This window comes from Nicotiana tomentosiformis, chromosome 9 (genome assembly GCF_000390325.3).
Source record: "Nicotiana tomentosiformis chromosome 9, ASM39032v3, whole genome shotgun sequence".
Classification (NCBI taxonomy): domain Eukaryota; kingdom Viridiplantae; phylum Streptophyta; class Magnoliopsida; order Solanales; family Solanaceae; genus Nicotiana; species Nicotiana tomentosiformis.
In genome coordinates, this window is record NC_090820.1 from 91,061,543 (window position 1) to 91,133,631 (window position 72,089).

The window sequence follows — 72,089 nt, forward strand, 5'->3', positions numbered from 1 at the left end:
GTGCCTAACACCTTCTCCTCGAGGTAATTTGACCCCTTACCCGATCTTTGGTGACGCAAACTAGTAAACCCGAGTCATTTGCAATAGGTACCCTAACACACCTTAATCCGTTAGGTGCCGACTCTCTTTTAATAACCTTTCCTTCCTTTTAAAAGAGTTGTCTCGACGTCGAAGCCCGATTTTGCGAGAAAGAAGGGGTGCGATACTGCGTATTGATAACTTATTTGACCAACTTCAGGGAGCGAGGGCCAAAATTGATTTGAGATTGGGGTATCACCAGTTGAAAATTCGGGATTCGAATATTCTAAAGACGGCATTCAGGACTCGTGCTGACTAACGCCCCAGCAACATTTATGCACTTGATGAATAGTGTATTCCAGCCGTATCTTGACTCATTTGTCGTGGTATTTATTGATGATACCCTGGTGTACTCACGTAGCCAGGAGAAGATGTACAACACCTGGGTATTATATTGCAGATGTTGAGAGAAGAGAAACTTTATGCCAAATTCTCTAAGTGTGAGTTCTGGCTTAGTTCAGTGGCATTCTTGGGACACATAGTGTCCAACGAAGGAATTAAGGTATATCCGAAAAAGATAGAGGCAGTTCAGAGTTGGCCCAGGCCATCTTCAGCTACTGAGATTCATATTTTTCTCGGCTTGGCCGATTATTATCGTCGCTTTGTTGAGGGTTTCTCGTCTATTGCATCGCCTATGACTAAATTGACCCAGAAAGGTGCTTCGTTCTAATGGTCAGAAGAATGTGAAGAGAGCTTTCAGAAGCTCAAGATAGCTATGACTACAGCCCCCGTATTGGTGTTGCCTGTAGGTTCAGAGTCATATACTGTGTATTGTGACGCATCGCGTATTGTTCTCGGTGCGGTGCTAATGCAAGACGGTAGGGTAATTTCCTATGCGTCCAAACAGTTAAAGGTACATGAGAAGAATTATCCGGTCCATGACCTTGAGTTAGCAGCTATTATTCATGCCTTGAAGATTTGGTGACATTATTTGTACGGTGTCCATTGTGAGGTTTATACCGATCACCGGAGTTTACAGCATCTGTTTAAACATAAGGATCTTAATTTTCTACAACGAAGGTGCTTGGATTTGCTTAAAGATTATGATATCACCATTCTCTATCATCCCGAAAAGGCCAATGTGGTGGCCGATACCTTGAGTCGTAAGGCAGAGAGTTTGGGCAGCTTAGCATACTTACCGGTAGCAGAGAGGCCTTTAGCCTTGGATGTTCAAGCCTTGGCCAACCAGTTTGTCAGATTGGATATTTACGAGCCTAGTCGAGGTTTGGCTTGTGTGGTTTCCTAGTCTTCTCTTTATAATCGTATCAGAGAACGTCAGTATGATAACCCTCATCTGCTTGTCCTTAAGGACACGGTCCAGCACGATGATGCCAAGGAAGTCACCATTAGGGATGACAGTGTATTACGGATGCAGGGCAGACTATGTGTGCCTAATATAGGTGGGTTGCGTGAGTTGATTCTACAGGAAGCTCACAGTTCGCGGTACTCCATTCATCCAGGTGCCGCGAAGATGTATCAGGATTTGAGGCAGCACTATTGGTGGAGGCGAATGGAGAAAGATATAGTTGGGTTTGTAACTCGATGTTTAAATTGTCAACAAGTAAATTATGAGCATCAGAGACCGGGAGCATTACTTCAGAGACTTGAAATTCCAGAGTGGAAATGGGAGTGTATTACCATGGATTTCGTAGTTGGGCTTCCAGGACCTTGAGGAAGTTTGATGTTGTTTGGGTGATTGTGGATCGGTTGACCAAATCCGCGCATTTTATTCCAGTTGGTACTAATTATTCTTCGGAGCGGTTGGCTGGAATTTATATCCGCGAGATTGTTCGCCTGCACGGAGTGCCAATATCCATCATTTCAGATCGGGGCACGCAGTTTACATCACAGTTCTGGAGAGAAGTGCAGCGAGAATTGGGCACACAGGTTCAGTTGAATACAGCATTTCACACTCAGACGGATGGACAGTCCGAGCGCACTATTCATATATTGGAGGATATGCTACACGTTTGTGTCATTTATTTTGGAGGTTCTTGGGATAAATTTCTACCACTCGCAGAGTTTGCTTACAATAACAGCTACCAGCGGAGTATTCTGATGGATCCGTATGAGGCTTTATATGGGAGATGGTGTCGGTCTCCGATTGGTTGGTTTGAGCCGGGAGAGGCTAGGCTATTGGGTACTAACTTGGTTCAGGATGCTTTAGAGAAGGTTAAAGTGATTCAGGAAAAGCTTCGCATGGCGCAGTCTAGACAGAAGAGTTATGCCAACGGGAAGGTCTGTAATGTTTCTTACATGGTTGGGGAGAAGATTCTGCTCAAGATTTCACCAATGAAAAGTGTGTTGAGATTCGGAAAGAAGGGCAAGTTGAGATCTCGGTATATTGGGCATTTTGAAGTACTTAAGAAGATTGGAGATGTGGCTTATGAACTGGCATTGCCTCCTAGTCTATCGAGTGCTCATCCAGTGTTTAATATATTTATGCTACGGAAGTATCTCGGAGATCTGTTTCATATTTTGAATTTCAGCACAGTGCAGTTGGATGGTAATCTGACTTATGATGTGGAGCCAGTGGCCATTTTAGACCGACAGGTTCGAAAGTTGAGATCAAAGAACATAACTTAAGTGAAAGTGCAGTGGAGAGGCTAACCAGTCGGAGAAGCTACGTGAGAAACTGAGCGGGAGATGCAGATCAAATATCCACACCTATTTGGGACTCTAGGTACAATTCTACACCAATTTGAGGATGAACGTTTTTTTAAGAGAGGAGAATTTAATGACCCGGTCGGTCGTTTTGAGTATTACAACCCCATTTTCCCATTTACTGCTCAAATTATGCCCTACAGTTTTTATTCGACTTGCCAGAGTAATTGGTTCGGGTCCGGTGAGATTTTTGGAATGATTTGGAACGCTTAGTTCCAAACTTTAAAACTTAAATTGAAAGTTTGTTACTCATTCATCCTTAACTATAGGTCTCGGGAGTCTTGAGTATGAAGTCTCCTTTGTTAGAATGTGTTTTACCCCTCAATGTGAAATATTTCGACGCGAATCCGGATTTAATCAAGTCCTTATGTGAATACTCGACACTGGGCGGGAAACCAAAATTAAGAAAAAAAGTGCAGCGACAGCTAGCAAAGAAAGTATTTTCATCAATTCTTATCGAGGATAGACCTTTTTAACTACTAATAGTTCCAAGAGAAAACAAAGAAGGAAAATCTCCCTAATAGATTATCTTCTCATCAATCGCCATTAACTTCATATGACATAAACTTCACAGTACCCTACAAATGGTAATTCCATCACCCAAAGGAACTTGAGAAATTTGAATGCGAGAATCAGCAGCTAAAAACTTGTTAAGTTCGATAATGTGATGCCTGTCTGGTTTTCGAGCTTCTGGAACAGACTCCTCTGCCATAGCAACTGTTCCAAACCAGAGTGTATTATCATACACTATTATGCCACCAACCTTCACTAGCTTCAACAGTCTCTCATGGTACTTTTGATAACTACATTTGTCTGCATCGACAAAAGCAAAGTCGAAACTTCCTCTGTTGCTTTGCTGCAAATAACAGAATATATTTTAAATGACACATGAAAATTAGGTCAGCTAGTTGCACTAAACTCCTGCTATGTCCGGGGTCCGAAAAAAAATCGGACCACAAGAGTCTATAAGTTATTCGCTACTTGTGCTTGTGAGAAGAAGCCCGTGCCGGTTCAACTAAACTCAGCATTTCTATATATATATGTGTGTGTGTGTGTGTGTGTCACATCTCTACCCTCAAGATAAGGGTAAGGTCCGCGTACACACTACCCTCCCCAGATCCTACTCATGAAATTATACTAAGTTTGTTGTTGTATGTGTGTGTAAGTGATAAATTACTAAAATACTATTTTCTTCGAATTTATACCAACCTTTTTTATTGATCATGGAGTTTGAAAAATAAATAAAGATTTTTTTTTTGAAATTTGTCTGTCTTCGATAAACCCTAACTTTGTGTGGATATAATCCCTTGAAATTTATGGTATTAAACATGATATAGTATTTATGGCTCTAAAAGCTTCTCATTAAGCATAAGATGAGAAGTTTAATTTAAATTACTTCGACATCTAGAGAAGAGTTATTCTTTCTTAAATAAATTAAAAATGAAATATATTCACATTAACTAGAACAGATGGAATAACAAATATTATATTCCGAATGCATAATTTTAAAATTTTCAATCAGCGTTTAAAATTTTAAAGGCCGAATTCTATCAAATTCAAATCCTGAATTCAATGAAATAATTGAGGTGCACACAAGTTGGGGAGGTTTACCATTCCACCCTTATAGAAGAAGGTTTACAGTATTTAGTTTTCTTATACTTTTTTTAGTACTTAACCTGCTGAAATATGATGGGATGTGAGAAAACTAGGCGTTTGGCTATAAATTCCAAATATTTTTCACTTTATTTGAAATATTTGAAGCTGGGGTTAAAGATGGAGTTACGTTTGGTTATACATTTTGCAAAGAAGAGAAGAGCCCTTTATTTGGAATTTATAAAAATGGAGTTGAAAAACAGGTTTGGAGCACTCTTTTCAAATTTGAAATCCAACTCCAAGTTGGATTTGAAAAATTTTATGACCAAACATTAATTTTGAAAATAAGTAAAATTCTTCTGAATTAAAAAGGTGAATAAAATTAATGGCCAAACAACTCCTAAGAACTAACTAACAACTTGCAATGCCAAAAGAATTTAAGGTTTATTTTTCTTACATCTTCCAAGAGTTCATCAAGGGCTGATAAAGCCTGCGACTGTATGAAATTGATTTTGTGCTCAACTCCAGCCTTTTTGATAACTGGCAATCCCATTTCGTATGCATCCCGATTCAAGTCTATAGCTGTAATCTGCACCCAAACATCCCTTAAGAATTTATATGTTATATGCATAACGCGTTTGTGAAGATATTTACTCCTAAGTTGCTCGGACATGGGTGTGGGTGTCCGACACAGGTATAGATCTAGAGGTCGGATCCTTCAAGATGTAAATTTTAAGATTCGGTCCTAGTACGGAGATGGGTATGAATCCGACTAAAATAATAATTACAAAAATTAAAATATAAAAATATTTTTAAATTATGAAAAATTTTGTGGAATATTCACCTATAGCTTGTAAAGTGTGGATTTCTTTTTTATTCTCAAGTTGTAGATAAGAAAAAAATTGATTTCCTAGATAAGACATATATGCTATTTTCTTCAAATTTACCCTAGTTTTGGTTCTGATTTCGAGAATCAAATTGTATCTCGTCTCGAATTTTCCGTCAGTCTAGGTCAAAGTACTCATATTGTTTTGATCAGATCTGGTACGTATCCCATACCCACACCCATATAGTATCGTATCGATATGGGTACGATACCTAAATTTTCGTGTCGGAACAACTTAGATTCAGTCCTATAACCCAATGTTTAACAATATACTAGCTTGCCTTAAAAAAATAAAATAAAAAAATAATCAATGATACTAGCCTTTCCATCATCAGGAATTGTAAGCGCAGTAAGGAGCAAGGAGTATCCAGTGAAAACTCCAATTTCAATAGTCTTCTTAGCGTTTCCCACTTTCAAAAGCAGGGCCATCAATTGGCCAGCTTCTGGTGCAGTTGCCATATTGAACCTGATGCATAAACAAAATTAAAATTGATAAGTTCTTAATTAAACACATTACTTGAAAAAATAATAGTCCTTTAGCCATTTATGCTCAATACATGTTTTTAAAGGATGATAGGTTAAATCTGATTAATTTGCTGCTTGAGCCAATCATAGTTCTTTAATCACGTCAACAAATTAAATTAAGGCAAAGGATTAGGTAACTAAGTGTTGTCCTTGCGCGTTCCAGTAGCTCTAGTGCATGACTCAATGTTAGTCTTGCGTTTTCTTATTCTTTGGATTTTTATTATTACTTGTTGTTTCTTTCACTTTGGTTTCTGGTTGAACTAACCTGGTGTTAGTCTTGTGTTTTGCGTTACAATTTTCTAATTGGTTTGTTTGTTGTTGTTTTTTCCTTTTATCCTTCATGAGTCGAGGATTTACCGGAAATAACCTCTCTGCGTATAAATAGGGCTAAAGTCTGGGAACACACTACCCTTCTCATACCCCACTCATAGGATTACAACGAAAATTAAAAAGTAGAAGAATGTAAAGGGAAAGGCAAAGTACCGTGGATGATTTGCAGTTATAGCCCTTATCTCTTTGAGAAGCTCTGGTTCACGTGGATACACAGTAGTCTCCAGAAGATACTTAACATCATTACAGAAAAATGGATGATATATTTAGTAATAACTAATAAATTAACAAAAGAAAGGAAATAGATGAAAAATGCGCAGAAGAACAATGAGTACCTTGTGCAATTCACGACTCTGCAACAATCCCTTCGTCACTGATGCCATTTCTTTTATTGAGACTTTATTGCAACCACAAAGAGAGATTAAATTAGCATTGAAGTATTGAATTAAAAGAATCAAAAGAAATTATTAAAGATGTAGAAAATTATATTTGATTGGATCGTTTAAGAATGAAGTCAAAATGGGTAAAAAGAGTTACTCTGTCCATTTAAAAAGATTGTCTTAGTTTAACTTGTCACAAACTTTAATAAAGAAAGAAAGACTTTTGAGATATGTGGTCTTAAATAAGTTATATCATTTGTGTGACTGTAAAACTTTTAAAACTTATAGTCTGAAACCCGTCATAACATATGTGTGGCTATGAATACTTCCTATTGAGAAGATATTGAAATGTATCAATCTATTTTAAACATATTAATAAAGAAATAGTGTCAATCCTTTTTATACGGGAGTAGAATAAGACTTGCCACACTTTAGAAATAATATCACATGATTGAATGTTCATGTTGCCATGTTTCATGTCAATAAGCAAAAAAAATCAAATAAATATTAAATTCTTAGAACCCAACTACCAAAAAATCGTACCCAAAAACATAAAGGAAGAGGAAGAAAAAAGGATAATTTACCCCTAACCTTTTCAAAGCTTGATTTCACTAAAGAGGTGTAGAAAATGCAAAAGCAAGAATGGGTATTTATATTTCTCTAAAGACTTCTCAATTAAATGCAGATTAGCTTGAATTCAAAAAGGTCAATTCTTCTTTTTGTTGTTTCTTTCCTCAGAGATTCAACAAATAGGAGTGAGATTACATTGATTACATTGTAATCTTATTTTTTGTTTTTTTTTTCTTTTTGAAAAAGTCTATTTTCACGCTAAGGGGTCGTTTGGCGCAATAGTGGAATATTCTATGGGATTAGTTATCTCACCTTCTATATGAGATAAATAATCTCATCATTTTAGTGTAAAAGTTATTTCGGGATTAACTAATACCCCATATCATACGTGAGATAAATTTAATCACAAAACTTTATCCCGGTTTATTATTCTTATCTCATGTAACAAACGACCCCAAAAGTTTTTCATGAAAGCAGTCCAATACCTCAAGAAATATCTGGAACTCTTGAAGTACCAAAAAGAAAAGTGTATGTAATTTTGAGAGGATGCACCACTACCTCTTAACATATGTGCAATTATATAAGTCATCGTAAAATTTATAAAGAGAATTAATAGAATGATAAGATTTAATTTTTCGTTTTCACTTGAAAGATAATACTTATAAACAACGCACATTTGGATTAACTTATTCATTGACATACAAAAAAAACCATCATGAAATAACTACTTGTTGTAATTAGAACTGATAGCGGATTTTGAAAGGATGGGTACACTAGTACCTCTATCATATATAGAATTTAATGGCGAAGAACATTAAACGACAACTAATTGTTTGACAGTACTATAAGAATACGATATTATCAAGAATGCATGTCAAAATCACATAAGAACCAATAAAGAATATGGATTAGACTTCGAAGAAGGAAAAAAAGAAAAGTATTTTTAAAATTTTTTTTTTTTGGGAATTTGAAACCATTATTAGATTTCATCTATTCTTATTCTGTAATCTCATTTGAAATTATTCCAAAATATAGTTACAAATAATTTGTATTTACTCTGTTTGGTAACAACTAGATATTACACTTTATTTTATTTTCATCAAAATAATTACATGTCAATCCAAAGATTTACTCGGAATTATTTACAAGATATTATGTCTTAGATGCGTTTATTCTGTATTGTATTTTATTGACATGTATCGGATGTCTTGACGTTGGGATTCTATCTAGTCACTTATACTTTGGATTTATTGGTGTCAAAATTGTTATAATATTTTAAGGGTAAATTTCACAAATGGTCATATAACTATGACTTTTTTTTAACTATGACTTTTTTTTACCAAAGTCATATAACTTTGTTTTCTCATACAAAAATCATCAAACTTTTACTAAGTCACATAAAAATCATAGCGGTGGGAAAACATATTCTATGGTATTTTCTTATTTTATATTTTTTTATTTTATTTTCAGTCTAATAAATAATTACCCAGTTAAAATAGGAGAAATATGAGTATATTTTTAGCCCTCCCAAAAATAATAGCCGATAAAATATTATTTTTATATATGTGTGTATTATGTACATATAACATACACATTATATATATATATATATATATATATATATATATATATATTGGCTGGCAAATGTAATTAATTTCGACCGGTCGGTTAATTTTAGATTTTTTCCTTAAAATAGGAATGACCCAACCCAGCCTGACCCAATAACCATATACGCAAGTTAAAATAATACGAAAAGTGAATTCTTCCCCCATAAAAAACTTAGTTCGGAATGCATGAGATTCTAACAAAACAAAAAAGAAGGTATAATTAGGGAGCACTTGAAATAAAAATGCTATCAATTTGAATAAAAATCTTGAAAAGAAAATAAAAGATAGAATTATCATGTTTTGAAGGATTTACTATTCACTTTTAGTAATATTTTAATTTTTATATATGAGTATTGGGTCGGGTGGGCCAGGTCGGGTTGAGCCATCCCTATTTTAATCGGATTATTATTTATTAGAATGAAAATAAAAAACAAAAATCACAAAATAAGAACATACTACTGAAAAATTATATTTTTCGATCACTATGAGTTTTTTGTGAGTTAGTAAAAATTTTATAATTTTTGTATGAGAAAACATAGTTATATGACTTCGGTGAAAAAAGTCATAGTTATATAATTTTTGTGTGAGAAAATAAAGTTATATGACTTTGGTGAAAAAAAGTCATAATTATATGGCCATTTGTGAAATCTACCAAATATTTTAATGAACGCTCGGCCAAATGTTAATCAACTGGTCCAACAAAAGTTGCGACAGGCAAACAAGGATTGAAATTAAATAGGGGTTCGTGTGGGTAAATCAACTGTGTATTTCACGACTACGGATTACTTTTTCAATAATATAAGCTCACTCTAATTGAGAAATTTTCGTGGGGAAAACCTGGAATAGAAGAACTCAGAAAATGATTTGTCAATAAAGGTTCCCTTCAAAGGTTCAGTAAACATTGCGTACTATAATCCAAGGTATGTTTATCTTGACTTTACTCATAAAGTGGATTATCATTTGATATATTTCAAAACAAATATGAGACATAGGGGACACTTTATGAGGCATTTAAGATTTTGACCTTGATAAAAAAATTCTTCGGGGTATTATCATTTTTAACAGACACCAGAAACTATAATTGTCACGATCCAAAATTCACTAGTCGTGATGGCACCTAACCCGACCCACTAGGTCAGCCAATCAACAGTTATATAATTCTAAGAAAAATAAAAGTGATCAACAAGTGATATGACTGGATTCCATACAAAATTCCAAGGACCGGTAGAACAAGACATGAGCTACTAAGACTGGATTATTGTAAAAACGGTTATGAAATAAATACAACTTCTATTTGAAATGTACATAAATAGAATTCAACTCTAGAACTACCTAGGGATAAGTGGTAGCCACATCCGTAAGGAACAAATATCTTCAAGTCAGCCTCCAACATCCACCGCAGCTCCGCTCCAAAATCTGCACGCTAGGTGCAGAAGTATAGTATGAGTACAACCGACCCCATGTACTTAGTAAGTATCTTGTCTAACCTCGGTGAAGTAGTGACGAGACTTTTTTTAGTTAAAAGATACTCACTGATATAACCTGTACAGAAGACTAGCAATAGAACAATACTAGAACATAACATAATAGAGTACGAGGAACAATTATGCGAAGCAGTAAATGAATTCTAGAAGAATCACGATTAGTACTCCTCAACATCACGACCAATCCTTTCCTTAGAGCGATAACCAGCAAATCTCAGTAATAAATCCATAACTTTCATAGTGTGAGAAATATACTCAAGACATTAAATCGAATGGCACGGTAACACCCTTCGTGCATTTATCCCATCCTCACCAAATATACGTGTAACAGTACCAACCAAATGAAAGGAATACCGATAACAGTAATGACAAGGTAGAAAATATAGAAATGATGACATCAACTAGGAAAGAAGAACATAATTTCGTCTAACTAGCAGAGTAGAAGGCATAGACGTAGATATAACAAATAAGAGGGGAAAACATTATCTTTATAAGCTAACAAATAGAGGCATGAATGGCTAACATGGTAGAAAGCTTATACTAAAGTGAAACAAACTACATACGGCATGGATGTAGATATAACAGCAGGAAGTAGGCCTGATAATTGCAAGTTAAACAAGTAGAAGGCATGTGCAACACAGCAACAATTGAGATAGAGAACAAAGACAGAATAATAACGACAAGTCACATAGGAAACATAGGTACGACAGTAGTAGCTCAAGGTAAAGGCATCAACGTATACACAAGGAAAAGATATCACAACATAATTCATGTCCCTCTTCCTCGCCTACACGGAAACACCCTTCGTGCCATGAACTCCCGATAATATAAAAACATGATAATATAATAAAATGGCACGGCATCACCCTTCGTGTTTTTACTCTCATCCCCACATGATAATGTAAATGAGATCAGGATAATATAAATAACGCACAGCATCACCCTTCGTGCTTTTACTCTCAAATGCAATGGCACGGCATCACCCTTCGTGCTTTTACTCTCAAATGAAATGGCACGGCATCACCCTTCGCGCTTTACACTTTTCTTCACATGATAAAATATATAAAATGGCACGGCATCACCCTTCGTGCTTTACACTCGTCCTTACCAAGCATATGTATATCAATGACAAACAAGGTAGGAAGCATAAATAACGTTAAGGAGAGTGGTTAAACGAATATTCTAAATGAACCTCAATCACAACTTTCAAGCCAACAATAGTTCAATAAACCCTCAAGAACCTTATTATTCAATTGTTTTAAACAAATCTCAAGGATGATCTACAACACGAATATAGAATCTAATATCTCAAGAATAACGATCGTAATGATGTATTAGTGATTAAACATAATGATGACCGAATTAGACACATCAATATTTCTCAAGATTTCGTCAAATCCTCCTTCATACGAAGGCATCGTAACATATACATCAATTTTAATCAAGTTATATAAACTAAATCTTGGTTTCTAACATTTATTTCCGTATTCTTAGTAATCTAGAAGTCAAGTAAGGCATGAAGAAAGAAGGTCACGTAATTTTACAAGGCACAATTAGTCATATAATTTACCCCCGAGCATGATTAACCCTGGCACACGTATATACGCTCGTCACCTCATATATGCATCACCCCCGCATGTAGCAAACAATGAGAATTAGTAGAAAAAATTTCTCCAATAAAGTTAGGAAAGACACTTACCTCGAACAAGCCAAAACGATACACTAGAAGCGCCATCCCGCTCAAACCATCCTAAGAACGGCTCGAAACTAACCAAAAGTAACTCTAAATTATCAAAAAATGTCATAGGAATCAAACTCAATCTATAAAGGTAGAATATTTACACATTTACCCTTCGTGAACTCTAAATCATCAGATAATGTCATAGGAATCAAACTCAAAATATGCTAAAATGTCTGAAACCTTCGAAATAGAGTACTTTATAATACTGCTCCACTAATACCCTTTGTGAACGCGGGAAGACCACCGTGTTCGCGATGAACAAAATACACCAGCACAAAAAGACTCTATGCGTTCGCCGCATAGTCCTCGCGAATGCGATGCACAGCAGAACCAACCCTTCGCGAATGCGGCTTCTACTTCGCGAACACGAAGACATTTCCTCCAGCTCCTCAACTAAAACTCTATGTGAACGCGACACCTCATCGCGAACGCGGAACACAATCAACTTACCTTTCGCGAACGCGTTCCATATATCGCGTCCGCGAAGAACAAATTTGTAGCAGATCAAATTACACTTCGCGATCGCGGCTGGACCTTCGCGATCGCGAAGAACACCAGAAGCAATGGTTAACAATAGAAACCAGCAATAACAACATGGCCCAAAATGGTCTGAAACCCGTCCGAAATTCACCCGAGCCCCTCGGGATCCCGTCCGAACATACTAACAAGTCTCATAGCATAACACAGACTTACTCGAGGCCTCAAATCACACATAACAACATCAAAACCATAAATCGCACCTCGAATCGAACTTAATGAACTTTGAACTTTCAACTTTCAAAACTCGCGCCGAAACATATCAAATCAACCCGGAATGAACTCAAATATTGTACACAAGTCCCAAATGATATATTAAAGCTATTCTAATCACCGTAATCACAATCCGAATCCGATATCCTCAAGGTCAACTTTCGGTCAAACTTATGAACTTTCCAAACCTTCAAATTTTCAACTTTTGCCAATTAGTGCCAAATATTTCTAGAAATATCCAAATGTAAATCCGGGCATACGCCCGAGTCCAAAATTACCATCCGGGCCTAACAAAACCATCAAAACTCCAATTTGAGGTTGAATACTAAAAAGTCAAACTTGGTCAACTTTTCCAACTTAAAGCTTCAACCATGAAGTTCATTCTTCCAAATCGATTCTGAATAATCTAAAAATCAAAACCGACGATTCATACAAGTCATAATACATCATGTGGAGATACTCGTGCCCTCAAACTACCGAGCGAAGTACAAATGCTCAAAAGGACCGGTCGGGTCATTATATTCTTCCCTACTTAAACATACGTTCGTACTCGAACGTGCCAAGAGTCATTCGAAGGCCATCAAATCACGGTGTAACCTTACCATGCACATACCCGGGGGTGATCCCATGTCATCCCGCTCCATAGAAGCTTGCCAACACAACATAACTGGAGATCTTTACTTCAACCTTAGCTCATAAGCCTTAGAACCCAAATTTCCAACATCCGAAATTCATTACAAAGCCCGAATCTCGCATCTACACACTGTATAAATCTGAACAAGCTTTATTAAGTCATAACCATAACCCAAGATGTAATCACATGATATACCCCATCACTCCGATACTCACAACAGTAATTTTTGACCACCATGGCTGCCCAAAAACAAATTCGGTACCGATAGTAAACCTCATATCGATTAGAACGTTTTTCAAAACCTTCATACACTGCCGATATTGAAGAAACACGCAGAATCTCTTAACCACTCGTCTGATCAATAAGCCAAGAAACTCACTCGTCCGACCAGAGCCATTGCCTAAATCCTCAGCAGAAATATAGTATCATTCTTTCAAACATTTCTTATCCCAATTCGATAGTGCAAATCTCAGGTATGGAAATCTCATCTCAACCAATATGAGTAGCCCAACCGACAAGTCTCAGCCAAAATCATATGGAGCCCCACACAGCGCGGTTCCGTACACTCAGCAAGTAATAATTCAGACATGATAGATAACAGTAGGAAAGTTAAATAAGAAGACTACTAAGCCAGTTAAGCATGCAGGGTAATTTTAACATTTTCCATGAACTATTTTCAACAAAGTGAAAGCAAAATACACGAAATAAGCATAATGAGTTATATTTCATCACAGTACCGTTGCGGTGCGTAACCCGATCCCATCATATCAGTCCACATATGGTACCCATCGAGCCATAATACACGGGCTCACTGATCACATGTGCGTCAACATCAAACACGATAGAGTGCACCAATATAACTGTGGGAAGATGATTAGGCACAACAATACTAAGAAAGACAAGCATAACTATGGTGCAATAAGCAAGTCAACATCACGAGGGTCATCTCACCCATAATGCCATAAGGCCTAAATGGAATTACAATATGCGTGTTAAGAATCATGTAACCCTCACAACCCGTCATAGCATAATAGAGAAACACATAACATGGGCCAAGGCATGAATAACATCCATTCCGCCCGATGATATACCTGTGGTAATAGCTGCGTAGGAGCAAGCAAATCCGATCCAATGCAGAATACACATTCTCATTAGGCTCACAAATACTCCTCAAACCAAATTCGGATCATTCCCAAATAGGTAAATAACCTTCCAAAAGTCCATAGCAACATTTCCATAACACACACCATCAATCACTTGATCCTCAACATTTCCTCACAATTCGCAATCAAGGAATAGTCTGTCAACGAGAACATCCAGTCTCTGAACCTTATGTACACCAGAATTTCCATATTTGATCCCAACACCGCTACTCAAATGGCTGATACGATCATACTCCATCATCTTACAGAAAAACACCCTCAAGTCAAAACACAATGCACCTGCCAACATGTGCACTCTCCTCCGGCGATAACAAATAGTTCTAGCATCCTCTTAAACATCTGGAATCATCCGTAACATCAAAAACTCATATCCTTCCCTTCAAAACTTAACCGAAATCTTGAACTCGCAACTTTCAACTCAATCAACGCACCGCCACTAACATGAAACTAGTGACACTACGAAAATTCCATGATCAACTCTGAACCATGAGCAAATTGAACATCTCATCAATTGCGAACCTTTCATTTAACTCAATCCAGGAGAGCGTCACCAAACACAATATAGCTTCCATACCTATAGCAAACACCAACATCCGACCGTGGCCATAACCATTGTAAATTCTTCGAAACTCATTAACACATGATCGAATCATCAGAACTGATCGCCTCTAACTCAACCGAATTACCCAGACTGCCAACCCGGAAGTAACTCAATCTGATATGCATCGCTCTAAAGGGGCCTTCTGGGAATCTGAAGCGGTTTCTTGCACCTCTCCAATATTGCCATGTAGAATCATTCTTGACATAGAAATACCGCAGATCCGATTACCATTCGATACCGATCTTAAGCCTTACCCATACAGAAATTCAGAAGTCCCTAAATGCTACATAAGACCTGAAACTCGTCAGAACCTTCTCGATAACCATTCACCTTACTCTGATCTTCAATACACAGCTAATATACATCGAGCAACCCGTGCTTCACCAACATGTGACTATTCGAAGAAACAACCAAACAATCCTTCAGCCCGAAAACTGATACAACGTATGATCCTACAATCCAATCGTCATTAGAAGACTCCCCCACTTAGCCTGAAGCCATAAAACACCTCATCATCAATCCAAAGTACTATATCTTCATAGCATGCTTTGATCCCGCACAGCTATTTAGCTGCATACTTCAAAAATCCATGCAATACTGGCCATAGAACACTCTGAAGATTCTGCCAAGCGCTTACTCATCCTTAAAATAGTCAAACAACTTCCCCAAATCCTCTGAAATGATAATAAATGCATTCCACCTAATGGAAACCTCATACGAAACACGCGATCCAAACTTATCACGCAGGAGATGGCCCACCGGCTGTACTCAAATCGACACCTTACTATGAACCCACCTTAATCACAACAACTAGGCCACCAGCCAATCTTTCCAAGTCTGTGCTTACCAACTAGATATAAGAAACGGCCCCGTACCACAAATGTACGACTGGAAGATTTAACATTGCATCTGCTCCCAAGACTAGACATCAAATCGCAGTGATAATCCAACATCCATAGCCCTTCGTAATTCATCCGCAACATCACTGATCATCGGCGCATAGATAATACTGAGTGTGCCACATCACATATGAACGAATAGAAAGAATCGAAATCGTAGGTTTCAAGTAGAAACAAGGATGCACGATAAGGAAAGAAGAAAAGGGAATTTTTCTTAAATGCCGCGTAGCCTCCAGAAGATAGGTATGGACGTCATCATAGAACCTACGAACCTAGTGCTAAGCTATTATTGTCACGACCCAAAATCCACTAGTCGTGATGGCACTTAGCCCGACCCCCTAGGTTAGCTAATTAACAGTTAACACAATTCTAAGAAAAATAAAGGTGACCAACAAGTGATATGACTGGATTCCATACAAAATCCCAAGGACCGGTAGTACAAGACATGAGCTACTAAGACTGGATTATTGCGAAAACGGTTATGAAATAAATTTAACTTCTATTTGAAATGTACATAAACTAATTCAACTCTAGAACTACCTAGGGACAAGTGGTAGCCACATCCGGAAGGCACGGACATCTTCAGAGTCATCCTCCGACATCCACTGCAACTCCACTCCAAACTCTGCACGCAAGGTGCAAAAGTGTAGTATGAGTACAATCGATCCCATGTACTCAGTAAGTATCTTGTCTAACCTCGGTGAAGTAGTGACGATATTTCTTTTAGTAAAAAGATACTCACGGATATAACCTGTACAGAAGACTAGCAATAGAACAATACTAGAACATAACAGAATAGAGTACGAGGAAACAATTATGCAAAGTAGTAAATGAATTCTAGAAGAATCACGATTAGTCCTCCTCAACATCACGACCAATCCTTTCCTTAGAGAGATAACCAGCAAATCTCAGTAATAAATCCATAACTTTCATAGTGTGAGAAATATACTCAAGACACTAAATCCAATGGCACGGCAATACCCTTCGTGTATTTATCTCATCGTCACCAAATATACGTGTAACAGTAGCAATCAGATGAAAGGAATGCCGATAACAGTAATGACAAGGTAGGAAACATAGAAATGATGACATCAACTAGGAAAGAAGAACATAATTTTATCTAACTAGCAGAGTAGAAGGCATAGATGTATATATAACAAATAAGAGGGGAAAATATGATCTTTATAAGCTAACAAATAAAGGCATGAATGGCTAACATGGTAGAAAGCTTATACTAAAGTGCAACAAACTAGATACGACAAAGATGTAGATATAACAGCAAAACGTAGGCCTGATAATTGCAAGTTAAACAAGTAGAAGGCATGGGCAACACAATAACAATTGAGATAGAGAACAAAGACAGAACAATAACGACAAGTCACATAGGAAACATAGGTACGACATTAACAGCTCAAGGTAAAGGCATGAACGTATACACAAGGGGAAGATATCACAGCATAATGCATGTCCCTCTTCCTCGCCTGCACGGAAACACCCTTTTTGCCATGAACTCGTGATAATATAAAAGCATGATAATATAATAAAATGGTATGACATCACCCTTCGTATTTTTACTCTCATCCCCACATGATAATGTAAATGAGATCAGGATAATATAAATGAAATGGCACGGCATCACCCTTCGTGCTTTTACTCTCAAATGAAATGGCATGGCATCACCCTTTGTGCTTTTACTCTCAAATGAAATGGCACGACATCACCCTTAGTGCTTTACACTTTTCTTCACATAATAAAATATATGAAATGGCATAGCATCACCCTTCATGCTTTACACTCGTACTCACCAAGCATATGTATATTAATGACAAACAAGGTAGGAACCATAAATAACGTCAAGGAGAGTGGTTAAACGAATATTCCAAATGAACTCCAATCACAACTTTCAAGCCAACAATAGTTCAATAAACCCTCAAGAACCTTATTATTCAAGTGTTTTCAACAAATCTCAAGGATGATCTACAACACGAATATAGAATCTAATATCTCAAGAATAATGACCGTAGTGATGTATAAGTGATTAAGCATAATGATGACCGAATTAGACACATCAATATTTCTCAAGATTTCGTCAAATTTTAATCAAGTTATAATAAACTAAATCTTGGTTTCTGACTAGTGAGGCTTGCTCAGTTGGCAAAAGCACCTCCACCCACGACCGTTAGGTCTTGGGTTCGAGTCACGCTGGAGGAGAAGTATGGAAACACAATAGATCCTCCTAATTTGGGAGGGGTTTAAAAAAAATCTTTGTTTCTAACATTTATTTCCGTATTCTTAGTAATCTAGAAGTCAAGTAAGATATGAAGCAAGAAGGTCACATAATTCTACAAGGCACAATTAGTCGTATAATTTACCCCCGAGTATGATTAACCCTGGCACACACATATACGCTCGCCTCCTCATTTATGCATCACCCTCTCATGTAGCAAACAATGGCAATTAGTAGAAAAAATTCTCCCAATAAAGTTAGGCAATACACTTACCTCGAACAAGCTAAATCGATACACTAGAAGCATCATCCCGCTCAAATCATCCTCCGAACGGCTCGAAATAACCAAAAGTAACTCAAAATCATCAAATAAACCCAATCGATAAGGGTCGAATCTTTACACATTTACTCAAATTCAACCAAAACTTTAAACCCAAGCCCTCACCTCGAAACCCAACAAAACTCACAAAATCTGACAACCTATTCAATTAGAAATCCAACAATACTAGTTTCACTCAAATCCGATTCCGAATTGATGTTCAAAACTCAAAATATCACTTTAGGAAAGTTTAGGCAAAAATCCTCAATTCCTCTTTTGAAATCATGAATCAAATGCCAAAAATGAAGATGCAATCACGGAATATAATCAAAATCGAGTAGAAAACACTTACCTCAGTCCATGTGGTGAAAATCGCCTCCAAGATTGCCCAAATCCGAGCTCCATAGCTCAAAATATGCTAAAATGCCTAAAACCTTCGAAATAGAGTATTTTATAATACTGCTCCAGCAATACCCTTCGTGAACGCGGGAAGACCACCGTGTTCGTGATGAACAAAATACACCAGCACAAAAAGACTCTACGCGTTCGCAACATAGTCATCACGAACGCAATACACAGCAGAAACAACCCTTCGCGAACGCAGTTGCTACTTCGCGAACGCGAAGACATTTCCTCCAGCTCCTCAACTAAAACTCTATGCGAACGCGACACCTTATCACGAACACGGAACACAATCAACTTACCTTTCGCGAACACGTTCCATATATCGCGTCCGCGAAGAACAAATTCGCAGCAGACCAAATTACACTTCGTGATCGCGGTTGGACCTTCGCGATCGCAAAGAACACTAGAAGCAATAGGTAACAGCAGAAACCAGCAATAACAACATGGCCCAAAATAGTCCGAAACCCGTCCGAAACTCACCCGAGCCCCTCGGGACCCCTTCCGAATATACTAACAAGTCTCATAATATAACACAGACTTACTCAAGGCCGCAAATTACACATAACAACATCAAAACCACGAATCGCACCTCGAATCGAACTTAATGAACTTTCAACTTCCAAAACTCGCGCCGAAACATATAAAATCAACCCGGAATGAACTCAAATTTTGCACACAAGTCCCAAATTACATATCAAATCCATTCTAATCCTCGAAACTACAATCCGAATCCGATATCCTCAAGGTCAACTTCCGGTTAAACTTATGAACTTTCCAAACCTTCAAATTTCTAACTTTCGCCAATTAGTGTCGAATCCTTCTAGAAATATCTAAATGCAAATCCGAGCATACGCCTGAGTCCAAAATTACCATCTGCACCTAACGGAACCATCAAAACTCCAATCCGAGGTTGAATACTAAAAAGTCAAGCATGATCAACTCTTCCAACTTAAAGCTTCAACCATGAAGTTCATTCTTCCAAATTGATTCTGAATAACTTGAAAACCAAAACCGATGATTCATATAAGTCATAATACTTCATGCGGAGATACTCGTGCCCTCAAACTATCGAGCGAAGTACAAATGCTCAAAACGACCGGTCGGGTCGTTACAATTATATTCGGTAGCCGAAAGAGTATATAAAATTTGTATAATTTTTATATATAACATACAATATATATACAAAAATTTACAAAAAATATTTTTTTTTTTACTATTATTTTGAGAGCGGCTATACAGTGTCATTTTTTCAACTAAGAAGAATGTGATTATTGACTCAATATAAAATTTGAGGGGATCCTAGATTACTGCAGCTATTGTTGGTTGTAGGGTCATACTAAATATATCTCTAAAAATAAGTAAAAGAATCTAAAGAATACTAAGGGGAAAGAAAAATAGAAGCAAGATCAAGAGGAAACAACAAATAACAAGAAAGATCATAATCAAGAGCATAATGTAGCAACACAAACCAAAGAGTATCACAATGCAAAGTTAGAACAATGGAACAATGGCAACAACCAAACAGAAGAAATAGAGCCAGAGCTAGGAAAACTAAGTAAGCTTTTATTCTAAAACAGGGGTCATTGATGCAAAAAAGGATCGAGCAAAGAGGTGAATGTCCAGCAACAAATGCAAGTCAAAGAGACTAAGCAGATTGTTAATGAGTATTTTGGTGAGATAAATGAGCATCCTAGTTCTACTCAAAGGGGCCATAACTACGCTAGAGTGAGGAGAACGTCAAATCTTATTATTACTACTAGAGCAGATATTAAGACCACTAAATCTTCTGACAATATTTCCCATGATTTATATCCTGTTTGACTAAGCTTCTAAAATCTACTTATTTTGAGAAGTACTTTTTTCAAAAGTGCTTTTCAAAAAAGCACTTTTGATGAGAATCAGTTTGTGTTTGGCTAATTAATTTGAAAAGCATTTTTTAGCAGTAATTAGTGTTTGGCCAAGCTTTTGAAAACTGTTTCTAAGTATATTTTTCTCAAAAGTATTTCTCAGAAAAGTGCTTTTGGAGAGAAGCTACATTTTTCTGCTTCTCAAAAACGGCTTTTTTTCCTTCTAAAAGCTTGGCCAAACACCTCAATTTTTGGCCAAAAGTGCTTTTGGCCAAAAACATTACTTTTAAGTTTTAACCCAAAGAAAAAAGCTTGGCCAAACATGCTATATTAGTATACCAGTACGGAATATCAGAGGAGTGTAATCTCGTGCTACATTACTTTACTATATATTCTACTATTTATTTAGAAGCAGGAGTTGAGGTGCTCTTCGTATCTTGCTTCTGCAAGTACGAAAAACTCCCTTTTTGTATTAAAATTGGGGGTTATTTTGATCTTCTGTCATGGTTTACATTGTCACGACCCAATTTCTCCTTCGTGTGACATCGTGACGGCACCTAGTCTCTACAACTAGGTAAGCCTTATATTTTTGCGGAATAATAAAATAAAAATATAAATTTAATCAATTATTCAAAAATACACAACAATCCCAAAACCCAGAACATCATGAATCACAAACTACAGGAGGAAAAATCTAGTGTCTCTATACATCAGAGTCTATCAAAAGAAAATACAAAAGATAATGGACATGAGGAAGAGTAGAAAGGGGACTCCGAGGTCTGCGGACGCGGCAGATATACCATGAAGCCTCCAAAGCTGTCCTGACTCACTGATAGTGCGGCTGATAAGGAGCACCTGGATCTGCACACGAAAAACATGTGCATAAAGCATGAGTACACCACAATATATTACTAGAAAAGAAATACCATTAACATCAACTATTCAGGTGATACGTAACTCATAGCAGGTAAGCTCTCAACATCTTCATAGAACACATAAATGAATGTTTAGATTAAAGATGATATTTTTAGGTCATCACAATCTTCACTTCTCCTAGGTAGTTGTCTCAATCGGTTGACCTCTCCATTGTACCCGAACTGAAGTATAACTCTTAGATCTCAACTGACGGACATGCCGAGCTAGAATAGCTATCGGCTCCTCCTCATAAGTCAAATCTTTGTCCAATTGAACTGAGCTGAAATCTAATACATGGGACGGATCACCATGATATTTCTGGAGCATGGATACATGAAATATCGGATGAACTGCCGATAAACTAGGTGGTAGTGCAAGCCTATAGGCTACTTCACCCACCCTTTCAAGAATTTCAAAGGGTCCGATATACCTAGGGCTCAACTTGCCCTTCTTTCCGAATCTCATTACACCTTTCATAGGTGAAACTCGGAGCAATACTCTTTCTCCTGCCATGAATGCAACGTCACGAACCTTACGGTCAGCATAACACTTTTACCTAGACTGAGCTGTGCGAAGTCGATCCTGAATAATCTTGACCTTATCCAAGGCATCCTGTACCAAATCGGTACCCGACAACCGAGCCTCTCCTGGTTCAAACCAGCCAACTGGCGAACGATACCGTCTCCCATATAATGCTTCATATGGAGCCATCTGAATTCTTGACTGGTAGCTGTTATTATAGGCAAACTCTGAAAGTGGCAAGAATTGATCCCAAGAACCTCCAAAGTCTATAACACAAGAATGATGCATATCTTCCAATATCTGAATAGTGCGTTCTGACTGTCCGTCTATCTGTGGATGAAATGATGTACTCAACTCAACCCGCATGCCTAACTCACATTGTACAACCCTCTAGAAGTGTGAGATGAACTATGTACCTTAATCAGAAATGATAGACACGGGCATACCGTAAAGGCAGAAAATTTTGCGGATGTAAATCTCCGCTAACTGCTCTGAAGAATAGGTAACTGCCACTGGGATGAAATGTGCTGACTTGGTCAACCTGTCCACAATGACCCATACTGCGTCAAACTTTCTCTGAGTCCGTGGGAGCCCAACAACAAAATCCATAGTAATACGCTCCCACTTCCACTCAGGAATTTCTAACTTTTGAAGCAAACCACCAGGACTCTGATGCTCGTACTTAACTTGCTGACAATTCAGATACCGAGCTACATATGCAACTATATCCTTTTTCATTCTCCTCCACCAATACTGTTGCCACAAATCTTGATACATTTTGGCAGCACCCGGATGAATAGAATACCGGAACTGTGGGCCTCTTCAAGAATTAATTCACGAAGCCCATCCACATTAGGAACACAAATACGACCCTGCATCCGTAGAACTCCATCATCTCCCACATCAACCTGCTTGGCACTACTGTGCCACACCGTGTCCTTAAGGACAAGCAAATGAGGATCATCATAATGTCGCCCTCTGATTCGCTCATATAAAGAAGACCGAGCGACTGTGCATGCTAGAACCCGACTGGATTCTGAAACATCTAACTTAATGAAATGATTGGCCGAAGTCTGAACATCTGCAGCTAACGGCCTCTCACCAACCGGAATATACGCAAGGCTGCCCATACTCACAACCTTTCTACTCAAAGCATCGGCCACCACATTGGCCTTTCCGAGGTGATACAAAATGGTAATATCATAGTCTTTCAACAACTCCAACCATCTTCTCTACCTCAAATTCAGATCTTTTTGTTTGAACAGATAATGTAGGCTACGATGATCAGTAAATACCTCACACAAGACACCATAAAGGTAATGCCTCTAAATTTTCAGCGCATGAACAATGGCTGCCAATTCTAAGTCATGAACAGGATAATTCTTCTCATGAACTTTCAATTGTCGCGACACGTATGCAATCACCCAGCTATCTTGCATTAATACTATACCAGGCCTAATGTGAGATTCATCACAATATACCGTATAAGATCTAGAACCCGTGGGTAGTACCAACACTGGTGGCATAGTCAAAGCCGTCTTGAGCTTCTGAAAGCTCAACTCACACTCATCTGACCATCTAAATGGGATATCTTTCTGGGTCAATCTGGTCAATGGGCTTGCTATAGATAAAAACCCTTCCATGAACCGGCGATAATAACCCGCCAAACCCAGAAAACTCCGTATCTCTGTAACTGAAGTAGGCCTAGGCCAGTTCTGAACTGCCTCAATCTTTTTAGGATCCACCTTTATGCTTTCTGCCGATACAACATGTCCCAAAAAGGCAACTGAGTTTAACCAAAACTCGCATTTTGAAAAATTGGCATATAATTGATTATTCTTCAAACTTGGAAGCACAATCCGAAGATGTTGCTCATGCTCCTCTCGACTGTTGGAGTAAATCAAGATGTGATCAATGAATACAACTACAAATGAATCCAGATAGTGCTTGAACACCCGATTCATCAAATCCATAAATGATGTTGGGGCGTTAGTAAGCCCGAATGACATCACTAAGAATTCATAATGCCCATAACGAGTCCGAAAAGCTGTCTTAGGGACATCAGATGCCCTAATCTTTAACTGGACGATGCCTGGGGGAACCGGCGATAATAACCCGCCAAACCCAGAAAACTCCGTATCTCTGTAACTGAAGTAGGCCTAGGCCAGTTCTGAACTGCCTCAATCTTTTTAGGATCCACCTTTATGCTTTCTGCCGATACAACATGTCCCAAAAAGGCAACTGAGTTTAACCAAAACTCGCATTTTGAAAAATTGGCATATAATTGATTATTCTTCAAACTTGGAAGCACAATCCGAAGATGTTGCTCATGCTCCTCTCGACTGTTGGAGTAAATCAAGATGTGATCAATGAATACAACTACAAATGAATCCAGATAGTGCTTGAACACCCGATTCATCAAATCCATAAATGATGTTGGGGCGTTAGTAAGCCCGAATGACATCACTAAGAATTCATAATGCCCATAACGAGTCCGAAAAGCTGTCTTAGGGACATCAGATGCCCTAATCTTTAACTGATGATAGCCAGACCTCAAGTCAATCTTCAAAAACACCTTGGCACCCTAAAGTTGATCAAATAGATCATTGATTCTTGGCAATGGATACTTGTTCTTGATAGTAGCCTTGTTCAACTGTCAATAATTTATACACATCCGCATTGAACCATCTTTCTTCTTTACAAATAACACTGGTGCACCCCAAGGCGAGACACTAGGTGTCACGACCCGAAATTCTCACCTTCGGGACTGTGATAGCACCTAATATTTTACTTGCTAGTCAAGCCAACGTTAGAATATAATTAGACATTTTAACAAAAAATTTAAATTTATTTAATAACAACAAAACAAATACGAAAATAAAGTCTGGAATAAAGAGAATTCTCCATAATAATTGCGAGAACTGCTTCCCGATAAGTGTAGGCGAACCAACTGGTCTAGTAAATACATAATCTCTCCACCACCTCTTGGCGGAACCCGTCGTCTGAGATACAGCAAAATCGACCCCATTGGTCTCAACTATACCTATGTTCCACAATACTTCATAGCAGTGGTCAAGAAAATCATGTGGGTCCTCAGAAGATGTACCACTGAAATTGATTGGAAATAGCTTGGTAAACTTGTCCAATCTCAATAATGCCTCAGAAGATAAAGCAGGCTTATCACCGGCGTATGCTGCAATAATTGGTTGAACTACCCCAACTGGATGGGCTACTGAAGCCTGATACTGGGGAGTTGTCTGCCCCGGAGCGGGAGTAGTGGGAGTTTGTGCTCCTTCCCCAGCCTGGGAGATGGTTGGTGCCACTGGAAATATACCATTCTGGGCCACACCCTCCATTAGGCTCACCAAATGGACTAGAGCGTCCTAAAGCACTAGAGTAGCTATGAATCCTTCCGGAACTTGAACTGATCCAACTGGTACAGTCTGAACTGGAACCTCCTCCTGAAGATCCCCTGAGGTTGTACTACGGGTGCTGCTGCTCGAGCTCTAGACTGGGCTCTACCTCTGCCTCTGCCTCGGCCTCTAGCGCGACCTCGGCCTCGGCCTCGACCTCTACCCCGGTCATAGTTACCACTAGGGGCTCTAACCCTTGTCCGTCGGTAGATGTATTATGCGTTCTCGCCATCTGCGAGAGAATAAGAATAGAATGGTTCAATCATCGATGACAGAATAAAATCGCACGATAGAATAAGAAAGAAATGATATTTTTCCTAAACTTCATAGCCTCTGAGAGATAAGTACAGACGTTTTCGTACCGATCCTTCAGACTCTACTAAGCTTGCTCGTGACTTGTGAGACCTATGTAAACTAGTGCTCTGATACCAACTTGTCACAATCCAAAATTCCCAACTTCGGGACCATGATGACGCCTAACATTTTACTTGCTAGGCAAGCCAATGTTAGAATTAATATTAGCCATTTTTAAACAATTTTTAAATTAATTAATAACAAAGAAACAAATGCAAAAGTAAAGTCTGAAATGTAGTGAATAATCCATAATAATAGCGATGTCTAAATACCATCCCAGAATTAGTGTCACAAGTGCACGAGCTACTAGAATAATACAAATAAAGGTCGGAAAGAAATACACAGCTATGATAAAGTGGAAGGGGACTTCAGAACTGCGAACGCCATGCATCTATACCCCAAGTCTCCTGCAAATAGCTGAATCCGAGCAAATCTACTATATGCCGATGGGACCAACTCTGGTATCTGCACAAGAAGTGCAGAGTGTAGTATGAGTACAACTGACCCCATGTACCCAGTAAGTGCCGAGCCTAACCTCGACGAAGTAGTGACGAGGCTAAGGCAGATCACTTATATTAACCTATACGCAATAACAATAATAACAACAATAATAGAAATAAAACAGGTATCTCTTTTCAACATCTGAAGCCAACTCGGCAGTCATAACCAATTATTATATCAATCAGTTTCCATTGTGGCGTGGAATCCGATCCCACAATATGCTCATATTCAATTCTGTTGCGGCGTGCAACCCAATCCCAATATATCTTTTCAATCAATTCTGTTACAACGTGCAACCCGCTCCTCCAATATATTCATTTCAATCAATTCTGTTGCGGCGTGCAACCCACTCCTCCAATATATTCATTTCAATCAATTCTATTGCGGCGTGTAACCCGCTCCTCCAATATATTCACTTTTATTTCCGTTGTGGCGTGCAACCCGCTCCTCCAATATATTCATTTACCAATTCTTATAAAAGAAATTAATCCAATAAATGCAATAATTAATATGAAATTATAAGACAACAAGCATACAATAATTATGATTTATTAGAAATAAGTAATGACAAGTAACAATTAATTGTGGAAATTAAGGTTGTAATATGCATTTTAATAATTAGTATGCTAAACGTCAAGTAGCAATTAATTCACATAAATCAATAAAGCATGTAGCAATTATAGCATGGATTCAAAGCATGATATTGAGCAAAGAACACGAGAGAAACAATTAATATAATAATTAATTCATGATTTAAAATGATTTGTGATTTTTCAAGTAATTATGCAAACAATTAATTTGACGACGTATAGACACTCGTCACCTCACTTATACACCGTTCATATGCATTTAACATAACAAATAATTTAAGGGTTCTATTTTCTCAAGTTAAGGTTAACCACGATACTTACCTCGATTTGCAAATAAATTTCAAGATTTCAATACACCTTTGCCTCGCAAATTCGTGTCTGAAAGCTTCGAATCTAATCACAAATAATTCAACTTACTCAACACGAATCGTAGGAACTAATTCTATATGAAATTATAAATTTTTCGGATTAAAATCTAAAATTTATTTTAAAAATTAACACTGGGACCTATATCTCGAATCCCAAAAAACTCACAAAATACGAACACCCGTTCCGATACGAGTTCAACCATACAAAAATTATCGAATTCCGACATCAGATTACCTTTCAAATCCTCAATTAAAGTTTTGTTTAAAGATTTCTACTATTTTCAATCCAATCTTTACCCATTTGAACTTAATAACATCCCCATAACCTTATTGGTACAAGCATGTATAACTAATACTCTCACATGCAAGAATCACACTCACAATCACTCGTCTTTACCCAAACCCAAAATTGAAGAATATGGGTTAGAACCTTACCTCTTGGGTGAAGATCTTGTGATAATTCCTTGTTAGATTTCAAAGCCTGAACAAGATTTTTGATGAACAAAGCACTTGAGCTTATTTATCTCTCTAAAACACTCTCACTTCTCTCTAAAATCATCAGTTAGTTGCCCCAAAATAAGCCCCAAAGCCTATTTATCAAAATGGGGTCAGGTTATAAAAATAGAAAAATTAACCCTCTGAAATCGGGTATGCGGTAGCATAATGGATCGCAGAATGGGTATGCGGGTCGCACAATGCACCGCAGAATCGGTGCCCAGAAATGGGCTTCTCTGGACAGGTCTGCGACTAGTTTTGCGGTCACATAACCACTTCTGCGATAGCATAATGGTTTTGCGATCGCAGATTTGGCCGCAGACTCGCATTCTGCCAGCCTTTGGTAATTCGGTCATAACTTCTTGTAGAAGTGTTCAAATGACAAAAGGTTTGAAGCTTAGATACTAGACTCGAAGATCTTTTATGTGATAGGTAGATCATCAATAGTTCCTTTTATATAATTATATATGCTCATTCAAAGTTTGGTCTTGTGCGTACCCATTTGAAACTTTAGTCTATTATGAAATTTTCCAACTTGACTTAGACTTAGGCCTCTCCTTAAACCCCACATCACTTATAATATGCCTCGTACACTTGTTATCATATCTAATTGGTATCCATAATATTAATATCCCTCAAATGAGAAGTAGAGTCCGCCCCCAAACACATAACATAACTTATCTCTTCTTTCACCCATTTTAATTTTCCGAATTTTTACTAACTCCCAAAATTTCTAAAATATTTCGCTAGAGTTTTCTTTGTAACTGGGCTTATCCACCTGCTAGAGAATCCAAGAAACCAATCCTAACAACACATACATAATCCAATCAATGTAACACAACATGAAAACAATACTAACAGTGGCATCATAAGCAATATATTACTAGAAAAGGAACGTCATTAACATCAACTATTCATGTGATACGTAACTCATAGAAGGTAAGCTCTCAACATCTTTATAGAATACAGAAATGAACGTTTAAATTAAAGATGACATTTTTGGGTCATCACAGAGGTAAATGCAAATTACATAAAATACTGTAGTTTTTTTAATTTTCGCTTTCCGAGCCAATTCATGCACTTACCTACTAGTTGTTTTTGGTTCGATTTAGAAAATCACGTGTAACGACCTGACAGGTCATTTTGAGCTCTAGTGCATTGTTCAGTGATTTGAGGCCTTGAGTAGCTTCACTTCAGGTGTTATGATTTGTACGTGTGGTCGGAATTTAGTTTCGGCAAGTTCGGAGTTGATTTGGAAAGAAACATTCTAAATTCGGAAGCTTTAAGTTGGAAAATTAAGGTTTGGAATTTTTATAAATGACCTCAGAATCAGGATTTGAAGGTTTCAATAGGTTCGTATGATGATTTCGGACTTGGACGTATGTTCGGGTCGAGTATCGGGTAGACCGGAAGTATTTCGGCGCTTATTATGATAGGCTGGCATTTTAAAGGTTTAATAATTTTCTAAGTTTGGGTTGAAGTGGATTTTGATGTTATCGATGTCCGTTTAGGATTTCGAGCCTGAGAATAGTTTCGTATGGTGATTTTGGTCTTAGGTGCATGTCCGAGATTTGGAGGTCCGTAGGTCATTTCGGCATCAATTGGCAAAAGTTGGAAATTTGGATGATTTTGAGAAGTTTGGTCAGGAGTGGACTTTTTAATATCGGGGTCGGATTCCCATTCCAAAAGTTGGAGTAGGTCTGTAATGTCAATTATGACTTGTGTGTAAAATTTGAGGTCAATCGGACATGATTTGATAGGTTTCGGCATCGATTGTAGAAGTTTGAAGTTCCAAAGTTCATTAAGTTTGAATTGGAGGGTGATTCGTGTTTTTAGCGTTGTTTGATATGATTTAAAGGCTCGACTAAGTTCGTATGATGTTTTAGGACTTGTTGGTATATTTGGTTGGGGCCCCAAGGGCCTTGGGTGAGTTTCAAATGCTTAACGGATCAGATTTTGGAATGAGCAAATCCCAGAAAAATCTGATTCTGGTGTAATCGCTTCTGCGGAGGCTTGACCGCAGAAGAGGCCTCGTAGAAGCGAGAAGAAGCTCACAGAAGTGACATGGGCAGCCTGGGCTTAAGGTCGCAGGGGCGGGGTTGAGCAGCGCACCTGCGTGTGCGCAGAAGCGATGCCACTGCCGCATGTACGGAAGATGCGCGTGGATGTATCGCACCTGCTTGCGCAGGAGCGAAAAAATATCCGCAGGTGCGATGGGCTGCTGACCATGGACTTCCGCAGGAGCGAGTTTTGTCTCGCAAAAGCGGGACCGCAGGTGCGAAAATATGACTGTAGAAGCGGAATTCGTGCTGGGTAGTGAGGCTTCTTTAAGTACGTGGGTTTGGCCCATTTTCATGTCATTTTCGTCCATGGGAGCCGATTTTGGAGTGCCATCTTCATCAACTATAATAGGGTAATTGATTTCTTTGCATTGCGAGTTAAATATACAAATTTAGGCTTGTAAATTTATGAAAATTAGTAAAAATTGGGATTTTGAAGAAAAACATAAAAATAAGTATATTTTGGATTTTGACCACGAAATTGGACATGGAATTCAGAATAAATGATATATTTGAGTTCGTAGAGTTATGGGTAAAGTTCATCTTTGAAAATATTTGGAATCCGGGCACGTGGGACCGAGAGACGGATTTTATCGACTTTTCGAGAGGAGTTGGAAATTATTTAAATTGATTAGTTATGGGTATTAAAACATATATTTATTGATTTGCACATTGTTTGCATAGTTTTGGATCGACAAGCATCGGTTCGAGGTGTTAGAGTGGCGTTAGAGCCGGCTATAGAACTTCAGAGCAAGGTAAGTTTCTTGTCTAACCTTGTAAGAGAGAATTTACCACATAGGTGATTTAAATTAATAATTGTTGCTAATTGTGGGGGCTACGTACGCACGAGGTGATGAGAGCCCGTGTGTAACTACTAATTATGCTATGTTCGGGTAGTTTAGGACTCAAATCATGAATTACTTGTAACAATTGCATCCTTTATTAATTAAAGTATTGGAATTATATTCAAAATTATTAGAGGAAATAGTAAAGGACCAAAATTTCACATACTTGAACTTTTGTGCAAATTACTTGACTGTTAATAGAAATTGTACATCCTTATGTGTTAGCCTTATAATAACTTCTCATTCTGGAGGTTCATAAGAAAATATCCTCCTTTCTTGTGGAGCGGGCCGAACTCCTCGGTAGTATAGGTGCATCTATGGATCGTGCCGCATGTCCCTCGGCAGTGTACACGACACTCTTGATCGGGCCGTACGAACTCGGCAGAAATCGTGCCTAATAATAATGATTACACGATACCTTGACATTCTATTGCAGCTTGTGAAGTTAATTGATTAATTGGAAAATTATTGCTATTCACATAAATCATGTCTATTTAAATATTTTTATTTTAATATTATTGACCCATAGTGAGTGTCAAAGTCGACCTCTCATCACTACTTCTTCGAGATTAAACTTGATACTTACTGGATACACGTTGTTTACGTACTCATGCTACGCTTGCTGCACTTTTTGTGTAGGATCTGAGATAGGAGTTTTAGGCGGCCCTACCGGTGCGCATCCCCGTTACCCCGAGGCCTAGTGGTGAGCTGCCTTTCTAAGCCGATCTGCAGCAACTAGTGTCTCTATTTATTTTTGTATTCTGTCTATTTTATTTCAGACAGTATTTAAAATTTTTTGGTATAATCTACTAGATGCTCCTACACTTGTGACACCAGGTCTTGGCACACACATTAGTAGAATAGTGAATTTAATTATTTTTCTTGGTTTTTATTTAATCAGAACCTTGAATATTTTCTTAAATCTTACAAGTAAGAAGAGTTTAATTACTTGAAAATTAATAAAAGAATAAATATACGTTTAATTCACTAATTGATTTGCCTAACTGTGATGTTGGTCGCCATCACGACCTATAGGTAAAATTGGATTGTGACATCACGTGCTTACCATACTAATATTTGAGGTAAAACGGACCCGTCTCGATGTTTAAAGAGCCTGAAGTTTTACTAAGAGAATTAAAAATATAAGGGTGAAAATCATTTATATCCCCTAAATTTTCTTTAAAAATCTCATCCTCCAACTTTGAACAATTTTCATTCCGCTCCTCATATCAATAGAGCTTATGTTTGATTTTTAGAGTAATTTTGGGAATGTAAATGATTTTCACCCAAAATATAAGGAAGTGAACACAAGAAAAAGTTTAGAGAATTAAACATATAATATATTTTATTTGACTAACCTAGACAATGTAATTTTTTCGCGGATTGACTCTCCTTGGACAAAAGTAGCTACGTCTCTATTTACGTCAACCTAATAAATATAAGTTATATGCTTTTCACACACACAATTTATTAATTTATTGGTTTTATTATAATTAATTTATGTGACAATAAGATCTAAGTCCATGATGAGCCTTGTTTAAATATTTTTATAACAATTTATTGGTTAAACATATTTGAATTTCAATCAAATTCTTGAAATTCTTTTTCAAAATTTTAGGATAAAATATAGTTTTTTCTGGATAAGCAAGTCACATACATATAAAGAACTCTTCATATGCTCTAAGAGCTTTTTGATATTTTCATTCTTCTTTTAGCTATAAAATTTGAGTTTCAATTTTTACGGTATTAAATTTTCATTAGTATTCTATTTTACCTTTTTATTTTGAATTTTATGCTAAAACCTGAATATGTTTTAAGATAAACATTATGCAATGATTGTCAGATTATAATTGATAATACTAATGACAAACATAGATTTAGATTAGCAAGATTATAGTTTATATAATATGTAAAATTATTAATATGTCATAAAACACTAATATATATATATATATATATATATATATATATATATATATATATATATATCAATCACTTGATACTATGACAAGTATCGTAGTGTACCTATGGTGTTAAAATCCTAGATCCACCTCTGCAATCTTTTACCCTGCTTGCACTGCAAATACTCTAAACCAAAGGCATAAATAGAGCACATTTCTGTGAATTTGCTAAAGTAAAAAAACTGACTTAGTCTTTTCCCGAAGTACCCTATCTTAGTGCAATTGATGCACTAATGTATCTTGCTAATGCTACAAGGCCTCATATAGCATTTTCTGTTAATTTACTAGCAAGATATAGTTCTTCTCCTACACGGAGACATTGAAACGGGATTAAGCATATATTGCGATATTTAAAGGGAACTCTTGATATGGATTTGTTTTATGCTAACAAAGATAGTGCAGATCTTGTTGGTTATGCAGATGCATGTTATTTATCTGATCCCCATAAAGCTAGATCTCAAACCGGGTACGTTTTTACATGTGGAAGTACTATCATATCATGGCGCTCCACAAAGCAATCTATTGTTGCTACTTCTTCAAATCATGCTGAAATAATAGCTATTCATGAACCAAGTAGGGAATGCGTATGGTTGAGATCAATAATTTATTTTATTTGAGAAAAATGTGGTTTGGAATGTGAGAAAAGACCCACAATTTTATACGAAAACAATGCTGCATGCATAGCCCGATTGAAGGGGGGATTTATAAAAGGAGATAGAACGAAGCACATTTCACCAAAATTATTCTACACACACGATCTTCGAAAAATGGTGACATTGATGTGCAACAAATCCGTTCAAGTGACAATCCGACAGATTTATTCACTAAACTTTACCAACTTCAACTTTTGAGAAGATGGTATACAAGATTGGAATGCGGAGACTTAAATATTTAAAACAAGGTTTTCATCAGGGAGAGTAAAATACGCGATGTACTCTTTTTTCCTTTCTAAGGTTTTTTCCCACAGAATTTTCCTTATAAGGTTTTTAATGAGGCAGCTAGCAATGCATATTACTAAATATGTGTACTCTTTTTTCTTCATTAGGATTTTTTCCCACGGGGTTTTTTCCTAGTAAGGTTTTAATGAGGCACATTATCTTTTAATGAATATCCAAGGGGGAGTGTTATAAATATATTATATTATGGATGTTCATTTAGTACTCCGTAGTAAATAAGTTTCCTGAAGAAACTTATCCATATGAGACTCCGCCGTAAATATGTTTATCTATTTAGTACTCTATTGGAAATAAGTCTCCTAAAGAAGCTTATCCTTTCGGTACTCCGTTATGGATAAATATTACCCATGGTAGAAGATTATCTATATCTGACACAACAGCTTAGAGTAGTAGCTTACACAACAACTTGCAACAGCAGCTTGCAACAGCAGCTTGCAGTAGCAGCTTACACAACAACTTTCAGTAGTAGCTTACACAGCAGCTTCCTTTCTTCTATAAATAGAGGAGAATTCAGTTCATTATGTACATAAGTTTGAATTTTGAATAATATATCAGTTTCTCTCTATAGTTGTCTTTAATTTGCAGTCTTTATTTTATAACATAACTTAGTCTTTTCCTTACTCTTCTATCTGTTTTTTCGCAAATCGCCAACAGTTTGTGTGACTGGAGCAGCTGGATTTATTGGCTCTTGGCTTGTTATCAAACTCCTTCAACGTGGCTATAATGTTCACGCTACTGTTCGTGATCCTAGTAATTATTTTCTTTTTTCCCTACAATAACCTATTGTCAACTCGTACGTGCAGAGCTCCGAAATTTATGTGACATATTTTTTTTAATATGTTTGAAAAAATGACCGTACACTCCTAAATTTAAAAATAATTAACTTTTCACTTCATATCTCTATGAGAATCTTTTATAACCACAATATGTTATAGTATGATTAAGGCCACAACTTTCAAAAGTGTTAAAGCTATACACACATGCAGTAACATATTTTAAACCACAAATTTTAATTTCTTTTTTTATTATTTTCTTAAATATCACACCAATTCAAACAATATCATCATATAAATGACATGAGTTGTTTTGGAATGGAAGAGAACAAGAACAAAGTGAAACATCTTTTGAGAGTTGTCAAAACTCAAAAGCTGATAGCAACCTGACGCTGTGGAAAGCGGAATTGACAGAAGAAGGAAGCTTTGATGAAGCCATTCATGTCTGCCAAGGAGTATTTCATGTGGCCACCCTATGGATTTTGAATCCAAGGACCCCGAGAGGAGCGTAATATCTAAGTATAGTGACAGAGTCAGAATTTGTTTTAACAGAATTCAAAATATAAAGAAATATATATAAGAAAAGCTCAAGGGGCCCTATAGTTGAATATCTATTAATATATACATAAAAATAATTCTGGTTACGAGGGGCGGCTCAATAAGTTCGGTGGCCTAAAACCAAACTTTAATGGAAGACCTAAAATAATTCCTATATATTTTTATTTGAAGTAGAGTTTTCTGCCTTTTTGAGAATAAAAATTTTAATTATTTTTTGCATAAACCATTTAATATCTCCATTGACATTATTGATCTAAGGTAATAGAACACGATTCAAAAAGTTAATAATTTTATATCACAATAATTTTTTGATATTTCAATATATTTGTTGCAGGAGACCTGAGAAAAGAAAAATGGAGTTTCAACTCTAAAAGTGTATTACTTATTTTCTAATGATAAATGTACTTATATCTTTATATAAACATTTTACTTTTCTACTTTGAAATAATTAATATTTTCTAAAAATGATTTGGGCTCTCACAAGAAGAGTTGTAATGGGATGGATAGGATATTTTTTTTCTTAACCGGAGGTATTCGATTCGAGTCTTGGGAATCAAAAAATTCTTTCTAGAGAGCGGTTTCAATTTTAATGGACTTTAAACGATACGAACTCGAATTATTCAAGGCTTCAAATCAAATACGGGATATCGAGTAGGAATTAAAAAAAACATCGAGGCCCCTAAAATCCTAAAAACCCCGCTTTAGTGGCGTGTGTAATTTTTCCACTAAAGAATTGAATAAACCCCTTGTGCAATCCTAGCACCGCCTTTGTCTATATATCAGGCCTAAAAACCCATATCACTTAACACAGTGGCAGAGACATCCTCTAGGCTCTAGTAAAGGGTGTTACTCGATCTTTGAGAAACACTTCGGGAAAAACAAATCACTTACATATGTGTACAAATAATTCTGAAAATAATATGTATATATACAATGGTCCAATATCACTTAAAAATAATAGAAAATATACATTGAATTGAGCAATGAAATAAAGTTTTAAAACTATCGTAGTTCGGGACCCAAACAAACCTATAAATTGTATTGTGGTAGTAGGCCACGGAGTATGGACTTGACATGCCAAGTAATTTTTTATTTTTTTTATTTATCTTGTGTAACATGCACGTAATATATGTTTGACAGAATGAAGTAATCAAACCAACAATCCGTGGAATATTAAGCATAATAGAATCATGTGCGAAAGCCAAAACAATAAAGAGGCTGGTTTTCACTTCATCTGCTAGAACTGTTGACATCCAACAACACCAAAACCTCGTGTACGATGAGAGTAATTGGAGTGACTTGGATTTCAATTTTCATATATGCTAAGAAGATGACTGGATGGGTTAGTCATTAATTATTTGCTTATTAATTCCTTTTCCTTAATCATACAATTTTAATGGATATTTAATTTTTCTGCAGATGTATTTTGCTTCTAAGATATTGGCAGAAAAAGCTGCATGGGAAGCAACTAAAGCAAAGAATATAGAGTTTATTAGTATTATACCAACGTTAGTTGTAGGTCCATTCATCACTCCAACATTTCCACCAAGCCTAATTACTGCCCTTTCACTAATTACAGGTATGACTTTTTTCACTTTGGTTTAAGTTCTCGCCCGATGATGTAAAAAATACATACACAATCAATATAACGAACAATCTATTATAAGCATTGATGGAAAATAATGAGTAATCTATCATAACTGATTATTCCTTACATTCAGGGAATTTTGCGCTTTTACTCCCTAAAATTTACTAATGAATTTTGATTTTCATTGTTGTAATGACTAATTAAGTACATTTAACTTTCAATTATTAGAAATGTACTTTTGATCCCTCTGCTGTTTAAATCTTCACAAATTAATTTTTACCGATCGCGCGAAGTTAAGTGACCAATCCACTCTTTTTATATACTATCGGTATATAAAATTAGATAGGGCAGAGTAATAGTAAACCATTCCATATTTCTTTTTAAACTTTTAAAAAAAAATAACTTTAATTCTGATCGAGGCATATGCAGGGAATGAAGCACACTATTCAATTATCAAACAAGGTAAATATGTGCATTTGGATGATCTTTGTGAGGCTCGCATATTCTTGTATGAGCATCCCAAAGCACAAGGAAGATTCCTTTGCTCTTCAGATCATGCAATCATAGACTAGGTCGCTGGAGGCGGATCTAGGATTTCAAGCTTATGGTTCGAGATTCTAATCGTTAAAAGTTACTGGTTTTAAATTAATCATTTATACATATTCAATAAATTTTGTAAGACAAACACAAGGTTCAAATCAAAGTTACTGGGTCCGGCCGAACCCGGTCCCAACACTCTACCTTCGCCACTGAACGTCTCAAAGATGGTCCGAGAGAAATGGCCAGAGTACTGTCCCTTCTGAGTAAGCCTCTCCTCCATTCTTATGTTATAATACCTCGAGTAAAAATTTATCCGCATCAAATATTTATATAAAATCATACTGAACGTATCATAGTTAAGTGACAATTAAATTAGCTGAAAATGCGTATTAACTAGCTATGTATGTGAAGATACATTATGTGCACGTATTCGTTGGTTGGGATAAACAATTAAACACTACGTGTGAGTTCTAAAAAACGAATTGCAAATTCTTCGTTCTCAAATGATATATAACCAAAATAATGGGCTCATTCTATGTATGAGAATTTTTTAGAAATAGCTTATAACTGCTAATTCAAAATTTGCACAGTTTTAAAAGTAATCGAAATTTAGCCATTTTTTCATGTAAAAAATAAATCTGAACAAAAAATACCCTTAAAAATCCGAAAAAATTTCAACATGGAGTTCGATTTTTTTTACATATGAGATCCGGGTATAATATGTTGTAATTTCATAATGTGCTGGAGTTCCAACATAATATGCTAGAAGTTTATACACAGGAACTCCATAATACAACATATTTTGCTGGAACTTTCTGTGTTTTAGCTAGGGTATTTTTGTCTAGATTTTATCTCCTTATAAAATAGTGGCTATTTTTCAATTACTTTGTAAATGCTGACTATTTTTCGATCACTAAGTTCAAAAACTGGCTTGCCCATATTATTTTAACCTATGTATGTGAAGCTACATTATATTACGTATTCATTGGTTGGGATAAACATATATTAAGTCTGAGTAAAAAAAAACAGAATTACAAATTCCTTGTTCTCAAATGATGTATAACCAAAATAATGAGCTCATTAGTATTTGTACAAAGAAAATGTGAACATGGCTTGATCACAATCTTGGGGAATTGACAGGTTTAAGGACATTGATAAGGACTTGCCCGTCGCTAGTTTTTCATCAAAGAAGCTGACAGATATGGGTTTTCAATTCAAGTACAATTTAAAGGGATTACTTATTCTACCCAAAGTCCGGCCGGCAAAACAGTGACGGATCCAGAATTTTGATAACGTATATAGGGTGCACCACTACCTTTAACATATACATTCAACTTGACTATATGAAATTTAACTCGATAACAATATAACAAGCAAACTATAGTTTATACTATCATGGTAATATTGTATGTTTTACAGATTTGATTGGTGTCCATAATCACATTCGTACCAGATTACACATTTACAAGGGCTAACAGGAGCGGAACTAGTGCAAAGGTTACAGGGTCACATGAACACAATGACTTTTGGCTCAACCTTGTATTTGTACTAAAAGTTTTTTAAATGTATAAGAATATTTAGCTTGAAAGCTAGTTCGTTGGTTATTATCTTGATATTATTATAGGAACCTATAAACTTAAAATCCTAGATCCGCTTCTGTAATCATACACATCAATTTTACTGCAGAAACTCCAGAAGGCTTCAACCAGGGGCTTTTTAATACCATCAAATATTTGCAATTGAAAAGGACAGAATTATTGCACTTTAACCAATTTTAGCCTCCTTTAGTCTGACTTGGCACAATTTTACTGCTGAATGTTGCCCGATCGTTTCCTGTATATGCTCATAATTTTGGCTACAAATTCTGCAACCATAGATATAAATCCCATAAACATTAACGTAGGTAAGAAGAAGGTAATAATAAGATAATCAGTATCCAGAGTTCTATGCATACCATTATTTATATACGGAGGTGAATTCAAAATTTAAACTCAGTAAGTTCCGAATAAGAGATCGTGAAAATGATTAATCTATTAGGTGTTTAATCATCAAGATGTTATTGTTGAGCTTCTCCTGTATATATAATGGTTCACCCAACTGATTTATTTAACAGAACGTGATCATGTTATATATTGGGTTGAAATCAAGTTGACTATACTGTTATTTACACAAATGGATAACAATCTCAACATCTTTATCATATAACACCACCAAATTATGAATGGTACTAAAATTGATGCTATTTGAGCATACCAGATGATTAGCATTAACAGACCATTCTAGGTAGAAAATGGGCGGGTGGATGGGCGGGTCGAAAATGGATTAACAAAAACGGATAAAATATCCAACCCGTCCATATTTAAAATACATATAAAATTGAGTTAACAGAAGAATAAGATTTAGTTTTCCTTGCTCTCGAGTTTTAGATCCCCTGCTACCAGAGACGAAGCTATATGGTCCGAAGGGAGTTCAATTGAATCCCCTTATCGGCAAAATAAGGTAAGGTCAAATTTTCTTGTTTATACATAAATTTTGAATCCTCTTAATATTAGGAAACTTCTAGTTACAACGGTAAATGTGGCTCAAAAATTGCTTTAGTAGGTCGCATGTTTGAATTTCAAGTATGTTATTCTTATATTTTCAGAACTCATAACTAAACAATGTAAATTAAGAATGGAGAATCGTGCAAAAAATGTATGTAAGATTATCTTCATTTTCTAGAAAAGTATGAATAAGTAAGAAATTAAAAAGTTACCTTCTAATTTTAAGAGAGCGCTTGTTCCAATTGGGAGTCTTTTGTCCTGAAAATGGCCTTGGGTTACTCCATATATTAGTTTTTCTCAAATAAAAATTGAAAAATAAAGGGGTAGAACTTACATAATAAGCATGCCAATAATATATTTCCCTTTTTAAACCTCCATCAACCCTCTTAAGGAATTGTTCAACAAGTTTCTGTGTGCATTGAACAAAAATCAGAATCATGTCATGGAAATTCGTTATATGCTACATCTTCAACATATATAAAACTATATGTATTTTACCAGGAGTATAAGTTTTGGGTGCACAAACTCGACTAGGAGTTTTTGGAACTTGCCCCGAATAGAAAATAACCTGATCAAACCAATACACACTGTGAATTTCAATATTTCCATAAATGGGTTATGAAATTCACTAAATAAGTACATATAATAAACTGTGAACCTAATAGCATAAATGGGTTATGAGTTCGGTGACAAGCAAGGGGGCACCAAAACTCATAAATTTTAAATTAATTCTAGATCCGCCTCTGTCTAGAAAAAAACATAAAACAAGACTATTTATTTTGTTAAAATGAGTCTGAAATTGCCCCTTAATGCGTAAGATGAATATCCAAGTTCCTGATTACCAATATGTTCGGTTTAATGGAACAAGAATTTCCTAACAAACAAAAAGAAGGGAGAAAAAGATAAAACAAGAAAGAAACTAATACCTTGTTGGAGTTGGATCAGTTAGAATTTCCGCTGCAAGTTCTAGTACAGATTCTTCCCATCCTACTGAAATTGGTTGATCCTCAGCAAAAGGATAGCTGTATAAGTGAGGGTATAATTAAGTGCTTTTAACACATTTTCCCGATCGGCTAAAACCAATTATAGCCGCTAGCCAAATATATAATAAATATACATCGATAATGTATAAAATATGTATATTACACTTTTATATACAAATAATATACATTTGTCGGCTATTATTTTGGGGGAGACTATACAGTGTAGATTTCCCTATCACTAATACATAACCTAGCAAGCAGATTGTGCGTTAATAATAGTCTTACTTGTGTGCTTTGCAGGCTTCAAGAGCCATTATTGCTCTTCGCATGTTTTGCTTTGATTTTGTAGCTATTTTAGCAGCAAAGCCCCTAGATAGTTCAAGGTCTTCTTTTCTTGATATCTCAATGAGAACTTCCACAATCTACCCAAAGCAAAGAAAACGTAATGAGTAGATGTGATTATGGTTAAAGCTTAAGGCGTGTATCCCTCGAAATTCAACAAGCTCTTCTAGTGTAAACAAAGAGCAGAAACAACAGAAATTGATAAGAAAGCCTGAGTATGTAGAAAATAAGTTGGCAAGAACAATAATTCCAGCTTGTGTTAGCTCGTTTTAGGGAGAGTTCAGGTTACATTTGGACACGATATTATCATAACTACTCTTTTAGTATGAAATAGAAACTTTATAAGGTGCTACTCTTTACATTTGTGCTAGAATATTGCATTTTGTAGTTCCTCCTATGTTTGTTTTGATGTTTTGGAGGCAGACAGATTAGGAATTATGTATTTGAGAAGTACTACGCTATGTGCTGATGTTACTTAGTATATAATATATTACTCTTTTGAATGAAAAAATTGGTGAAAACAAATGCAGTCCTATTGTAGGCTACACATCAGGTTGGAACAGAGAGCTGCCACTACATTAAGAGCTACTAATTTGCCACAAACATTGGCCCCAAGTAGTTGCTATATAGGTTAATATTAAACCTGTAGTCAAAACGTACGCATGATTCTCGTCTCTAATTTGGCCTAAATGCTCTTAAGTAGTGTACAAAACTGTTAGGGAAAAATAATATCCACGATAATAATGATACAAGAGAGTAACAATGATACCAAATCATTTAACGGGGTAAAATACAATACCCAAGAAGAGCAATATAATATCACTATAATATTATAACTTTGTAGTGTCAAAAAATTACTACGACTCAAAAGAAATAACACTCTTTATTTTAAATATCTCACCACAATATTACTCACACTCTATTTTCTCACAGATTATAAATTACTCGCACAGCTCTAATACTTTTTTTTTTTTTTTGTGGTGTATTTGAGATGAAACTGAATGACTCTATTTATAAGAGAATGATTCGTCTAATTCAGTCAATCAAATTTGACTTTTGCAATTGCAAAATGCAAATTACTCACAGGCGCCCACAATTGCTTGACATTGCATTTCTTGTGTGCCTACAATGCTTGACCTTTAATTTTAACTTGCATTCCTTTTGCTTTTGCTTTTCTAAATCATTTTCTCTTTCTTTTCTTTATTCCTTTTGTATTTAAATAGGTCCCACAAATTTTCCCCTTAATTTTGATTTTTCTTCTTCATTCTAAGATTTGATCTCAATCTCTCGAAATCTTCAAACTTGAGAGGTTTGGTAAATATATCTGCAACTTGATCATGGGACTTCACATATTTGAGCTCGACTTCCTTCTTGGCAATGCATTCTCTGATGAAGTGATAACTTGTATCTATATGCTTGCTTCGATCATGATACACCTGATTCTTGGCAAGTGCATGTGCGGATTTGTTGTCAATACAAATCTTCATAGCTTCAATTTATGGCAAATTGAGCTCCTTTAATAATCTTCTCAGCCAAATAGCATGACAGGTACATGACGTTGCTGTTACATATTCGACTTCACGGGTCGAGAGAGTAACATTGGACTTTTTTTTGAACTCCAAGAAATAACAGAATCACCCAAGAAAAATACAAAACCACTTGTGCTTTTTCTATCATCAATATCTACCGCATAATCACTATCACAATATCCCATAAGGTTGAAATCATTAGAAGAAGAATAAAATAACTCATAGTCGATCGTACCTTTTAGGTAACGAAAAATTCTTCTAGTGACCTTCAAGTGAGTGGTGGTAGGAGCTTCCATGAAGCGACTTACTACTCCAACTGCAAAGAGTATATCTAGCCTGGTACAAGTCAAGTACCTCAAACTTCCCACAAGACTTTTAAAAAATATGGAATCCACTTTTTCTCCTTCATCAAACTTGGATAATTTTACTCCACTCTCCATCGGTGTGTTCACGGGGTTGCAATTGAACATGTTGAATTTTTTCAATATCTCTTTTGCATAGCTTTCTTGAGAGATAAAATTCCATTCTCCATCTGCTTCATTTCTAGGCCCAGGTAATATGACATGAGCCCTACGTCTGTCATCTCGAACTCACAGGACATATCTTTCTTAAAAGCTTCAAACAAACTTGGATTATTACCCGTGAAAATAAGATCATCAACATGAAGACAAACAAGCAAGATATCTCCAATAGTATGAACTTTAAGATAAAGAGCATATTCATCGAGACAATGAGTATACCCAATGTCTTGAAAATACTTGTCGATGCAACTATTCCATACTCATGGGGCTTGCTTTAATCCATATAAAGCTTTTTTCAACCGCAACACTTTATCTTCATGGTTTTTGACCACAAAGCCCAATGGTTGTTCAACATAGACTCTTCTTCAAGATAGCCATTTAAGAAGGCTGATTTGACGTCTAGTTGATGGATCTTCCACTTCATTTGCACCGCCAAAGAGATGAGCAAACGAATTATCTCCATGCGGGCAACAACTGCATAGACTTCTTCATAGTCAATGCCTTGCCTTTGCTTGTAGCCTTTAGCCACAAGTCGTACCTTGTATCTCTTCATATCTCCATCAACATTCTTCTTTGTCTTGTATACCCATTTTACTCCAATTGCGCGATGACACTTGGGAAGAATTGTTAACTCCCAAGAATTATTCTTCTCTATTGACTCGATTTCCTCCTCCATGGCTTGTCTTCACATTTTGTCTGTAACAGTTTCATCAAAGTTTATTGATTCACTATCAGCAAAGAGACAATATAAAAAATCAAAATTAGTAACTTTTTTCGTGCCATCATAGAGCTCTTGAAAACTCCTTGTCCTTTGCGGTTGCTTATTTGAACTTTGTTGAGAAGAAGGAGATGCAACATTAGTTGGAGAAGGAGGTGGAGTTGTATCCTGCACAAGTTCCACTGCTCCGGTTCTTCTTCATTACCAAAGTATGGAAGAAAATCTTATGAAGTTTCTTCCTGAGCTTCCCAATTCCATGTCAATTCTTCATCAAATTTAACATCACGACTCACCACCACCTTGCCGCTACTTGGGTTGTATAGCTTGTAACCTTTTAAACTTGTATCATAGCCAACAAACACATGCTTGACACTTCGATCGTCAAGCTTCTCTCTCCCTTAATGTGGCACATGAGCATAGGCTATGCTCCCAAAGATTCTCAAGTGCTTGACACTTTGGCTTTCTTCCACTCCATGCTTCTTGAGGGGTTTGATCTCTAACATTCCTTGTTGGAGACCTATTGTTCAAATAAACTGCATAAGAAACAGTTTCGGCCCAAAATTCCTTGGGCATACTTTTAGCTTTCAACATACATCTAGCCATATTAAGAATCGTTCGATTCTTTCTCTCTGCAACTCCATTTTGTTGGGGTGAATAAGGTATCGTTATAGGGCGACCAATTTCATGAGATTGACAAAATTTATTAAATTCTTTTGAAGTGAATTCGCCTCCTCTATCGGACCTTAAAGCTTTTATTTCATAGCCACTTTCTTTTTCACAAGTACTTTGAAATTTTTAACCGCAGCAAAAGTTTCAAATTTTTGGTTCAAGAAATAAATCCAAGTCTTTCTACTAAAGTCATCAATGAAAAGCAGAAAGTATTTACTTTTACCAAAGGAAGGTGTATTGATTGGTCCACACACGTCAGTGTGAACAAACTGGAGCGGTTTGGTTGATCTTGACATGGCCTCATTTTGAAAACTCCTCCTTGCATGTTTTCCAAGAAGACAAGCTTCACACAATTGATTGGGATAGTTGATTGATGGTATCCCATGCACCATGTTCTTTTCTCTCATTGATTTGAGCACTTCAAAATTCAAGTGCCCAAATCGCATGTGCCAACACCATGATTCATCTTGCACATTAGCCTTCAAACACTTTGCATTAATTGTCTTAAAATTCAGAGAAAATAATTTATTTTTTGCCATATGCACTTTAGCAATTAGAATTTCACTTGAATCTCTAAGCCAAAGATGTATATTTTTCATGTGGAAGTCATATTCCTTTTCAAGAAGTTGGCCCAAATTCAAAATATTACTTTTTTATTTTGGGACATAATAAACATCTTGAATTAGCTTGTGACTACCCTCTTTACAGGAGATCAGAATCATACCTATCCCTTCGATTTGAATCTTTGAGGTATCTCCAAAAGACACATTACCTCTCACCGTTTTATTGATCTTCACAAACTTCTCTTTGCATCCACATATATGATTTCTTGCTCCATTGTCCAAATACGACGAGCTACAATCATCCATGTATTCTTCCTTGAGTGTCAGCAACAACGTTGACTTATCTTTTTCTTTCTTGTCGTCAATAAGGTTAGATTTTTCTTCTACATTGGTACGACATTCCCAAGAGTAATGTCCAAATATATGAAAATTATAACATTTAATTTTTGATTTGTCATACCTTTGTCCATTATTTTCTTGGTAGTAGCCACGTCCTCTTCCTCCTCTTTGTCCACGACCACGACTTCTGAATGTTTGGTGAATTTTAACTTCATTGTTGAAGTTGTTACAGTTACTTATTCCTCTTCCATGACCACAACGGCCTCATCCTCATCCGTTTCCTCGATAACTCTTTTCACCTCCATGGTCCTTAAAGGATGCGTGAGTTTTAAGAAGTTGCTCCAATGATACTTCTTGTCTCCCTTTGATTTTTTCTTCGTGGGCCTATAAAGAATCCTCCAATTGCTCTACCATCATAGAGTCTAAATCTTTAGACTCCTCAATAGCACACATCACAAAATCAAATTTAGGTGTTAAAGTGCGAAGGATCTTTTCTACCATACAAACATCTTCTACGTACTCCCCGTATCTTCTTAGTTGATTTACAATAGCCTTCACTTTTGAACAATAATCCGAAATGCATTCGGATTCTTTCATTTTTAAAACTTCAAAGTCAGCCCTTAGAATTTGAAGTTTTACTTTCCTCACCTTGTCAACTCCTTGAAGAGAATTTTGTAAAATCTCCCAAGCTTCCTTTGAGGTGGTAGCATCTACCACCTTCTCAAACATGGCATCATCCAAACATTGGTGGATGAGCGTGAGGGCTTGTTGATCCTTCTTCCTTATCTTTGCCAAGACATCTTTTTCATTTTGAGACAGAGCTTCCTCATTATCGGGTTTTGCATATCATCTACGTACGATTTTTCACACATCTTGGGAGCCAAGAATGACTTTCATACGTAGAGACCATTTCTCATAATTATGTTTTGTGAGATGGGGATACTGAAAAGACAGCGGACCATTATTCGCCATGGCTCTAATACTGCGTTGTTGGAAAAAATAATATCCCGCCCAGGAATAATATCCACGATAATAATGACACAAGAGAGTAACAATGACACCAAATCTTTTAGCGGGATAAAATACAATACTCGAGAGAAGCAATATAATACCACTATAATATTACAATTTTGTAGTGCCAAAAGACTACTACGACTCAAAAGAAATAACACTCTTTATTTTAAATATCTCACCACAATATTATTCCCACTCTATTTTCTCACAGACTATAAATTACTCTCACAGCTCTAATACTTCTCTCTTATTTTTTTTGGGTGTATTTGAGATGAAACTGAATGACTCTATTTATAAGGGAAATATTCGTCCAATTCATCCAATCAAATTTGACTTTTACAATTGCAAAATGCAAATTGCTCATAGGCACCCACAATTGCTTGACATTGCATTCTTTGTCCGCCTACAATGCTTGACCACCTTTGATTTCAACTTGCATTCCTTTTGCTTTTCCTTTTCCTTTTCTAAATCATTTTCTCTTTCTTTTCTTTATTCCTTTTTTCTTTAAATAGGTCCCACAAAAACATGACTAACAATATCCTAGATTCATGATTCAAATAAAATAATACTATAATGATTAAAATTTTGTACACTTACTTCATGAGTTGCTGGAGCTTCAACTTCAATAACCGTGCAGCGACTTCTCACTAACTCGAGTATAGATGCATCACTTTCACTGAAGAGAATGAGCTTACAAGCATCTGAATTACAGTCGATGATCCATTTTATTAAGTGTTGCATGTTCTCCTCAGATTTATCCACGTCGTAAAGAACTAATACTGTAAATGTAATATCTAATTAGGCTAAAACTGAAGTGATGCAATGTGATAAAATCTTTCATGTATTGTTGATATGAACCTTTGGAATCTGCCTTCATATTAATCCTGCTTACTTCCGGGGTTAGTGCAAATTCACTGCTTATTTGCTTAACCAAAGCCAATAATGCAAATCTAGCATTGGGCTCTAAATGAACATTGAGCTCAATATGGTGAGGACTTGAGCTTACTGGTACAACGACTTGAACTGGCTTCGTTTCCTGTCAATAGAAAGGAGAAAGAAGAGAGTTAAGAAGTAGAGACAATGTCATATTACTAACAAATCAGAAGAGTTCAAATTCATTAACATTTAAATTTAAACATTAGGAATTGTAGCCAAATGTACCTGGATGTGGAAGTATTTCAGATCATGCGATATCTGCAAAAAATTAACATAAAATGGTGGGATAGTTCTAGTAATGAACCCAAAAAAGAAAATGTAGCCTAGTGTTGCATCTTTTCAAAACAAGCTTACTTACATTGCAAATTGCATCGCCATAGATTTCACGCAAAAGAGCTATCGATAATGCTCTTTTACCAGATCCCGGAGGACCCTTGAACAAGATGTGTGGGAGTGGTTCATTTGAAGAAACCTAAGAGGAAACGTGTTAGTAAACATTGAACTTATATAAGTGACTTGATTGTGTTAAAAAAAATTATATACAACGTCAAGCATAGAACTTAAACTATTATGAGTTTAAATAATATACATCAACAATGCGAAGAAATTCTACATTGTCAAATCACTTAAAAGGAAATTGCAGCTAACTGTTTACAGAAAATATGGATTCATAATCTATAAAACTTGGAAAATAACTTATTTCAGCAGGTAAAACCACACTGATAAAGCAAAATTTCTGGTGTACAAAAGTTAAAACTCATTCTTTTATTATTGTCTTCCTGTTTACTTTCCTTTAATCAACTAATGTCCCAAAAAGTTTCACACTTCATAGAACTACAACTATATATAATTCATTCGATTATACTACATTTATCCGATCACAGACGGGGAATAACAGTACAATTATCTTTGTATGACCTATAGGTCACAAGTTCGAACAGTGGAATCAGATGCTTGCGCTAGGGTGGGCTGCCTACATTACACCCTCTTGGAGTGTGATCCTTCCCTGGACTTTGCGTGAACGTGATATGTTTCGTGCACCGAGCTGCCCTTTTTATCAGATCATAGCGGACTAAAAAGGCTCCAAATATTAACATGTGTAAACCAATTCTTTATCGTCTACGTGCCCGGTCAAACTATGTCATAAAACTGAAAGTACATTGATAATATTTCATGTATAAGGAAAGGGAATTAGATCTTTTTTATCAATCTGAAAGCTAAGGCACTTACAAGATGACTAAGTAGTAAAGCTTGTTGCTTGTTGCAAATGAATCCATCCAATGAAGTTGGTTGATGTTTATCAGCCCAAAATTGTCTCAAACTTTCAACAACAAATGCCTTGTCAATTACTGAAGCTTCATTAATAAGCCTCCCTCTTTCTGGAGATTGATCTTTTCTTGATTTTCTACAAGATCCATTCTTTATACAAGAAAACCATGCTTCTGTTTGACTACTACTCTTTTTCCTATTTGCTGTGAAGTTTTTTGCACTTCTACTCGTCCTTGTAGTAGCATTACTTAGTTTACTGCTCTGCCTACTTATAGCAGAACTCGGATTCGTAGTTGCTGTTCGTGTCACAATAGTACTAGATGAAATAATTCCCCTGTCACTCTGATTGAAATTTGCGGACATTTTATTCACACAACTGACATTTCTATCAGTCGATACCTGAGGCATTGAAATGGAATTGCTTGTTACAATAGTGCTAGTTGAAATTCCCCTTCCATTTTGACTGAAATTCGCGGGCGTCTTATTAACAGAACTGACATTTTTATCAGTCGATACCCGAGGCATTGAATTGAATTTGCTATGTGTGACACTATTTTCAGGGATGGTAATTTTTTCCATGGTAAAAGCTGAATATTCCTTAGTAAAGAAAACATCACTTGGTGAAATAGATTCAGTGCTTTGAAACATATTATTCACACCAGCTGGAATAATGGAGCCTCTTGAGATCTTTGCATTGGCTAATATTACATTCATTTCACCTACAGAAGACAAGGTCCTCGACGTTGGGGATCGTGTTATTTCTGTTCTTCTTCGATCCTTGGACGTGTCAAAAAGAGCAGGTCTAGGAGCGGATATAGCCCTGCGACTATAATTTGCTTTGGCACGGATTGCAACCTCATTTTTTAGTAGTACTATGTTATTTTGCTTTCTAGTTGAACTCGAAAAGCTTTGCTTGTCAAGGTGATGTTCCTCTTTTGAATTCTCTCTCCTGGATATATGTACTGAATTATGTCTACGTCGATATTCAGATTTTGAAAAAGGACTAACATCTCTACGAACATTTGAATGTGAAGGTGGTCTACGATATTCGGATTTTGAAAAGGGACTTACATTTCTACGAGCATTTGAATGTGAAAATGGAGTAATAACATGTTGTGCACGTAGAGCAAGTCGACGAAAATGAACATCACCTTCATCTCTGCGCGATTTATACGGGGATTTGCTTGGCCTTCTCGGGTTTATACTCGAATATTTGTTCTTCGCTTGATCAAAAGCTAATACATTTTGCTGTTGGGATTCAGTGTCAATAATTATATCAACATTCTTTGTATTTAGTTCCAGGCTTGGACTTTCCTGCCAATCGGTCTCTGTATCAGATGGCTCATATCCGCTTCGCCTTTGCTTTACAGAGGACGAATTTTTAACTTGTAACGCTCTGTTAGAAGCAGAATAACTCTCCATTTTAGCAGAAATTTTCTTGGAAACTTTGGTTTGGATATTGGAATTTCAAAGAATATTCTGTTTTAAAGAAGCTTTTGGACAAGAAATACTACCTAGGATTGGTAACTAACGAGAATATCACCAGCTAGTATTTGCCGAAAAACACTAGACAAAAAATATGAAAAATTCCAGCTTTTTTCGGCTGACATTCTAAGTGGGACCAAGAGTGAATAGAACTAGGAAGACATCGGGTAAAATGATGGACAAGTCTCGTACCTCCCGTTCATATCATTTGTCTAACGTTTTTATGCACTCTATTAAAGAAAGACATTTAAATAATTTCAAAAACTTTTGGCCAAAAATATTTCACCTTGTTATCCCTTCAAACTGCCCAAAAACAACTTTCATCGGTAGTGACGTTTATGAAGGATCAACCCTTTGAATTTTTGAGTTCTTGGCATGTATTTACGTTTAAACAAATGGGTTTCCCACATAATATATACTCTATATTTCCCACATAATATATACTCTATATTTAGGTTAAAACAGTCATCTCTACTGCTTAGAAAATGTACGAATATATAATGATAACTACAAAATATATACAAGATAGAGGAGCGAAAACTCCCTGCACGTACCTAGAATGGTGTTTACCCGTAAAGAGAGACAGTTGAATTTGTATAAGTAGTTTATATACCATTTTAATGTTATTTTTTTTCAACCAGTGTCTTGCTTTTAAATTTGTTTCTCCAATCTTTGTGTCCCCGAAATTCACATAATACCGATCATATATCTGTATTCGGGGTTAGTTGACTGCTGACTCATCTCTAAACCTGTCATCACTGTTACGTGTCTGCTCGAGAGATGTCCACATGTAAACTCTAAATTTTACCAAATACAAATAGTCTCCCTACTTTCTAGTGACTCAATTTGATATGACCGGAAGTAAATAAGACCTTATTCCTTGGCGCACTACTAGAAATTCGGGAAAAATCATCCAAAAAATCGATCAAAGTAGGTCGGTAATGGCCAATAACCGTCCAAAATGCGATCATTAACGTGTGGTCGGTATTTTGAAGGTCAGAAGAGCATACCGATCAACTATGGTCGGTCAATTAAATTCAAAAAAAAAATTACCAAAAAAATCGACCAAAGTTGGTCAGTTTTTTCCGACCAAAGTCAGTCAGTATTTTAATTATGTAATTAAAAAGTACACCATCTGGGAATCGAACCGGGGTCTGTACTGTGGCAGGATACTATTCTACCACTAAACCATTAGTGCATTTTATTTTAAAACTGTTTTTTATTTTATTTATACTCTTTAATTGTATTTTCGCACGAAAATAACCGACCAATGTCGGTCGGTTTTATTAAAAAATAAAATTACCGACCGAATTCGGTAGGTTTGTTAAAATGACCGGCCGAATTAACAAACCGATTGCGGTCGGTTTTTTTAACATTAATTTTAATTTATTTTAAATGAAAAACCGACCAAAGTTGGTCTGTTTCTTGAAAAATAAATTTCACGGGGCTCAAAAATAGTTTTTCGCATTTTTGCGCCAAAGAAAATCATAAAAAACAAAATTAAAAATAAAATATTTTGAAAAATCGACTGATTTTGGTCGATTTTTTGGCCGGTTTTTTGACCGACCAAAATTGATCGGAAGACCGCATCGGTTTTTGTCGAATTTCTAGTAGTGGCTGGAAAGCTTTTTGAATGTCTTCTGACACTTGAAAGGACACACGTCTCTTTGCATTTAATGAGCTTGACACGTGCCTTTCCATGATTTGATGAACAGTTTTACCAGTTACCAAGGTGATGATGACTTTGCTTTGTGAACCGCCTATAAAATTACCCTTCTCATCACTTTTACTTTACTCTTTTCCAAATTTCTTCATCAAATTCTTCAATTCTCTGCAACTTCTCCTTCTATTCCGATTTTCAATAGCAAATTTTTTTGCGCTTCTGTCATTACACTTTAATCTATTTCATAGCGTCTTCTGCTATTTCCATCTCCGGCAACTCATCTATTGTCGTTAAACAACACGATCTCATAGTGGCCATGACTTAACCCCTTTCATCAATCGGCAGCGCCGGGACTTGCATCGACGGGGAACCGTAACAAAAAAAAAAAGCAAACCCAAAAGTACCGATGTTGAGCCTCCTACCACGAGCACGATCATTCCTAAATAATGGTCTTTTATCAAGAATCTTTAGAGCTAGAAAATATCTTCTAATCCAAACAACGACAGGGACAGAGCAACTAGTGAGTTTTCTTCGTCCATTCGGCCGTCCAGTATTCCTATTGTCAAGGAGGACTGCGGCTGGAAAAATATCAAAGTGTTGGCTCCACCTGACGTGGAGAGGGTGACTTTTAGAAAATCATGGTATATTTTTATTTATACATACCCTTTTACCCTTAGGCTTGGAAAAAGAGATTGACCCCTTTATCCTCGAGTTTTACCGAAGTTACTAAGTCTGTTTAGCTCAAGTAGGTCTACCAATATGGCATACATTAGCGTGTCTCTGGTATCTATCCTCCCGGCATAAAAATATCTCACTCTTACGCATTTAATTCGTCTTTATGCTCAAAAACGCTTTCGAGGATGCGTGATCAAACTCAATAAATGTGGTCACAAAGCCATCATTACGAGTGTGAATGATGACCATGACCGTGAAATCTCGCATCTACGCACTGTATAAGTGTGAACTAGATGTATTAAGCCATAACCATCACCCAAGATGCAATCACGTGATATACCATATAACTCAAATACTCATAGCAATAATTCTGACCGCAATAGATGCTCGATAACCAACTCGACACCGGTAACAATCCTCATATCAAATAAAACCTCATTCAAAACCTTAGTACACTTCCGATGATGAAAGAAACATACAGAAACTCATAACCACTTTATTAGATCCACAAGTCTTGGAGCTCCCTCTCGTCCGACAAGAAACAAAGCCAATTCCTGGGCAAACTTCCGATATTATTCTTCTATAATCAAATCTGATAGTATCCATTCTAGGTCCAATGACCTCATCTCATCAAACAGAACTACTCTAGTGACTTGCCACATCAATACAACCTAAAGCCACAAATCGTGCAATCCGTGCACCAATAAGCAACAACCCAAATGTACTCAATCATGGAAAAATGACTCAAGCGAGAAAACCATCCCACAAGTTCAACAAGTACCACCACAACCGCAGTGCTACGAACCTATCATACATAGTAGAACCAAGACACATGAATCTAACACAAAGGATCATATCTCGACATAACCCGGCTGCAATGCGTGACCCCATCCAGACATTGGTCCACATGAAAGGCCGCAAGTCACAATGCTCAAAGTCAATAACCTCGTAGAATTTGACGTCTAGTATAGAAAGTGCATAACCATGAAGAAGAGAATAACACAATATACCACAGTCCGGAGAGAACATAACCAAGGTATAATCAACCATTCGACACCCCAATAACCATCTCGCTCAAATCCCGCTAAAGTCCCAAACAGAACCGCACCATGTGTGCTTATAACCAACAAATCATAACCCCTCATGGCATAGAAGGGGTAACCCATAGAACATATCAGAACATTAATACGCTCAACTCTGGTTGAATGGCACATCCCTCAATAATAGCAGTATAGAGTCAACCAATCTGACCCAGTGTAGAATACACATCCTTATTGGGCCTATCAATGGACCCCTAATCAACTCTGGTCACCCACAAAAAGATACATAATCCTTTGAAAGTCAACAATGACTGAATCATAACAGATACTCTCATCTGGATAGCTTTGGCCGCAACTTCAAAGTCCATAACCACGAAACACTCTGCTACTGAGAACTCCCAGTCTCTAAATTCATAAAACACACGAATCACCATATCTGTTCCCAACTCCACCGCTCGAATGTCTAACACATCTCACATACACGACCATCCCACAAGGAATACGTCTATAATTCGTCCGTGCCACATAGCAAAATCTGAATATCAGCGGTCGGTCAACCATGCGAGTACCACAATACCAATGAAGCATCCGTAAATCAACACTCAATGCGTCTTCTGAAATATGCAACCTTCTCAGGAATTACCATGCATTTATAACATGCATCTATATGTCTGAAACTGTCCATGTTGTCCAAAATTCACTACCTTCCCTCCAAATATTAACCATGACCTTGCACATGCAAAACTCAATCCTACACAACACACCATATCTATCATGCCATCATATGAAACTTACGTGAATCTTATAATCAACTCTAAGTCACACGCAGAATACATACTCGATCAGTTAGAAACCTTCCAGTTGATCCCATCCTGGAGAAAATCACAATACGCAACATGCTCCTCACACCGGTAGGAAATATCCATCTTAAGCCATGATAGAAACCATCAGAACTCTTCGAAATCCATTTGCCCATAACCAAACCATCAGAACTGAGTCTCTCTAACTCAACCAAGCCACGCATGTCGCCAAACCTAAGAGTATTGACACAAAATACCTGTAGAGACTCACCACATCATAAGTACCCAAAGAACTGTTCATATCCATTACTATGCTGATCCAAACTACTACCAGGTTGTCCTATTTCTCCGAGTTCCTTCCTAATTACCCTCAAGTTGACACTTCTCCTTGCCAGAACACCACGATCCTTACCCAAAGCTCACCACCGGATATCCTAGCATAAAACCACATCGCCCTAAGGCCTATAAGCCGTCGTATTCCCCCTTAAGTACCCCAAAAGTACCACAACCGAGACACCCACTCTAAATAGACCTTCTGTGAGTATAAAGTTGTTTACTTCACCCTAATGATACTAAAATGTAGAATCCACAATGATATAGAAATATCGCGAGTCCTGACACCATCCAATGTAAATCTCAGTTTCTAGCCATATACCAATCCGCAAAATTCTCAATTGCTACATATAAAACTTGAATCCCTTAGAACCTTTTCGAGAGTCATCCACTACGCTAAAATCTCAATTGCACCGATCAAACGTCCTGAACGACTTGTGCCCCATTAGCACGACAACACCCAAAGAAGTAACCCCGCCTTAACGCGACCGAGCAAAGTCCTACTCCATGCGCACTACATCTTCCACAATAAGAACTCAATCATTCTATGATTCCTAAATACCAATAAAGTGTAACATAACCCGTATCCAGAAATTCATTTACTCGAGTCACCTTCGATCTTAATCTACACAAGTGATATCCGATTCACAAGTATGCCTCAAACTGAAACCAGTACAACACATAACCACACAATCAAATCGTCGATAGCACACTCCCCCACTTGGCTCAAAGCCACAGAACAAAACACTCGATAACTCATAATACCCATACTTTATTACTGTCATAATCTCGCACTGAAGTTCAACTAAATCCTTCATAAGCTCACATAACACCAACCATATAGTACCTCAAATTATCTACTAAGCTCGCAGACATCCACATGACGATCAGGTCAACTTTCTCAACCAAATTCAAATTCAAATCACAACACATATACCACGCTGGTAGAAAAGAAACTCTCCATACAACATCATAAGGATCATACCTCTATAGATTTCTTTGAAGGAGATAACCCACATGCTTAGCCTCGAATTAACATCTTGCTATACCATTTTATTGCCACGATTACTACGCCATCACTTAATCTTCCTGAGTCTGAACTCACAACAAGATATAAAAATTTACTTCGTTCCACAATTAAACAACATGAAAAATCTTTCAACACACTCATAACTTAAGACTATACGTCACATCAAGACGGAAATCAAGCACTCAATAGTCCTTCTCACATCCCAAGTAAACTCTTCCTGTCATATTCAAACCATCTGAACACATCCTACAATCACATCATACTCACCATATGGTCATCCAACCACTCATCGAGCCACAAATTCCATTAATAAGGACACTACCGGACTTATAAGTCCAAAAGCACATGCTCAAATAATTGAAATCCCCATGCTCAAGCTACGGTCAAAACCCGGCCTCAAGTCCTCCAGACTAGCCTATCATCAGCACGCCAAAATCACATCTCGCACCTAATCCATGGAATCCCAAGCCGTCGATGTACAGCTGATACCAAGCGCTCACATGCGCATACGAATGTGTGGAAGGAATTCAAAGATTTATGCTTCAAGCTGAATCAATATCGCATGATAAGGAAAAAAAGATGGGAAGTTTATCCTAAATGCCATGTAACCTCTCGAAGATAGGTATGGACGTCATCGTACCGATCCGCAAGACTCTACTAGACACTTGCTCATGACTCGTAAAATCTATGAACCTAGGGCTCTGATACCAACTTGTCACAACCCCAAATCCACCTAGTCGTAATGGCACCAAACCCAACCCGTTAGGTAAGCCAATTAACAACTATCCAATTTAATATAATTTATTAAGATAAGAAGTGGTAATACACCGCTTTTATACAAAAAATTTCCCAAGGAATGGTAGTACAAATCATGAGCTTCTAAGATTAGAATTTACAAAGCTGGTATGAAATAAACACATCATCTGTTCGAAATGTACATAAACAGATTTTTATAAATCTAAGGCTACCATGAATAAGAGGAAGCTACAACCGAAACACATGTGCGTCTTCAAATCCAGCTCTCGTCGATCAAAGCAACATCAACATCCAATATCTGCACCTAAGGTACAGAAGTATAGTATGAGTACAACCAACCCCATGTACTCAATAAGTAACAAACCTAACCTTAGGTTAAAAGTAGTGAATAGGTGGAACACAGGTCGGGGGGTCCAACACCAATAGCCAACAACAGTTCATAATAACATAATGGAAGTAATAAAAGAAGTAGCTCAGAGATAAAATGCTCAGCTCATTCACAGTTCCAAAATAGGCCTGCTTTCTAAGTAAATCAAAAAAAACTCAAATCTTTTACCGAAATCACCAAAATATGAGTACATTTTAATTGTGATTTTTCCCAATATCTTTCAAAAGGTAAATATTTCATTTTCAAATGGCACGAGGAAAATACAACTCTATGCCTACATGTCAATAAGTATGTGAAGTCATGAGTGACACAATATCGTACAACATGAGGAACATACATCTATATGCCTGTATATCAAGTGTGCATGTCAATGCGATGCAACTCAGTGATAAAACTATATGCATACTCTTAGAGCATTAATTCACTCAGTCCTCCCAGTCACTCATTCCTCACAGTCACCCAGTCCTCCCAATCACTCAGTCTTCCCAATCACTCAGTCCTCACAGTCACTCAATCCTCCCAATCATTCGGCACTCACACTCAGTAGGTACCTGCGCACACTGGTGGTGTGTACAGACTCCGGAGGGGCTCCTTCAGCCCAAGCGCTATAACAAGCCAATTATGGCATAATTCAATAAAATATTCTACGGCGTGCAACCCGATCCCATAAACATCCTCACCATCAGGCCCTCGACCTCACTCAGTCATCAATCTCTCCAGTCTCTCGGGCTTACAATGTCATGAAAATTAGACCAAAAAAATAATGATGTGATGTGTCAATAAATGGTGACAGAGACTAAGATATGATATGCAAATGAAGGCATATGACTGAGTATGTAATTACAATGTAAGAATATAATTCAACAGCAGCAATGACCTCGATGGGTCCCAATAGAATAAGCATGTGGTCTAGACATGGTTTCTAGCATGAATCACAGCTCAAAAGCTCTAGTATGTAGAGATTTCATGGTTCCAGAAAAGATCAGGTAACCACACAGTACCACAGAAACAACGGAGTCACATTTCACACGGTGCACACTCACACGCCCGTCACCTAGTATGTGCGTCACCTCAACACCAAACACATAACACGTATAATCAGGGTTCATACTCTCAGCTCCAAGTTTAGAAGCGTTACTTACCTCGAACAAGCCAAATCCAATACCGAGCAAGCAAAACGATGCTCCAAAATGCCATCCCCCGCGTACCGACCTCCGAACGGCTCGAAACTAGCCAAAAACAACTGAAATATATCAAATAATGCCAAAGGGAACAAACCCAGTCGATAAAGGTCGAATCTTCAATCAAAATTCCAAAATCGACCAAAACGTCAAACTCAGACCCGCGCCTCGGAACTCGATGAAACTTACAAAATCCGATAACTTATTTAATTACGAATCCAACCATACTAGTTTTACCAAAATATGACTCTGAATCCATGTTCAAAACTCAAATATTCAGTCTATGAAACTTTGGACAAAAATCCCCAATTTTCTCTTTAAAATTCACAATCCAATTACCAAAAACAAAAATAGATTCACGAAATATAACCAAAACCGAGTAGAGAACACTTAACCCAATTTATATGGTAAAACTCATCTCAAACATTGCCCAAATCCGAGCTCCCCAACTCAAAATATGACCAAATGAACAAACCGTCGATATTAAATATTTTTTGCCCAGCTGCTCTGCCTCGTTTCGTGTGTCAAATGATCCTTAAACTCACTTTTAATGCCTCCAATAGATTCCTTGTAAAATTTAAGTCATGTTAGACTTTTGAATTGCCTAATTTGGCCTTAAAATGAGGGAGATATGATATTTTGAAGTTTTAAATGAAGTCTGGAAATTTAAAAGATAAAAAAAAAATGACATTTTACTAATTATTTTACGTCAGAAAAACAGCAACGAAAGAATTTTCGTTTTAGCACCCAAAACTCATTCAGAACCTCCCGGACACAAACCATATATGCATTTCAATCATAAAACACACTACGAACATGCTCGAGCACTCAAAACACCGAAAAGAGATCATATTTACCCGATATTGACCATGGTCAAACTTCAAATCCTAAACTTAACTAGTTTCTCAATCAATGATCCAAAACACACCCGAGCCCCTCGGGACCCCATTCAATCATACCAACAAGTCTTAAAATACGATACTAACTTATTAGAAGTTTCAAATCACATCAAACATAAAAACCACAAATCGTATCTCAAATCAAACTTAATAAACTTTTAAACTTTTAACTTCCAAAACTCGTGCCGAACTATATCAAATCAACCTGCAATGAATTCAAATTTTGCACACAAGTCCAAAATGACATAACGAAACTATTCCAATTTCCGAAACCAAAATCCGAATCCGATACCATCGAAGTCAACTTCCGGTCAACTTTTGCCAATTAGCGCTGAATCCTTCTAGAAATATCCAAATGCAAATTCGGGCATATGCCCAAGTTCAAAATCACCATCCGGACCTAACGAAGCCCTCAAAACTACGTTTCGGGGGTCAAATTCACAAAAGTCAAGTTGGTCAACTCTTCCAACTTAAAGCTTCAACGATGAAATTCATTCTTTCAAATCGATTCTGAATAACCTGAAAACCACAACCGATGATTCACACAAGTCATAATACATCATACGGATCTACTCATGCCCTAAACCTCCGAGCAAAGTACAAATTCTCGAAACGACCGATCGGATCGTTACATGAACCCTGTAAACAAACTCAGTGTTGTAGTAATAATAATGATGATGAGTTTTATAATATTTACTCTCAGTTTAAGGACCTAGATTTAAATGTCTAGACAAATGATAGTTTAATAGAATTATTGAAAATTATCAAAGATCCAGAGATAAGATCTCTGATCATTGATAAAATGGACTAAGTTATGTACAAGTCCTACTCTAGAGTAAGAAGAAATCCTTCTCAAAAAGGGTCTTACACAATGGCAGAAGTCAAGAGGATCCTGAAAGATAAAGACTCAGGCCACTGATAAACCAACTACCATCTAACATTTGGAGGAAGATATTCATAATCTAAAAAAAGAGATTGCTCAGCTTAAAGCTTCAGAAATAGCTTTACACAAAAGAATCTCGAATTTAGAGGACCATAATATAGGACCAAATCTTGATAAACAAAATCTCAATACTGATATAATTGAGGCAAGTACTTCTAATACAAAAGAAGGTTTTCTTCAAAAAAAAATTGATTATATTGATGAAGCATTTATACAAAAACTTGAGTTAATAACTTCTCAAAAGTTTTTTTTATAAAGATTACTCTTTTAATTGATTATAATTTAGCTTTATTTCCTTGTAGGTGACTTTAATTTTCTGAACATGAAACACGGTGATGCTTGTCCCGAGTTTCTCTACATTTCCTTTCATACTTTGTTATAGCTAATTTAATTATTGTAGACTGAATTAATTAGATTATTAATAGATTTATTTTAATAGATTTATTCGTTAAAACTTATTACAACTATAAACGACAAATATATAAAATTTGTCACAAATAATCCATTAGTTGGTTTTTTCCATCCTATGTAGTTAAATTTGTGTCTCATATTCCTAATCATGCAAAAATATATAGTTATATTTAGAGTTACAAAAGTACATTTATTGAGTTACGTATTTCTTCCTTTTATATTAGGTCAAAATCTCTTATATCATTTTGAAAAACGAAATACGCACACCTTTTAATAGCCTTTTTCTTAATGTATTGGTGATTGTGCTATGGTTATATAGTGTACACTAACAATATAAGTATTTTTTTTAACTATAGTGAGTTGTAACTTGTGTTAAAAATTATTTGTAATATATTACCAATTAATACTTAGATGTAATTAGTCATTATCTTATAAATAACTTTATCGTATAAATAATTAAACATATTTGAATTCATGCCTCTATCTCTCTACAATTATCTTCTACCAAAGAAAGTTGAACGCTTCTCAACATAGAAGTCGAAAAACAAAGAAACAACTGTTAACCCCAATTTAGATTAAATATGAAAGATACAAAAAATTTCTGAAGCTTCAACTTGATTAGTGTTGTACATTATCTTCATCTTAAATTCGGTGAGAAATCATGAACAATTTACTATATTTTTATCCTAGTGATAAAAATAGGACAAAAAATATCAAAAGAAAGTTAGGAGAACTCCTTTTATTAAAATAGCTTTCCAAAAAGATAAGAATGTCGCTTGCTCAAAGAAAGCTTTTTTAGTAATACTTTTTATGGATTAAAATAGAACAAAGATATAAAAAAGTATCTTCTCTCGGTTCATTGACCCTATTTGTGTCTTTAGGATAAACTTGAAAATAATTATCTAAGACGTATTTAAAAAAACTTAAAAATCTTCAAGGCTTGCATAATCTTGTTAAAAATGGAAAGAAAGTGATAAAATTATGAAACTAGAATAAATTATAAGTTGAAGGACTTCTATTGGACAACTTCTTTCTTTATTATGTTAACTATATAGAATTAATATTCATCCTTTTTTGAGAACATATATATTTTAGTTTATACCTCAAACACAATTTCTTATATACTAGCATTTATGAGATATTTCCTTTTTAAAAAATTAGTTAATGTGATAGGGTACACGCGCGTACCCAAAGATTAGTAGGTCTATAAAAGTACGAAAAAACAAATGAAATGGAAGGAAAGAAAGACATACAATATGTATTTTTAAAACACTAAATTTGTAAATGTGGCTATGGGTCGTTGCAACATTTAGCTTGATCATTTAATTCTTACTGACACGACCCAATTTCACCTATACAACGTGATAGCGCCCAACGTCATCGCTAGGCAAGCCAATGGTGAATTAGCCATGTGTTTATTCTTTTAACAATTTCGAAATAGTTAATTTTTTATTTATTAAGTAAGTAAGAGATGAAAAATTTAATAAAATAAAGTGTAAACAAATATGAGAATAGGTGTGGTGAAATAAATACTCAAAAACCTTCAAATGTCTACTAGCAAACTTTTCAAGAACTGGTGTCACAAGTGTATGCGCCACTAGTAAAATATACAAAATACTAAACTATTGTCTGAAATAGAGTAGACAGAAAATAATGCAAAAGAGAGACTACGGGTATTGCCGAATGGGCTCGGAAGAGCATCTCACCACTAAGCTTCGGGGTATCGGGGGTGCGCGCTGGTATGACTGCCAACTGCACCTGCCTCAGATCTTGCACGATTAGTGCAGAAATATAGCGTGAGTACATAAATAATATGTACCTAGTAAGTATCTAATCTAACCTCGAAGAAGTAGTGACCAGGGGTCAACATCGACACTTACTATAGAGTAACAATAAAATATAGGAATGCTAAATAGACATAGAGTATGTGAACAATAATACTAACACAATAACAACGGTGGTTAAATAATTCTTCAACAAATAGTAAATTCTATGAGTCTTCTATTAGCACATACCAATTCCAAGTAAAGTCCGAACAAATAAATAAATTAAAATCTCTCACTTCATGAAAAATTATATCAAGCATGTGCACGCTTCAAACTTTAACACGCATGATTTATGCCGAGGTCGTACGACCCGATTTAGAATAATATATACACTGCCGAGGGTCGAGCGACACGAATCATAGATGCATCTATTCTACTGGCGAGGTGTTCGACCCGCTCCACAAGAAGAGAGAATATTTATGAACGTCCGATTTAAAGCTATTACGAGGCCAACACAAAGAAGCACAATTTCGATTAACGGTCAAGTAACCCTCCAAAACTCAAGTAAGTGAAATTCGGTCTATACAAATTTTTTAACAAGTTTCAATATAATTTAGATACTTTAATTAACAAGTAGGGTGCAAACATTATAAGTATTTCATGATTTGGGTCTTAAGCTACCCAGACATAAGCATAATTAGTAGCTACGCGTGGACTCTCGTCACCTCGTGCGTACGTAGCCTCCACAATTAGAAGCAAATAGAAATTAAAATCACATATGGGGTAAATTCCCTCTTACAAGGTTAGGCAAGAGACTTAACTCGTCTCAAAGCTCACTTTCCGGCCAATAAATTCATTCTAAAGCCTCAACTCGGTGTTGAACAATACGAAACTAGTCAAATCTTATATAAATTAATCAATACATGTTCAAAAGTTTATAATTTAACTATTAGAGTAATTACCTAACCCAAATTGGAAGATTCCTAAAATTCACTCTCGTGCCCACGTACTCGTTTTCCGAAAATTTTTGAAGATAAGTATTACCCATAGCCTCACGAACTCAAATACATAATTTTTACCCAATTCCATAATCATTTTCGTGTTAAATCTCATTTTTATCAAAACCTAGATTTTTTAACTAAACTCATAATTTTCATAAATTTTCATGTTAAAATCTACCCATAATCTATGTTTTAAACTCATATTGTATATAAATCACTTACCTCAAAGTGATAGGTGAAAATTCCTCCTCAAAGAGCTCTAAATTCGACCAACAAGGGAGAGAAATGAAGAAATGAGCCTAAGTATCGGTTTAAATGCACCCTTTCTGCCCAGCGGTCTTTTCGCACCTGCGGAAGAATCTCCGCTTCTGCGGGACCGCTCCAGCAGTCGATTGTCCGCATATATGGAACACGCATGACCCATGACCAGCCGCACCTGCAGCCAAGTCCCGCATCTGCGAGCCAGCTTCTGCGGCTCGCCTCGCGTACTTACTCCGAACGTGCCGAATCATACTTAAACTACTCGGAATGACGCCAAAATTTGTATGAAAGTCTTAAATCACCATACAGAGATATTACTAGGCCCAGAATTCCAAACGGACCTCGATAACACCAAACTTACTTCAAACCAAATTTAAGGAACTTTATAACCTTCAATGAGCGAACTTCCAATTTTAGGCGCCAAAAGACTCTGGCTCATCCAAAATACGATCCGAACACACGCTCAAGTCCAAAATCATCATACAAATCTATTGGGACTGTCAAATCTCGGTTCCGAGGTTGTTTACTAGAAATGTTGACCCAAGTCAAACTTGACCTTTTAAAGATAATATTAAGGAACTAAGTGTTCCGATTTCAACTCGAACCCTTCCAAACCCAAACTAACCATCCCCGCAAGTAATAAATTAGTAAAAGCACATATGGGGAGTCTTATTTAGGGGAACGGGATTCTGTAAAGAAAAATAACCGGTCGGGTCGTTACATTCTCCACCTCTTAAACAAACGTTCATCCTCAAATGGGTCTAGAATCCTACCTTGAGTGCCGAATAAATGTGGATATCTGATATGCATGTCCTCCTCGGTCTCCCAAGTCTCCTCTTTAACTGGTTGACCCTTCCACTGAACCTTTACCTTAGAAATCTTCTTGGACCTCAACTGGCAAACCTGCCTGTCAACAATGGCAACTGGCTCCTCCTCATAACCCAGGCTCTCATATAATTGAACTGTGTTGTAGTCTAACACATGCGACATGTCGGTATGATACTTCCGGAGCATAGACACATGGAAGACTGGATGAACTTCCAATAGACTGGGAGGCAAGGCAAGCTCATAAGCAACCTCCCCAACTCACCTCAACACCTCAAATGGTCCTACAAACTTTGGGCTCAACTTGCCCTTTTTCTCGAACCTCATGATTCCCTTCATCGGCGAGACTTTCAAGAGAACCTTCTCGCCTACCATAAATGATAAGTCATGTGCCTTCTGATCTATGTAACTCTTCTGTTTGGACTTTGCTATGCGAAGTCGCTTCTGAATCAACTTTACCTTTTCCAAGGCATCCTTCACTAAATAAGTACCATACAACTTAGCCTCGCTGGTCTCAAACCATTCGATGGGCTAACCACACCGCCGACCATATAAAGCCTCAAATGGAGCCATCTCGATACTGGACTGATAATTGTTGTTGTAAGCAAACTCAGCCAAAGGCAAGAATCGACCCACTGCACTCCGAAGTCAATCACACATGCTCTAAGCATATCCTCCAAGATCTAAACCATCTGCTCTGACTGCCCCTCGGTCTACGAATGAAAGGTTGTGCTGAGCTGTACTCGGGTCCCCAACTCACTCTGTACTTCCCTCCTGAAATGCAAAGTAAACTGAGGTTCGCTATCTGATATAATGGAAACAGGCACACCATGCAACCAAACAATCTCCTGAATGTAAATCTAGGCCAACCTCTCTGAAGAATATATGGTCACAACCGGAATGAAGTGTGCCTACTTGGTTAACCTGTCGACAATGACCCAAACTACATCAAACTTTCTCAAGGTTCGCGACAACCTAACTACAAAGTCCATAGTAATGCGCTCCCATTTTCACTCAAGTATAACCATCTGCTGGAGTAGGCCACCTGGCGTTTGATGCTCATACTTAACTTGCTGGAGATTTAGGCACCTCGCTACATACTCAACTGTGTCCTTCTTCATCCGCAGCCACAAAAAATGCTACCTCAGGTCGCGATACATATTCGTAGCACCTGGATAAATAGAATACTGAGAACTGTGTGCCTCCTCTATAATACTTTCCCTCAACCCATCAATATTAGGGATACATAGACGACCCTGAAGTCGCAGAATACCATCCTCACCAATAGTAACCTCTTTGAAACCACCCTGTAGTACCGTCTCTCTCTGAGAACCAATAAGTGGAGTTTGTCGTACTAGCGAGCCTTGATCTGCTCTAATAGTGAAGACTGGGCGACGACGCATGCAAGAACTTGGCTGGGCTCTGAAATATCCAACCTCACAAGTCGGTTAGCCAAGGAGTGAATGTCCAAAGCTAATGGTCTCTCCTCTACTGAAATGAATGCCAAACTACCCAGACTCTTCGCCTTTTTGCTCAAGGCATCCGCAACCACATTCGCCTTGCCTGAATGAAAAAGGATAGTAGTATCATAATCTTTTAGTAACTCAAGCCACCTGCGTTGCCTCAAATTGAGAACCCTCTTCTTGAACAAATGCTGCAAGCTACGATGATCGGTGTAAACCTCACAGGACACCCCATAAAGATAATTCCTCCAGATCTTAAGAGCATGAACTATCGCGGCCAACTCTAAATCATGTACGGGGTAGTTCTTCTTGTAGGGCTTCAGCTGACATGAAACATATGAAATAACTCTCCCCTCCTACATCAATACACAGCCCAAACTAACGCGTGAAGCATCGCAATACACAGTATATATCCCTGAACCAAAAGGCAACACTAACATCGGTGCTGAAGTCAATGTAGTCTTGAGCTTCTGAATGCTCGCCTTGTAATCATCGAACCATCGGAATGGAGCACCCTTCTGGGTCAATCTAGTCAAAGGTGTTGCAATATATGAGAAGCCCTCTACATACCGACGATAATAACCTGCTAACCCCAAGAAGCTCTTGATCTCGGCCGCGGTGGTAGGACGAGGCCAACTCTGAACTGCCTCGAACTTCTTGGGATCTACCTTAATACCCTCGCCTTATATAACATGCCCCAAGAATGCCACAGAATATAACCAAAACACACACTTGGGGAACTTAGCATATAGCTTCTGTTCCTGTAAGGTCTGAAACACCACTCTCAAATGCTGCTTGTGCGCCTATATGTTACGCGAGTAGATCAAAATATCATCAATAAAGACAATGACAAACGAATCAATATATAGCCTGAACACCCGATTCATCAAAACCATAAACTCCGCTAGGGCATTAGTAAAATCGAAGGACATCACTAGAAACTCATAATGGCCATATCTAGTCCGGAAAGCCGTCTTCGGAATATCTGAATCATGAATCTTCAACTGATGGTACCCCGATCTCAAGTCAATCTTAGAGAACAATCTGGCACCTTACAATTGGTTAAACAAATCATCAATACATGGCAATGGGTACTTGTTCTTAATGGTAACTTTATTCAGCTGGCGGTAATCAATCCACATCCGCATAGTCCCATCTTTCTTTTTCACGAATAACACTGGTGCACCCCAAGGTGACACACTCGGTCTGACAAACACTTTTGCTAGAAACTCCTCAAGATTTTATTTCAACTCCTTCAACTCTTTCGGAGCTATGCGGTACGGTGGAATAGAGATAGGCTGGGTACCTGGAGCCAAATCAATATAGAAATCGATATCACGTTCTCGTGGCATGCCTGGAAGATCATAAGGAAATACATCGGAGAACTCCCGGACCACGGGCACTGAATCAATCACCGGAGTCTCTGTGGTAGTATCCCTAACATAATCCAGATAGGCCAAACAACATTTCTCGAACATGTGTCGAGCCTTCAGAAAAGAGATAACACGACTAGATGTACTGACAGACGAACCCTTCCACTCCAATATAGGAAGCTCTGGCATCGCCAAGGTAACAGTCTTGGCATAGCAATCAAGGATGGTGTGATATGCGCACAACCAATCCATGACCAGGATGACCTCAAAGTCGGTCATATCAAGCAACACAAGATCCGCTCTAGTCTCATAACCATAGAAAGTAACAATGCAGGATCGGTAGATCCGATCCACGACAAAAAAATTGCCCACTAGACTGGACACATAAATATGAGTACCCAAGGACTCACGAGGAACACCCAGGAAATGAGCAAGCTGAGATGAAACATATAAATATGTAGACCCTGGATCAAATAGTACTAAAGCATCCCTACCGTAGACAGAAATAGTACTTGTAGTCACGGTAGACCCTGCTGCACTGCCTTGCCCTGAAGCTTGGGGCAGAACCTCCTCACATGACTAAGATCCCCGCACTGGAAACAACCTCTCGGCACGGTGGACTGCTAACCTGAAGTCTGAACCTGATGGCCTGAAGGCCCATTGGAGGAACCCTGAATAGCTGGTGGGTGGTAGGAGCTCTCTAGCATGGCGCTGAAATAGGGCCGAACTAAAACACCCCAAGGAGATGGCAGTATTGGATATGTGGGCCTGCTAGACTGACCCCTTACAAACTAACCTCTGCCCCTAGCCGGGGCACCACTGAACCCTCCAGAATATCGAACTCATTTATCCCTCATCGCCTGTTCTCATCTCCGCTGACGAACACCCTCGATCCTCCGATCTATCGCCACAACTAGCTCGTACGAAGTCCCCATCTCAACCTCTCGGGCCATAGTGGCCTAAATACCAGAGTACAAACCTGCAACAAACCTTCTTCACTCTCTCTGCGTCGGTAGGAAGTATCATAAGTGCATGGCGAGAAAACTCAGATAATCTCGCCTCATAGTCGGTCAGCGACATCTGGCCCTGCTAGAGCTGCTCTAACTAAAATTGCAACTCTTACCTCTGAGAGGGTGAAATGTATCTGTCCAGGAAGAGGCGTGTGAACTGGTCCCAAGTCATTGGAGGAGAACCTGCTAGTCTGCCGAGAAGATAATACTGCCACCATCTACGGGCCCTTCCCTCCAGCTGAAAGGTGGTAAAGTCTACCCCGTAGGACTCTAATATCCTCATGTTGTGTAGTTTGTCCCTGCACCAATCAATAAAGTCTTGGGGGTCCTCATATCACTCACCTCTAAAGACAGGAGGATGAAGTCTGGTCCATCGGTCCAATAGCTTCTACGGCTTGCCGGTCGCAACTGGTTTGGGCTCAGGTATAGTTGGTGCAATTGACTAAGCTTCGCTCACGGGTAGTGCACCCGGGGTCTGATATACGTCAGTTGCATGCCTTGGAGCCTGAGCGGTATGGGTCTGTGCTCCCCCTCCCGCCTGAGATGTAGTTGCATCCGCTGGAAATAAAATGGCCTGAGTCATAGAATCCATGAATCGCAGCATATGGCCCATGACCTACTGTAATCCCGATGCGAACATGAAATCCACTAGCGCTGGCTCTGCTGCAGGCACCTTGCCCTGCTCCTCAATAATAGGATCCTCTATTGGATCCACTGGTGGCACAACTGGGGTACCCCTAGGACGTCCTCATCCTCTATCACGAGCTGGAGCCCTCCCTCGGCCTCTAGCAACAAGGGGAGTAGCCCCTCCATGATTGGGTACATCTTCCGCGTGCGTTCTCACCTTCTGTGAGAGAATAAAAGAAAAATACTTAGCACAACATCAAATACATGATAGGAGATCAAGAAAGGGTAATTTCCTAACACCATATAGCCTCTCAAAGATAAGTACGGAAGTCTCCGTACTGATTTTCAAGACTCTATTAGGTCTGCTCATAACTTGTGAGACCTAAGTGAACCTAGTGTTATGATATCATGTTGTCACGACCCAATTTCACTTATAGGCAGTGATGGTGCCCAACGTCGGTGCTAGGCAAACCAACGGTGAACTAGCCATGTGTTTATTCTTTTAACAATTTTGAAATATTTGATTTCTTATTTATTAAGTAAGTAAGAGATGAAAAAATTAATAAAATAAAGTGTAAACGAATATGAGAACATGTGTGGTGAAATAAATACTCAAAAACCTTCAAATGTCTACTAGCCAAATTTCCAAGACTTGGTGTCACAAGTGTATGAGCCACTAGTAAAATATACAAAATGCTAAACTACTATCTAAAAATAGAGTAGACAAAAAGTAATGCAAAAGAGAGACTCTGGGTGCTGCCGAATGGGCTCGGAAGAGCAACTCACCACTAAGCCTCGGGGTATCGCGTCGGTATGACTGTCAGATACACCTGCCTCATATCCTGCATGTTTAGTGCAGAAGTGTAGCGTGAGTACATAAACAACATGTACCCAGTAAGTATCTAGTCTAACCTCAAAAATGTAGTAACGAGGGGTCGACATCGACACTTACTATGGGCTAAGAATAAAATGCAGGAATGCTAAATAGACATAGAGTATGTGAACAATAATACTAACACAATAACAACATTAGTTAAATAACTCTTCAACCAATAGTAAATTCTAAGATTCTTCTATTAGCACAAACCAATTCCAAGTAAATTTCGAACAAATAAATAAATTATAACCTCTCACTTCATGAAAAATAATATCAAGTATGTGCAGGCTTCAAACATTAACACGCACGATTTATGCCAAGGTCATACGGCCCGATCCAGAATAATATGTATACTACCAAGGGTCGAGCGGCACGAACCATAGATGCATCTATTCTACTGCCGAGGCGTTCGGCCCTCTCCACAAGAAGAGAGAATATTTATGAACATCCGATTTAAAGTTATTACAAGGCCAACATAAAGAAGCACAATTTTGATTAACGGTCAAGTAACCCTCCAAAACTCAAGTAAGTGAAATTCGGTCGTTACAAATTCCTTAACAAGTTTAATATAATTTGGGCACTTTAATTAACAAATAGGGTGCAAACATTACAAGTATTTCATGGTTTGGGTCCTAAGCTACCCGCACATAACCATAATTAGTAGCTATGCACGGACTCTCATCACCTCGTGCGTACGTAGTCCCCACAATTAGAAGCAAATAGTAATTAAAATTACCTATGGGGTAAATTCCCTCTTACACGGTTAGGAAAGAGACTTACCTCGTCTCAAAGCTCACTTTTCGGCCCGCAAATTCGTTCTAAAGACTCAACTCGGTGCCGAACAATCCGAAACTAGTCAAATTTTATATAAATTAATCAATACTTGTTCAAAAGTTCATAATTTAACTATTAGCGTAATTACCCAACCCAAATTAAAAGATTCCTAAAATTCATTCCCAGGCCCACGCGACCGGATTTCGGAAATATTTGAAGATAAGTGTTACCCATAACCTCACGAACTCAAATACATAATTTTTACCCAATTTCATAATCATTTTTGTGGTTAAATCCCATTTTTATCAAAACCTAGCTTTTTCAACTAAACCCATAATTTTCACAATTTTTCATGTTAAAATCTACCCATAATCTATGTTTTAAACTCATATTTTATAGAAATCATTTACCTCAAAGTGCTAGGTGAAAATTCCTCCTCAAAGAGCTCTATATTCTACCAACAAGTGAGTGAAATGAAGAAATGATCCTAGGTCTCGGTTTAAATACACCATTTCTGCCCAGCGGCCTTTCCGCACCTGCGGAAGAATCTCCTCTTCTGCGGGACCGCTTCAGCGGTCGATTTTCAGCTTCTGCGGGATCACTCCAGTGGTCGATTTTCCGCATCTGCGGAACACACATGGCCCATGACCAGCCGCACATACGAGCCCGCTTTTGCGGTTCACCTCACGCATCTGCGACCATTGTCAGGCTGCCTCTCTCCGCATATGTGGACCACTTCATCGCAGAAGCGAGCTCGCTTCTGCGGAAATGCTTCACTTCAGCGAACCTCATTGACCCCTCCTTTTTCTGCTTCTCCAAGCGAGACTACGCAGCTGCGGTGCCGATCCTATGGCCATTCCCACCGCAGGTGCGAACGCACCAGATGACAGGAACCAACAACTCTTCTCCAAAGAGCAAGCAAGCTCTATCGACCCTCTGAATCCTATACGGGGGCCCCGAGGCCTCGACCAAACATACCAACAAGTTTGTAAACATAAAACAGACTCGCTCGCACCCTCAGAATGCGTAAAAAACATTAAGACTAAGAATCACAATCCAAAATCAAATAGAATCAACTTATGAACTTCAAGTTCTTCCAACTTACTCTGAACGCGCCGAATCATACTTAAACTACTCGAAATGACACCAAATTTTGTGCGCAAGTCTTAAATCACCATACAGAGCTATTCCTAAGTTCAAAATTCAAAACAAACCTCGATAACACCAAAATCTACTTCAACCCAAATTTAAGGAACTTTAAAACCTTCAAAGAGCAAACTTCCAACTTTAGGCACCAAAATGCTCCCGGGTCATCCAAAACCTGATCCGAACACACGCCCAAGTCCAAAATCATCATACGAATCTATTGGGACCGCCAAATCCTTATCCCGAGGTCGTTTACTAGAAATGTTGATCCAAGTCAAATTTAACCTTTTAAAGCCAATATTAAGGAACTAAGTGTTAAAACTTATAAAAAGAAACCACTGATCGTATTGTTATTTAGGTAAAAGAGGTTCTAGAAAAAAAAAACCACTGATCGTATTGTTACACTTACATTAGCTTTTATCACTTCAAATCACTCACTCAAGCATTTAGGCCACTTTTCAACTCATGCTCAAGAGTTGATATAAAGGTATGATTTGAGATAATTATAAAGGAAAAATGATTTTCACTCATTTGTAAGGGAAGTCTATTTCTCTTTTTGGTGGAAAATGTTTGTTATAAACTTATAAAAAGAAATTCCAAACCAGAAAATGACCTATTTTTGAAAAATATGTTCCTTATTATCAAACACTCGTGTCTAGAATTATCACACTTGATTAAAGATTTTGATATATATATATTTTACATCAAGCTTGAATTGCATTTTAAGTTTGCAGGAGCAAAAGAACGTGTTTGGCTAGTTGCATCCCCCCTCCCCCCCAATATACTCTCAATCA

General features: G+C 37.2%; 3 protein-coding genes and 1 pseudogene across 3 annotated transcripts; 2 read left to right on the top strand and 2 right to left on the bottom strand.

Annotated features, from left to right (window-relative positions):
- Nucleotides 1-2,277: 2,277 nt before the first annotated feature.
- LOC138899186 (uncharacterized) lies at nucleotides 2,278-2,664 on the top strand. Its single transcript, XM_070185321.1, has one exon. It carries the CDS (start codon nucleotides 2,278-2,280, stop codon nucleotides 2,662-2,664), a length of 387 nt encoding a protein of 128 aa, XP_070041422.1.
- A 518-nt stretch (nucleotides 2,665-3,182) lies between these two features.
- On the bottom strand, nucleotides 3,183-6,594 carry LOC104099503 (probable caffeoyl-CoA O-methyltransferase At4g26220). The gene is made up of 5 exons (XM_009606516.3): nucleotides 6,412-6,594; nucleotides 6,230-6,309; nucleotides 5,543-5,687; nucleotides 4,793-4,924; nucleotides 3,183-3,598 (listed from the first exon to the last, which is right to left on the bottom strand). Exons 1-5 carry the CDS (start codon nucleotides 6,457-6,459, stop codon nucleotides 3,311-3,313), a joined length of 693 nt encoding a protein of 230 aa, XP_009604811.1. The 5' UTR covers nucleotides 6,460-6,594; the 3' UTR covers nucleotides 3,183-3,310.
- Nucleotides 6,595-34,030: 27,436 nt separating this feature from the next.
- Nucleotides 34,031-37,174, top strand: LOC117281230 (dihydroflavonol 4-reductase-like; annotated as a pseudogene).
- A 1,335-nt stretch (nucleotides 37,175-38,509) lies between these two features.
- Nucleotides 38,510-49,990, bottom strand: LOC104115362 (uncharacterized). Its single transcript, XM_018777388.3, has 11 exons — nucleotides 48,530-49,990; nucleotides 47,658-47,771; nucleotides 47,525-47,557; nucleotides 47,222-47,399; nucleotides 46,961-47,142; nucleotides 40,954-41,090; nucleotides 40,612-40,707; nucleotides 40,184-40,253; nucleotides 40,020-40,094; nucleotides 39,898-39,943; nucleotides 38,510-39,006 (listed from the first exon to the last, which is right to left on the bottom strand). The coding sequence occupies exons 1-11, from the start codon at nucleotides 49,988-49,990 to the stop codon at nucleotides 38,948-38,950; spliced, it is 2,451 nt and encodes an 816-aa protein (XP_018632904.1). The 3' UTR covers nucleotides 38,510-38,947.
- Between the last annotated feature and the right edge of the window lie 22,099 nt (nucleotides 49,991-72,089).

Excerpts from the sequence above, each read along its gene's own strand:
- LOC104115362 (XM_018777388.3), bottom strand. The coding sequence starts at position 49,990 with ATGGAGAGTTATTCTGCTTCTAACAGAGCGTTACAAGTTAAAAATTCG. Across the intron at positions 47,400-47,524 it reads TGAAATACTTCCACATCCAG|GAAACGAAGCCAGTTCAAGT; the intron begins GTACATTTGGCT and ends TTCTATTGACAG. Across the intron at positions 40,095-40,183 it reads ACCCAAAACTTATACTCCTG|AAACTTGTTGAACAATTCCT; the intron begins GTAAAATACATA and ends CAATGCACACAG.
- LOC138899186 (XM_070185321.1), top strand. The coding sequence starts at position 2,278 with ATGGCGCAGTCTAGACAGAAGAGTTATGCCAACGGGAAGGTCTGTAAT.
- LOC104099503 (XM_009606516.3), bottom strand. The coding sequence starts at position 6,459 with ATGGCATCAGTGACGAAGGGATTGTTGCAGAGTCGTGAATTGCACAAG. Across the intron at positions 6,310-6,411 it reads AGAGTCGTGAATTGCACAAG|TATCTTCTGGAGACTACTGT; the intron begins GTACTCATTGTT and ends AATGATGTTAAG. Across the intron at positions 4,925-5,542 it reads CAATTCCTGATGATGGAAAG|ATTACAGCTATAGACTTGAA; the intron begins GCTAGTATCATT and ends GTTTGGGTGCAG.